Source organism: Pyrus communis, chromosome 6 (assembly GCF_963583255.1).
Source record: "Pyrus communis chromosome 6, drPyrComm1.1, whole genome shotgun sequence".
NCBI classification, from domain to species: Eukaryota; Viridiplantae; Streptophyta; class Magnoliopsida; order Rosales; family Rosaceae; genus Pyrus; species Pyrus communis.
In genome coordinates, this window is record NC_084808.1 from 1,288,255 (window position 1) to 1,360,343 (window position 72,089).

At 38.6% G+C, this 72,089-nt stretch overlaps 1 protein-coding gene and 1 pseudogene across 2 annotated transcripts; both read right to left on the reverse strand.

Moving 5' to 3' along the window:
* Positions 1-24,041: 24,041 nt before the first annotated feature.
* LOC137738136 (peroxisomal membrane protein 13-like) lies at positions 24,042-35,619 on the reverse strand (annotated as a pseudogene).
* Positions 35,620-59,789: 24,170 nt separating this feature from the next.
* LOC137736544 (ubiquitin-related modifier 1 homolog 2-like) lies at positions 59,790-65,390 on the reverse strand. 2 transcript variants are annotated; one of them, XM_068475795.1, is made up of 4 exons: positions 65,368-65,390; positions 60,243-60,314; positions 60,037-60,129; positions 59,790-59,907 (listed from the first exon to the last, which is right to left on the reverse strand). In XM_068475795.1, exons 1-4 carry the CDS (start codon positions 65,388-65,390, stop codon positions 59,790-59,792), a joined length of 306 nt encoding a protein of 101 aa, XP_068331896.1. The 2 variants fall into 2 exon arrangements, with proteins under 2 accessions (XP_068331896.1, XP_068331897.1); XM_068475796.1 differs by having other exon boundaries at positions 60,037-60,119; positions 60,239-60,314.
* Positions 65,391-72,089: the final 6,699 nt, after the last annotated feature.

Here is a 72,089-nt window from a genome sequence, read left to right on the forward strand (position 1 = left end):
AAGTCCTTCATAAAACTACGGTAGAAACCTGCATGTCCAAGAAAAGAATGAACCTCCCTGGCAGTAGTAGGGAGGGGTAAAGAACTAACAAGTTCTACTTTAGATTTATCAACTTCAATTCCATTTTCAGATATGATATGCCCTAGAACTAATCCATGCGAAACCATGAAATGACATTTTTCCCAATTTAAGACCAAATTAGTTTCTTGACAACGTTTTAAAAGTAGGGACAGATTATGTAGACATGTATCAAAAGAATCACCATATACTGAAAAATCATCCATGAACACTTCAATTATTTTCTCAATCATATCAGAAAAGATACTTACCATACACCTTTGAAATGTGGCGGGGGCGTTGCAAAGTCCAAACAACATCCTCTGATATGCAAATGTGTCAAATGGACATGTGAAAGTAGTCTTTTCTTAATCCTTTAGAGCAATTGCAATCTGATTATATCCAGAATATCCATCAAGAAAGAAATAATGAGAATGACCAGCTAATCTTTCTAACATTTGATCAATGAATGGAACTGGAAAGTGATCCTTGCGTGTGGTGCTGTTTATCTTCCTATAGTCTGTACAGACTCTCCAACTATTTTGTACATGTGTAGGCACTAGCTCACTAGCTTCATTCTTAACAACTGTGACTCCAGATCGCTTTGAAACTACTTGAACAGGGCTCACCCACTTGCTGTTCGAGATAGGATATATGATGCCAACATCAAGAAGCTTAATAACCTCATTCTTGACAACCTCCATCATGAGTGGGTTCAAACGACGTTGAGCTTCCCTTGTAGGTTTTGCACCTTCCTCCAGCAGAATCCTATGCATACATGTAGCTGGATTTATACCTTTGATATCTGCAATGCTCCAAGCTATGGTAGTTTTGTGATCTTTCAATACCCGGATTAGTTTCTCTCCCTCTTCTGCTGTGAGTTGTGACGATATGATGACCAGTAATGTTTCATCCTCTCCCAAAAATGTATACTTCAAATGTTCAAGGATCGGTTCAAGCTCCAATTTGGGTGCCTGAATCATAGAAGGAAGAATTTTTTCGTTAGAAGTAGGAAGAGAAATAAAATAGGAAGAACACTTACCACAAATTGGCGAAAGAGACTCAAGGGCTGCCACTATCTGGATTAATTCTTCTTCAATGTGCTCGGAATAATTGAGTTTTCCATGTGTAATGCTATGCACTCACGCATTCTCTAAATTGTCTTGTGTTGCCAGCAATGTTCTTTAATAATGCCTTAGCATTTGTTGGTGTCTTGTCCATGAATGTTCCTCCACTTGCTGCATCAAGCATTACATGATCAGTACCACACAATCCTTCGTAAAAATACTATATTAAAAGATGCTCTGAAATTTGATGATTAGGACAAGATGCAACCAAATGTGTGAATCGCTCATAGTAATCTCTAAAGGGCTCTCCATGTTGCTGTCGGATTGCACATATGTCTTTCCTTATGCTTGCAGCTTTTGTGGCCGGAAAATATTGCTCCAAGAATGCTTGCTTCACCTGGTTCCATGTGTTCATTGATCCCGGACGTAAATTGTAAAGCCACTCCTTTGCCTTAGCTTCTAATGTAAATGGGAATGCCCTCAACTTGACTTGCTCCTCATCCACATTGGATGGTCTCATTCCCGAGCATACCACAAGAAACTCCATGAGATGCTTGTTGGCATCCTCTGTTGAGAAGCCATGGAACTTAGGCAAGTAGTGAATCATGCCGAACTTAAGCTCAAATCCTCATTCTGCATTTGGATATGTGATGCACAATGGTTGTTGATCCATATTAGGCATTTCCAACTCCTTCAAAGTACGATTATCAGCCATGCCTTCTTGTGGTTCTTCCACCTCTTCCGAACTCAAATGTGGTGGAGAAGATGGTGGTAAAGACACCGATGCACGCTTCTGCTTGATTGTTCCTCGAAGCTTTCGAAGTGTTCATTCAACCTCAGGATCGTCGGAAGCTAGATCAATGCTCTTAGACCTTCGAGTATGCATACACTAAGAAGAGTACCTGAAATAAAAACAAAAACAAAAACACTAATTAGACAAGAAAAGAAAACAATAGAAAAATAAGTAATTAGAAATAACAATCCCCGGCAACGGCGCCAAATATTTGATAGGATTGAAAGCACACCACAAAGTAGCACACAAATGTCCTATTAATTTTCCTTATTAACAATAAGATTTGTCAATTGTAGCATATGAAAATAAGGATCTTTCCCGTAGAAGATTGTTTTATCTAACTACTTAAAATGTCACAAAAACTGGGCTGTTGTCCCTACTGACCAGCCACCGAAAAATAATTATTAGACCAACTTACACTTATCTGAAGTCTACAAAACTTTATATGCAGATACTAGACACACAGAGCTACACTTACACAAATTTTTGGGATTTTTGGAGTTGATTTGCTATTTAAATTAAATCAAACAAAAACAGGACAAAAACAGATTTTAAGTAGTTCACAAATTAAGAAAAACGAGTTAGGGGAATTGCTATCCACCACCAAATAATCATGCAAACATGTTATGTTTCATTCAAATTCCTTTCATTTTCAGATGAAGATGCTCAAGTTGGCTCAATGTTAGAACTCAACCTATTACTCTTTCTTATGTAGTATGTTAAGAGAATGGCGTTTTCAACTTAACTTAGTCCCTAACATGCAATCTAGAATGGTGTGTTCATAGATTTAACAAGTAGAAATCATTAAAAATGAAAAGAGTTTGAGTCATCACAAGGAATCGTAAGTACTAGCGTTGTCTTACTTATCCTAGAAATTGATTCACATGTTAATCGCAATTAACAAGTACTACTCTAGAACATATGTAGGTCCTCATTCGACAAGGGCAGGCAGACACATATTCATAGCATTAGAATCCTAGACATGCTTACTAAGTATGCATCCATAGAAAACACATAAAGAATTCATCAATGAGACAAGTAGTGAACTAAATTTCATCCATTCATAAAAGTAATTCAAACGAAATGTCATAACAAACTTGCAATCATATTCGGGGCTTCAAAATAGCCCCTAACTACTAAAAATTAGTTACACATTATTCTCAAATTAAACCAAGAGAAAGGCATGAGTTTGAGAAGATAAAACCGAAAGAAGAGAATGCCAAGATTTCCTCCTTCCTTTCCTTCCTTCCCCAACGCAACAGCCTTGCCTTTTTTCCTTGCTTTCCTTCCTTTTTTTTCTATTTTTTTTCACCTTTTTTTCCACTCTTTGCCACTGCAACCTGCAGCCCTTTTCTTTTTTTCTGCTGCCACAGATGTTTCTCCATAACTCACCCCACTAACAACCATTTAGTGATGACAATAAGTGAAAGGAAATGGTAAAACAATTGTAACTCTTTGGGCAGCCTTTATGCCCATTACTCCCACTTAATTTTCCATTTCCTCTGATATTTGAATAGGTGTCAGTTGGCTTGTTCTTGGCTGCATCAGTTTTGGCTGCTAGTTTTATTGGATTTATTGCTTTCAATGCTTTCTTGTCAGTTACAAACTGCTCAGCCTTTTGGGAACCTTTTAGTGTTAAAATGGCCATAACTTCTTCTAGAAAAATGATATTAACAATCTTCGAAATGCTCCAGAAAATAAACATCTGTAGCTTTCCAAGTATATAAGGCTCATTCTCTAATTCATTCTGAGCTGTCTGCAACTTTCTTCCAAAGTCAGCTGACCTGCACAGGCAGTTTTGACGAATTTGTTACTTAAAATTCCACTTGTGCTATTTTTCTTTTCTTTACTTGACAAATCCTACAAAACACAAAAACAAAGTAAATAGCTCAAAAATATAAGGAACTAACTAAGAAAAGACAAGTGAATTTGATATAAAATTTATATAAATATGAGCTTATCATTCTCCTATGCTGTGACAGTGAAAACAACATATATAACCACTATGTGATAGGAGCATATTTATGCTACTTAGTTAGCTTGTTTTCTTGCATTTACATAGCTAATTTCTACTTGTTAGAGTGTTTTAAGCTATTTTCATGTGTTTTCAGGTTCAATTGACAAAGTTGGCAACAAAGTGCAATTTGGAGCATTTTAGAGCAGTTTTGGGCTTGGAATGGATTGAACATGCATGGAGCAAGGTGGATCGATGATTTTGAAGATCAAGAGAGGCTAGGAATGTGCTTAATATCTGCAGAAACAAATTTGGAAGCATTGAAGATAAGGAATCATCTACATAGAAGGAACATTATCCAAACGACATTATCTTATCCAAACCTTATCCAATCTTATCTTATTTTATCCTATCCTAATCTTTTACTACCTTAATTCCTGCTGCAAAGGGGACATCCAAATGACATTAGAACACCTAAATATCAAGTTTCTAGAAGCCCTATCCTTCTCCTACATTGGTGCCGTACCTATCCCTTTTAGAAGCTATGTTTCCTGCCACAAGGATCATTTCTTGTCCTCCCTGGAATCTGCTTGAGAGTGTCCTTGTTCTTTAGTGATTTGGAGTCCTAATTCTCCTCTTTCTGAGCCTTGCCATGCCTTCCCTTCACCCTATAAATGTCGCAGCCTTCATTCCACACCCCATTTTTCATCACAATTTCACAACGCACATCCATCATGCACACAAATCCCTTTTGTGCCGCAACTTAGCAAGGAGAAAGGAGAAGAGAGCTTTAGCCGTGCCATCACATTCAAGCTTGGATTGTTTGAGCGTTTCTAGGTGTATTCTATCTTAGTTTTCAATGTTTAAATTTAATTGTCTTTGTTTAATTGCGAACATGAGGAACTAATTTCATTTTAACTAAAGGTGGATTCAAAGCCATGAACATATATGTGATATGAGTTGATTTCCTCCAGTTATTGTTTCATAAAACATGAATGCATTTTACTTATCCGTTTGATTGATAACTTATTCTTGTATGTTGATTAAGGGTACACGCTTAGTTTGCATGCATGAATTTGATGCTAAAATATAAGGGAATTTCACCTAATTGTTATGAACTTATATTTATAAGTAGTGGAGGTTGCTAGTCACAATCGTGTTAAGTAAATCCATGGCAGGGGTATCATGCAGTTCATAGTTACGAATGTCATGTCAATGCTTATGATTTTCACAAAGCTTAATGATCTTTGATTGTATCTCTATTATGTTGTTCATGTAGGGAACTATTGAAGAATAATTTGGTTGCCGATGCGTTGTCCATCCAGTTCAATGAAATTAGGAAAATCTGAGAGTTAATTTATGCAGTTCACAATTAATTTGGGGCATTGTCATTCATGGTTTAAAGGAATAATAACTAGAAATTGATTTATATGCATATGTGTCATGTGTGGAGATGAACCCTCTAGCTAGCCATTCACCCATTTAAACACCCAATTTCATCCAAATTGTTTTGAGTCTTTAAATCTGTTTGTTTTCACTTTAATTTCATCCCAACCAATCCCCCTTTAATATTTTGTGTTTCAACTTAGTTAGAATCTATTTAAGTCTATTTATATTAGTGTCTTGAGTCAAGTTAAGTTTAAAATTCGTCCAAATACCCCTTTAGTTCTTATTTGTGTTAGTTTAGTTTCAATTCGTCAGAATTTGTCCCTATTTAGTATTTTGAGTCTTTTTAGTTCAATTTTCGTCCAAATCACTTTCTATGACCTTTTTTGAGTCAATTTAACTTAGTTTGAGTGTTTTAGGTCAGTTTAGCTTATTTTGAGTTGTTAGAGTCTAGTTTTCTGTTTTTGAGTCAAATTTAGTGTTTTAGACTTTAAATTGTGTAGATTAGCATCCCTTTTAATCCACAGCCTAGAACGATCCCTACTTACATATACTACAATTATAGGGTTTAACTTGTGTGCTAGAATATATCACATCTCTATGTAAAATGAAAACTATCCTTTTAATTTTCTATGAACCAGTACTGTTGGTAAATTTTAATTTGAGGGAGACACAAAACCATATGGCTGACGTTCAAATCGGTTTTATTGTTTCAATTTGTATATTACTTTTAATGTTGTGAACTTGAGGGAATATGTGCAGTGCAATAAAGTAAATAAGACACAATATTTACGAGGTTTGACAAGTGTGCCTACATTCCCAGAGCAGCAGTATTACTTTCTTTTATTATAAAAAATAATAGAAGTACAAGATAACTCTTATTATTTTCTCTCTTCTTTGTAGCCTGCCTCATTGGTATTTTCTTATGCATCTCTCTTATTTCCTTTTTTCTTTTTCTTCCATTCCTCTTTTCTTTCCTTTCCTCCATATGTTTCTCACCTCTCTCCTTTCGTTTATTCTTCAATCGTTTATAGGCAAGGTCAAGACCTAAAAAACCCATCATATGTGTTATAGGGGTGGGCACGCTCCAGCTCGGTCTGGTTCCACGCTTCAGTTTGGTGCGGTTCTGCTTAAATTTATTACTAAAACCATATGGTTTGATTTGTGCCAATTCCAGTTTGATTTATGCTGGTTTACGGTTCTAACCAAAATAATATATATATATATATATATATTTAATCTTCTACTTCCAATACCAAACACATATATCAACCACAAATCAAGCAAATTTGAGTTCTCACTGCTAGATGTACAAGATTTGTAACCGGAATATTGAAAGTTTACATATAAATCAAAAGATAGAAAGTCTCATATCAAGACCAAGTGTACATCCTAAAATGAAATTAAAACAAGGGCTAAGGAATTAGATTTAAAAAATAATAATAATATAAACGGTCCGGTGCGGTTCCCACAGTTCTTGAGAATTAGAAACCGGAGCCGTTTTAAACCGGTTCGGTTCGTTCCAGTCCAAGTTTTAACGGTTTTGGTCAAACCGGTTCTTTACAGGTTTTTTTCATCCGATTCAGTTCAGTTCACGGTTTCTTGGTTTTTATGCCCAATCCTAATGGATTATTTTAATAAATTAATGGGAATTAAAGTCATCAAGTGAATATAAACTCTTTAAAAGTCTTCATTCATACTACTTTTTTAGTGGCATTCATATTGCTTTTAAAACACTCTCTCTTGGATGCCCACAGGTCTTCGATTAACTGTCTCATTAAAATTTCTCATGAGATGAATGGATGATCTGAAGGAAACAAAAACTATTTTGCTTATGTGACCAATGCATCCTCTTAGATGCTGCCTCTGATTGATGCTTCCTCCTAATTATAATAAACCTGGATTAACTAACTTGTCACAGGCAGATGTGTGTCAATGCAATCGTTGAACTTCTAAAGCGAAGACTTTGGAGATATGTACTTTTTAACTGATACGAAGATGTAGCAACAAATGTTTGCTTCCTTTATCATTGTAGGATCAATTTATTTCCAACTGTAAATACAAATCCATTTTTGTAAGCGATCTATAGAGAAGCTAAAGAGAGATTCAAATTTTGCTTGCCCAATAAGACCATGGTTTTGTGACATCATTAGAATAGAACAAGTGTATTTCTATAATTTCCCAAAGATAATAATAGATAACTTATTTAATTGCAATACTCATATGTTGGTATTGTGCTTCACGGAAAATGTAATATCTGATTCAATGGATTGTGCTCAATATAGTAAGGCACATACTTCACTAAGGTATGGTACTTTTGGACCAAGTATCCATTCATCATTTCCACCACGAGGATGAATGATCTTTCTTCGTATCTAAATATTGATTAATCATTTGAGTGTTCAACTTATTGTGACAGCCTGTCCCGAACTTTTCGTACCGTAAGGGTGAAATGATGATTTTGCCCCAAGTATGTTTGTTTCGTTGTGTGGTCATTTTTGGGCTTTGGTTGGTGGAGTTTGGACCACACACACACCACACTCATTTCCTTTCTCTCTCTGCCCTGTCCCGAGTCCCTTTCTCTCTCTCCCTTTCCTATCCTTTTCGTACGGACAACACCCAAAACCCTTGGAAACTTCATAGATCGAGGAAATAAATTACATATTTGTGCTCGTGAGGTCCTTAGGAGTTCAACCATACCCATTTCAGGTAAGGATACCTTTTTTCATCGAACTTAGGATCCCCCGATTTGGTCACTGTTCATGCACACGTTAATTCTTGTGTTTTTGGGAATTTCAAGCTTGTACGAAGCTTGGTGAGGTCCTTAGGAGGCTCGGGGTGGTTCATTTGATGGTTTTGGATGTCGGATCGTGAGTTGAAGTTTGGCCGGAGTTGGTGGTGTTTTCCCGGTGAGATTTCGTGGGTTTTAGTGCTTGAAAGTGGTATGGATTTGTTCCTCTTGTTGTAAGCTTCATTTTGGTACCAATTTTGTGAATTTTGGTTGAAAAGCGAGTGAGATACGAAGTTTCGAATTTTTCCCGGTTTTCCGGTGCTGGCGACGGCGCCGAAGTTTGGTCGGAGAAGGTGATGGAATATTCCGTCAGTTTGGACAGAATATTCCGTCAGTTTGGACAGAATATTCCTAACAACGTTAACGGAATCCGTCAAAGTTAACGGAATATTCCTGACGGCGTTAACTGACGTCGTCAGTGTGCCAGGCACGTGCCTGCGCGTGGGCGGCGCGTGTAGCCGTACCTTGGCCTGCCCGTGGGGGCGTGTGCGGCGTCGGAAATTTTTTTTAAAAATATGGGGATGTTCGTGAAGTTGAGTAGATCACGTTGGTATATTCATACACCCCATTTGGGCATTGTATGAGAAGTTATTTAGTATTGTTCGTTATGTGCTTTAAAATTTACGTATTTATAGTTGTTTCGCATATAGGTGAGACCTATCCCGAGGATGAACGCGGTCACTCGAGGCAAGGGGGTTACGACCCTTCTACATACCAATGAGTAAGCTTTTGGTTTTCCATAAATACCTATATACTTATGTTTTTCCCAGAAACTGAAATGAAACGTTTATACATTTATATGCCATGCATTATGTTCACCCATTTAATTATGCATTATTAGTTGCATATTTATATGTGTGTTGGTGTTGTGGACGCACAGGTAAGTGTCAGGTAAGTTATGATTTATGTTTATGTTCAGTAGTGATTTGAGATGCATAGAGAGCTCATAACCTGCACCCCCGGTGTTAGTGCTCCTGCCCAAAGTTGGGCACAGTCCTTCACGTGATGTTCACCTCCCGCACCACACGCTCATCTTGGATCCAAGTTAGGTGCACAGTCTTGTCGTACAAACCACTTTAGGTGGTTCCAACTCATAGGTGACCCGCAATTATTCGCCCAGTCTTCATGTGATCGTAGCACTTGAGCGTACTTATTATACACCCAGTCCAGACCACTTTAGGTGGTTCCGACTCGTGTGCAGGTATAGTCAGTGAGTTGGAGATTTGAGCTCTAGATTCAGCCGTACAGGTCACGTTAGGTGACTCCGGCTGACAGATTACATGGCATTGTTTGGCATTACCTGAGTACTTGCATTTTATTTCGAGGCATTTGTCATGGCATATTTCTGAGCATGATTTATATATATGTATATATTCTATTTTTCTAGGAAGTATATAGGTTTTACGGCAAGGGGTTAGAACTTTGTTTATGAAATGGTTTTTGAAAACCTTTGTTTTTGCCCACTCACGCTTTCTGTTTTGCGCCCCTCCAGGTTCTAGTTTGGCTAGTGTTTTTGGTGGCTCCCAAGAGCATTTTCCTAGCTTTTCTAACAGATTATCACCAATGTAGGACCACCTTTGGGTGTGTTTAATTAGTGTTGTTTGCCCGAACTACATTAGGTCTTTCGTGCTCTGAACTTTGTTTCTCACACTTACGCTTGCACATGTATGTTATTTACTTTGTGTATAGCTAGGTTTGTCTTTATTCGTACTTTTATTATTATTTATTAGCTTCCACATTGTGCACATGGTTACGTCACTTCCACGTGACGACCAGCATGCCCTCGGTCGAGGTGTGTCACTTATGATCTTCAATTAAATGGTTCTTTAATACCATAAATCTTTTGATATTTAATAATCGTGTCTGCATATTGTTAGATCTGCAACTCGAGATAATATGTCTTTCAACATTTTATAATCTTTCTAGACCCTTTAGGAGTCACATTCTAATGTCATCAACTCTTTGAAGAGATTTAGTATGTTGCAACAATATCATAATGATAGTACTCACTAAGGCAATTTATATCATCTATTCGTATTAAGTACATAATTTTTGTTTTACCTTTCTAGGGCTTTGCTTCAAGCAAGTTGAATCCTTCAATGATATTCTACACTATTGGAACCAAATCTACGCACTGTCGTGAGCAGTGGTTGAGCAAAAATCCAAGTAAACCTGAGCAACCTACAAAATAGTAAAATAACTATCCTCTTAAGCTTGGGGGAAGGGGGTGTACTGGCCAAAGACTTTCCGACAGTCAAGTTAGTAAATGATTTTAGACTTAAGCTGTGGGCAAGAGAATTCAGGTGTATAGATTATGTTACCATAGGTAAACCTAGATAGGTGTATTTATACAGTGGGAAAGAGACCTTTTTAGGTAGAATCCTAGTTCTAAGTCGAGAGTATCCTAGATGATATTTAGTAAGTAGATATTACATTCTTTTAGGAGTTATGATTACTTGCGATGCACGCTTACCCCAAGAATGTAGAGACTCTAAGACTTATAAGATCTGATTATGTCCATATTCGGATCAGATCGCTTGTCATACAGAACAAGCATAGTCATCCACCGGAGTCACTGAGTAGAGTGATGGTGGCACCATGCTCCGTTTGATACAGCTTCACCCGGAGCTGGTGACTCCATGATCAAATTTCTAAATAGTATTCAAATCAACCTTACTCCGGCCCTAGAAAACCATGGTCCCATAATTGCCCCTAACTATTCATCTAAGAGTCAAATTGTTCCCCTTGAGGATAGATTAATATCCAAAGACCATGCCTTTCGATGTAAGCTGGAATACGTACCGTTTAATCTTCAAATTCCTTGCAAACAGGTACGGCTTGTCATTAAAGCTGGGTAGTTGAGTCGCTTTGATTTCCATTGCATAAAATTTAGAAACACAAAAAAAGATCAACTGCCATGATGACGAATGCCTCAGATTTATGTGATTGCTTTTTTCCATGCGTTTTATTAATTAACAATCTTTGTATGCATCGATCTCGAGATGAGCGACTCTTCACTTTCAACGATGAGATCTTCTGGTTATTAACCTTTAAATAGCCTTATCAAATCGCAGTTTTCTTCAACCGTTCCTCATTTTGTGTCATGACGCATGTGTTTTCCTTGCTTAACTCTAGTTCTTTTCTGAGCCTCTTGCTAAAAAAAAATTCAATCCTAGAAAATCATATTGCTTGCCAAAAATCCCTAAATATCTCTGGAAAAGTTTCCCTTTTTCCTACAACTTGCTCTATAACTTTCCACGCTTCTTGCAACTCATCCTATAACATTCATCCTTTCATAAGGCTTCTATGTGGGCCTTATGGAAGAGTTGGATCTGTATGAAGTGTGGAGGTCCACTGAAGGGCCCTTCCATCTTCGCTTTCTTCCTCATCTAATGCTTGCTAATGGTGACGACAGTGGCCCATCATTCAAACACTTGCCTATGTGGCACTCATATGGCTTGAGTGCTTGGAATCGTACTAGAATGCCCTATCACCTATTCTCCTCTCGCTGGACACCTTGTGTAAAATACGTACTGGTGCCTGATTTCTTCAAGATGATGGGATGTTCGTGTGAATTCTTCGTCTTGAGGTTTCTCCATTTCCTCCACGTACGGACGATGACGAAGGCGGATCTCCTTTAGAATACTTGCCTTTAATGTAGTATCGTGCATGGTATACAATAAGGTGGATGTAGCAGATTGTTGATCCGACAGCAGAACCTGATAATGTTAATCAAGAGTCTTTTGTAGTCCTTTCCAAATATTCATCGCCAGGGGTGAGGGCTTGTCTCCCCTGAACTTCTATACTGAATTGATCTCCTTTGAGACTTTGTTAATAAATATGTGCTTGTGTAAAGATTGTCCCATGTGGTACATCTTTTTCATGTGAAATTCCCAATCTGATAAATGCTTCTAAAGAAATGAACTTTAAAGAACAGAATAAGCAACGGAGCAGAATGCGAGTAAGTTTGTGGGCCTGAGACAAAGTTTTTAGTGAAAAATGCCCTCGATAATATGGATTTAGAGAAACATTACCTCCCAAACTTAGCATTCTTAAGGGATTCTCATTGCGATTGCTAGAGTATCACCTTACTTCGGTACTAGGAATGCAAGAATTTAAACCCATGAGGAATCCTACACTCCAAGTTCATTCGTGCATTTATAGGACTTGAGACGGTTGCCTTGTTCTTGAAGTACCTTGCAAGGAATAAATTAGAAAAAATGTCCAATATTTTGCCCTATTTCTGAATTAAGATCCTCAATATTTGCAATGTAGTATGAGAGTGGTTTCCTATATTGGAATACATGTACGTTCCTAGTGAATCTTAAACGAAAGTTCTTTGGGAACATGATCGTTAGCATGTGGGTCACAATCACTTGTTGAATCCTTTTGTCAGGCCGTATGAGTCAGACCTAAGTGTTTTCGATCGAACTACCTTGGTTAGCTTGACCAAAGAATTTCAATGTATCAGAGCTCCATTAGAATGAAATTCCTTTTGGGGATTACCTAGTCTGGATGCCCCCTTCGAACCTACTAACACTTGGTGTTGCAGAGCTTACTTGACTTAGTAAGTTGGTACGAGATAGAAGTAGTCATACTAGGGATCAAATTTTAGAGCCACTCTTGGATAAGTTCCATATCGCCCTTTCAACTATTAACTGAATGGCTTAGAGCCCAGGTTTGAATGTTATAACCCATAATCCTTCCTAGTTGCATAAACATTCTGGAGGCCAGATGGTGCATTGGACTTCCGAGCCAAGATGCTATGTGCCCGTGCCCCTAGTCCACTAATCGTTATTGTGCTTATCACGGTTCGAGTTTCCCAAGCTGCTAACTGTTCCAGATGGATTGGGCTAAAAGAAGCTCTTATGGCAATGTAACTTTGAACTTTTTTTAGACTTGCGTTCATGCGAAGTTGTTCAAAGTTGGGCCCTGTTTTGAATGAGTAGGCTACTCCTTGCCTCACCATCAAAATAAAGAAAACACAAGTATTTATTACGAATATATGTTTTTTGTTCATGTTCCAAGTAAAGTTGATTGATAAGGGGGTGTGATTGACTCCAAGAAGGAGTACATATGTCCGGGACGGAGAATCAAATCACTAGTGTAGTTTTAAGGAAAAAAATGATGTGATGTAAAAATTACATTAGGGGTCACTTTTGACGATAAGCCTATGGTGGGGTGTTGGGAGATGAGTTCCATGGACTTGTGTTTGCACAGACGACGGCATTGGGATTGTGTATTGAGAGGAATGCCTAAATATCTTGGGAAAGGGAATCAAATCGCGTGTTGTTTGCGTGGTGGCTCTATGGATAGTACTTTCTAAGCTTAGCGATGTTCCACTTTTTGGTAATTGGGGTTCCAATCACGTGTTCCAAGTGGTAGGTTTCATTGACTCCTACTCTAGTGACCTTGTATGAACCTTTCCATTTTGCCTCGAGTTTACCTTCTCTGGGATTTTAGTGTTCTCGAAGACTTCTCTTAGGACTAAGGCTCGTACTTGCAGACTTTTGGGTCTGACGCGCTTATTGTAATATGATTTGATTTGTTGCTGGTAAGTTGCTCGTCAAACTTGAGCACATTCTTGTTGTTCTTCTACAAAATCGAGATATGCCTTCAGGATCTCCACATTTTCCAAGGTTTTCCTTTCTTCAGTATGTAAGTTTGGCATAGTAGTGACCTGAACCGGAATGACCACCTCAGTTCCATAAGCTATGAAGAACAGTGTTTCTCTGGTGGCTTTCTGGACTGTTATGTGATAAGCCCACAGGACCTTGGGCAACTCCTCTGGCCATTTACTTTTCGAGTCTCTTCTTCAAACATTGCAAGATGCATGGTTTTCTTTGAAGCCTCTAATTGTCCATTTCCTTGTGGATATCGGGTTGTGGAAGTAAGGTGGTGGATCTTGAGTTTTTTGTACCAATCCATGACTTTGGAATTGGTAAACTATAGCCCATTGTTTGTCATTATTCTATGGGGGATTCTAAATCGACAGATGATATTTTTCTAAACAAAGGATTCATGGTCGCAGCAATGATTTTTGTCAGGGGTTCCACTTCTATCCACTTAGAGAAGTAGTATGTTGTCACTATCAGGTATGCCTGGGTCTAACCAAGTCAATGCCCCATGACATGGATGTCATGAACCTGTTTGAGTATTAAGTTCTTTTGCGTGTTGATGGTTTATAGGATGTACCCTTGACATTTGTCGTAGCTGGTTGCATCTTGTTGTATGCTAGGCCAATAGTAGCTTGCAGTTATTGCTTTTTGAACCAACGATCTTCCTCCAGCTTGATTTCCGCAGACCTGGAGTGGATGTCACTCAAAATTTGGAAACCAACTTCTGGTGTGACACATAGGCTATAAGGTTCGAATTAGGAACATCGGTATAGCTTTCCGCAGATTATTGTGTATCTTGACTCATTTTGAATTGACTTTCTGGCCAAGTTGTGATCTTCTGGTAGTTTGTCGTCCCATATGTAGTTGATGATTTCATCCTTCCAATTTTCTCGAACGTCGATGATAGCGATTGCCTGTGTTTCGTAGCAGTGTATCAGTGATTACCCGTGTATATTGGACGATTCGTAGCAGAGTAGCAAGGTATTGCAAAGGTGAACTCTGCTACGAAGTTTACCAGGCTTAGGCTTTAATTGATTTCTTATAACAGTAGACTATCTTGTGTTGCCTTAGTTCGATAGCCTACTTTGTAACTCTGGATGAAGCGTCAGGCTGTATAGAATGGATCTTAGTGGATATTCCGTCATGTCGACTACTCGGAATGATAAGAAATATGGTTGAAGCTTCCTTGCTACCGTTACTAGTGCTAAGATGAGTTTTTCCATCTTCTGATATCTTGTATCTAGTTTGAAAATAGCTTTTGATATGTAATATACCGGTTTGTCCCCTGAGTATTCTCGGATCAGAGATGCACTTTTGGCGCTGTTTAATACAACTAGATAAAGGTACACATCATTTTGATCGATGGGTTTGGATAGAAGCGGAGGTTTGGAGAGGTACTCTTTAAGTTTCAAGAAAGCTTCCTCGCATTCATCTGTGCAGATAAGGCCCTTGCTTTTCTTTATCGATGTAAAAAATGATTTGCACTTGTCAGTGGATCTTGAAAGGAATTTATCGAGGGCAGCCATTCTTCTTATTAGACTTTGTATTTCCTTCATGGTCCGAGGTGACTTCATCTCTATGATAGCCTTGATCTAATGTAGGTAGGCTTCGATTTCTCACTTGGTCACCATGTACCTTAGGAATTTTCATGATGCTACTCCAAAGCTTCATTTTTCTGAATTCAGCTTCATGTTATACTTTAGGAGCAGATCAAATGATTCTTGGAGATGTGTTATATGGCCTTTCTTTTCTTTGCTCTTAAAAACCATATCATCTACGTAAACCACCATTATGTCTCTTATTTTTTCTTTGAAGATTCGGTTGACGTTGGTACGTTGCTTCTGTGTTTTTTAATCAAAAGGGCATAACCTTGTAATAGTAGGTACCTTGATCAACGATGAAAGATTTAGCCTCCATGTCTAGCCCACACATTTTTATCTTGTTGTATATAAAACAAGCATCGATGAAGCTTAGGAGTTCGTGTCCCGTTGTCGAGTCGACCAGCATGTCGATTTGTGGAAGAGGATATAAATCTTTTAGACAAGCCTTGTTCAAGTCTGTAAAGTCCATGCACACTCTCCACTTCCCGTTCTTCTTTTGTGTTAACACAACGTTCACAACCAATCCGGATCATATACTTCGATAATGATCTGGGTGTCTTTGATCTTGCTTTGTTTTGTTATGTGGTTCCATTTATGCTGGATAATTGGTCAAACAGTTGGGTCCATGTGGAGGGGGTGACAAATTACAGAATGGTCGTTCCCATTCATGTATTATGTTGACCATGCAAACACGTCTCTGTTAGCTCGCAACAAGTTAGTAAATAGTTATTTTTCTCATTCGGTCAGCTTTGAGCCTATTTAGGCTTTTGTTGTAGATTGTTAGGGTCGAGGCTGATGTAAACAACGTTTTCATCTACCTTGGACACCAGGGTGATGTCGTTCTGGGGGTCAAGATCCAAGTCGAATTCTTTACAGTTGGCGTGTTGACCTCTGCTATGATTGCTATGCTGACTTGTTCATGCATTTGCTAGAGTTTCGTTCGTCTTTTCTTATCATGTTCATACTTTCAATGGCCCAGCAGTGTACCACCGATTGGTCTCCTCTTATTTCTATTACTATATCGGGTGCCGGATAGCAGAGTAAGTAGTGGTAATTGGAAGGCACGGCCTTCATCTTGTGTAACCAATTCTGTCTAAGGATGGCATTATGAGTAGGGCAAACCGTCACGTGGAAGGTTACCAAGTGGTTGTAGGGTTGGGCTTGGATGGCCAACTTTACAAATCCTAGAGACCGCACTGGTGCCTAGTTGAAGGTGTGAAAGGTTTTCCTACAACGTTCTTTTAAGAATGGGTCATCAGGGTGACTCTTCAAACATTAGATCGATCACTTCTATCCTTTGAATCACTAGCTTCTCAAAGCGAGAAACCGCATCTTGGAGATCTTTGATGTAGGACTCTATATCTTTGAGTCAGGCGGGCTCTTTGGCTAGTGGATTGTGTCGAACGACCTCTAGGGATAGACAAATATGCATGACATCTTCCCATATATTCTCGATGGTAGTTATGCCATTATGCCCTCAGTCGGCTTCTTCTTGAGGGATGGTTGGGTTTTTGTCCTTGACTGAACTTTCTGACATGTCAGAAGGTGAAGTGATTTGGTCAAGAGGAATATAGGTTCTCTCTCAATGAAAGCACCATTTGTTGGAACCCAATATACGCACGTCTATGAGTGGTGGTTGAGCACAAATTCAAGTAAACCTGAGCAACCAAAAAAACTATAAAATAACAGTAAGTAAACCTTCGGCCAAGGGTGGGTGTGCTGGCCAAAGGCTCTCCGACGATCAAGTTAGTGTCAGCCAAAGGCTCTCCGACGATCAAGTTAGTGAATGATTTCATCCTTAAGCAGTGGGCAATAGAATTCAAGTGTATTCATTGCGTTACCGTAGATGAAACCTATATGGGTGTATTTCTACCCTGGGAGAGAGACCTTTTTACGATAGAATGCTCATTCTAAGTTAGGAGAATCCTAGATGATATCTAGTAAGTAGATATTGCATCATCTTAGGAGTTTTAATTACTTGCAGCGCACACCTATCCCAAGTTTGCAGGGACTCCAAGACTTATATAATCTGATTGTATCCATATCTGTATCAGTTTACGTGTCTTGTGGAATAAGCATGGTCATCCAGCGAATGAGTCGTTAGGACTCCACCTAATGCCCTGGAGTAGAGTGATGGTGGTACCATGCTTTGTCTGATACAACTCTGCCCGGAGCTAGTAAGTCCATGACAGGACTTCTGAGGTAACAGTATTCGGATCAGCCTTACTCTAGCCCTGGAATATCATGGTACCACATACACTTCATGACATATTCTCCTTTGGAATTTATACAAAGGAATTCGCTTCTATGTTTACTTGAGGGATTTACTTATAAAGGTATGGTTCAGGCATTTCATAAACCTTTGTATAATATATAATTCTCCATTTAAATGAACAAGTTTCACAATGGGAAATCATGTTTACAGGAGTGCATTACAATTTCGGGTTTTAACTAGAAACCTCGTGTCATATCATGTAAGTGTACTTTATTTTATTACAATTGACCATATGTAACCTTATGGATTCAACATCAATTGGCGATTTGTACAATAGGTCCATTTTTCTATGTTTTAACGAAGTTGTAATGGCATTGCCTTTTTCCATTTTGGCCAATAATTTTTCTTTTCTTCAACGAACAAAAGAACATGGCTAAATGTCAACACAGCTCATTGATGACTCTAGTAGCTATTGAAAACCAAAATTAACTTTGGTTATCATCAATTCGTGATCCCATAATTCTCATGTGCATGTGCATGCATAGTTTATAACCATTTCGGCGCCAAAAATTTGATGTGATATATAATAGCACTCAAATTAAACCCTCTTTTTGACAATTGTAGTATAGATATAAGTAGGGATCGTTCTAGGCCGGGGATTAGGAGGGATTGCTAATCTAATGAAAACTGACTCAAAGATACAAAAATATGTTTAAAAACACTTAAATAAACTCAAAGACTCTTAACTAAACTTATATGACTCAAAACAAACTCAAAAGACTCAAAACAACACAAAACAATGAAAAAGACTCAAACTAGACTCTAGGACTTACTTTGGACGAAAATAGGTTTGGTTTTGACTCAAAATACTCAAAAACACTAATTAGGACAGATTCTAACCTAATTGACACTTAAAACAAAGGGGGTTTCGGTTTTGACGAATTTGAATTAAAACAAAACAGAAACTAAACTAGACAAAGTTATGAACGAATTTGGGTATATGGATGGGTGATTAGCTAGCTAGAGGGTCCTTCTCCACACATGACACACTTGCATACAAATTGATTTCCAGTTGCTTTTCGATAAACCATGAACCTCAACACCCCAGATTAACCGTGACATCACTAATTAACCCTCAGATTTTCCTTAAGTTATTGGATTGGATGACATCATACGACAACCCAAAGTATTCTTCAAAAGTCCCCTACATGACATCATAATAGAGATACAATCAAAGATCACGTTCTATGAAAATCATAAGTATTGACAAATCACTTGTAACTATGACATCATGATACTCATGCTAGGAATTTACTTAACATGATTGTGAAAACAACCTTAACTACTTGTGAATATAAGTTTGTAACGATTATGTGAAACTCCCTTATATTCTAGCCCCAAATTCATGCATGCAAACTAAGTGTGCACCCTTAATCAACAAACAAGAATAAGTTATCCATCAAACGGTTAAGTAAATTGCATTCACAATTTATGAAATCACAACTGGAATTAATCAATTCATATTGCAAATATAATCATGGTTTCAAAGTCTCCCCTAGCTAAAACAAGTTTAGCTCCTCATGTTTACAACAAAACAAAGAGAATATAAATTAAACATTGAAAACAAAGATTGAATACACCTAGAAACGCTCCAACAATCCAAGCTTGAATGGCCAAAACGTCCAAGGCTCTCCTCTCTTCTTTCTCCTTCTTTGTTGCGGCACAAGGGTGTTTGGGTACGAATTATGGTGATGGATGGTGGTAGAGGATGGATGATGGCTGAATGAATGGAGAGAATGAGGAATAATTGGTATGGATGTGTATGGCTGTCTATATTCCCCTATAAGTGCAGCAGATTATGTATATATAGAGGAAGAAAGGTTAGGGCAATAAGTAATCAATTTGGGAAGGTTTTTAGCTCCAAATCCTCAAGGAAAAAGGGTAATAAATCAGAATTCTAAGAGGAAAAAGGGAAACAAAATATGCAGCAAGGAATTGGGAAAAGAGAAAGGGAAAGCTGCGGCAATGATGTTTCAGAGAATGGGAATGTGATTTGCTGCAATAAAAAGGGAAATCTAGAAAAGATAGGTGTAGCATGGATTAGGAAGTATGACTAAGTTTTCTAGACATATATTTAAGTGTCCTAAATTAATTAGGAACCCTTCAAAGTTGCTGGAACTTAGGTAGGAAGAGATTAGGAAAGTTAAGTCAAAATAAGGAAGTTTGACTCATGTTTCCTTCTTTGTAGTTGATTCCTTTTCTTCCAAGTCTTGAATTGATTTCTTCCATCTTCTTAGCAGATTCCTAGACTCCTTTGGACTTCAATTTCGTCCATCCACATTGCTCCAAGCATGTGCAATCCATTTAATGCCCAAAACTGCTCCAAAATGCACCAAAATGCACTTTCTTGCCACTTTAACCATTTGGACCTACAACCATACGAAAATAGCTTAAAATACTAAAATAACTAAGAACTAACAACATAAATGTAAGAAAACAAGCTAACTAAATCACTTAAATATGCTCCTATCACAAAGGAATTTGCTTCTATGTTTACTTGAGGGATTTACTTATATAGGTATGGTTCAGGCATTTCATAAACCTTTGTATAATATATAATTCTCCATTTAAATGAACAAGTTTCACAATGGGAAATCATGTTTACAAGAGCGCATTACAATTTCGGGTTTTAACTAGAAACCTCGTGTCATATCATGTAAGTGTACTTTATTTTATTACAATTGTCCATATGTAACCTTATGGATTCAACATCAATTGGCGATTTGTACAATAGGTCCATTTTTCTACGTTTTAACGAAGTTGTAATGGCATTGCCTTTTTCCATTTTGGCCAATAATTTTTCTTTTCTTCAACAAACAAAAGAACATGGCTAAATATCAACACAGCTCATTGATGACTCTAGTAGCTATTGAAAACCAAAATTAACTTTGGTTATCATCAATTCGTGATCCCATAATTCTCATGTGCATGTGCATGCATAGTTTATAACCATTTCTTTATTGTGGATATCCTTGCGCATGCATAGTTTATAAGCATTTCATTAGTTTGGATATTCTCGCCTCGTCGAAGGCTTTACATTATCTCTTCTAGGATAGTCATCTTTTATTAGATAATTGTTTGGAGAATTTGGATCATAACCTCCTTTAGAGTGTTATAGAGCTTGGATTTGTAATATCCACTTCTAGGGAGTTGAATCATTGGAACTTATATGTTTATCATGCTTTAGGGATGAGACATGGTAAAATTTGGCATGTCCATGGATTGTCCTTTTGGGACATGAATCCATATGGCGACTATCATGCTTCAGGCATGCTATAATTTAGTAATGTCTAGTCCATAGATTGTCTTATTCAGACTTCAATCAATGCAGCATCTTTGTAATTGTTAATGAAATTGGTAGTTTATTAGTAATCGTGAAGACTGTATTATCTTTTATACATCATTAGAATGATATAAACTGATGAGGCAGAGTAATAGTTAAAGTTGTTCTTATGCTTTAGCTGTGTAGACTCAGGTAGAGTTTAATGGGACTGTGAGTAGGGTTCCTATTTTTGAACTTTGGTATTCCACTCACTTAGTCAGCCCTTCATTTTCTCCTTTTGAACTTCTATGTGTTCATCATTAATCTTTCTACTTTAGCCCCTTGCACAACTTAAGTGGTTGGCAACCTTTGCCTTTGAATGGTCATTCAAAGCATCACTTTTCAATGACTCATTTGGCAGCTTCAGTGTAAAGAGCCAACATTGTGTCAATTGTTCTCAGGTGCTGGTGATTTGAAACCCAGGTTCAGCAACAGTCGAAGATGACTACTCGAGAGCAATGCAAGGTAAGTAATCATGCAAGGTTCTAGGTAGTCAATTCCTATACTAGAAGTTTGCTCTCGACCCTGATGATATGAGATACTTTTACTCTTGAACAAAAACAGCAGAAGAATTTGATGTTGACATAAAACTTCTCAATCAAAATATTTTCTTGTTAAGGAAATGAATTGGGCATCGTGAAGGACTTGGCCGAAGAGGCATTATTACAGAAGAGGAAGGCTGAGTATTTTGAGATGCTTGGTTGAAAATGCATAGGAAGGCTGAGTATTTTGAGATGTTCAGTTGAAAATGCATTCTCAGCAAGGAAGAGGAGTTAGGCATTTTTGGAAACTTGCCTTACCATGGAGGACGGAGGTAGACATATATAGGAATTGTCCAATAGCAAATAATGATACAATTGGGACCTTGTCATCCACGCTTGTTGGCAACAGTGGTGTAGTTGGAACAGTGAAATTCACGTGATACAACTTTATTAGAGATATTTTGACAGAGTTGTCCTTGATATTTGACAAGCTGAGATTGCGTATGAGAAATGTCAACGAACTTTATTCAGTAAAATCCAATCTTTGAAATTCGGAGAAGGGTGTCCCTTTGATTTTTGAATAATTGGCCATGTTGCCTCTCCTTCTATAGAAGTATCAATTGTATCAAAATGCATGCTCCAAAAGTTGTCCACCTGTGAAAATTTCATCTGTTGTATTTCTGAGATTTCAATTTATTTGACCTCCTTTTCTTTCATCATTTCTGAAATTGGCTTGCCCATCTAAATGTTGTTTTGATTTGAATGTTGCGGAAGATGCATACGAGTCTCTTCAAGACAATATTTGGCGCCCATCGTTCTTATCCTTTAATGTCCCTCTTACGATTGGTGATTCTATGTTAAAGAATGATATAACTGCCACAGTAGTAGCTAAAAACCTTCTCACTCCCAAATATAAAAGAATACTTTCAAAAAGATCTGATGAATCAACTATTTAAGACTCTTTGGCTTTTACTGTTAAGTGTTGGAGTTTTATATCCAACATGGGCCAACATCTACTTGCTCGAACTTGCCAAATTAGATCATTAATAGCTGATGTGGCAAGCCTTAGACAAGAGATTATAGGACTCAAGTACGAGAGTTGCACAAACTTGCAAATTATTACTCAATGACCATGAAAGAAAGTTTGACCAACTGCAAGAATCTAAAAGTCAAATTCAAAGTGATCACCAGAGGTTCATGGCTATATTCAGAAAGCAGTCAGTGCCTCCCCTTCTAGAGTTCTGCCAAGTACTGAGGCTTCACATGATCATCCTTTGTGAAAGCTCCTTTCTTTTTTTTTTTTTATTTTATTGTTGTAGCTGTAACTCATGTGTATGCATGTGTATGTGTAGGAAAGTTCCATCTTCTATTTTTATACATGCTTGAAACTTACAATTCCATTGCTAAGAAACAGTGGAAACTTCTGGTTCCATGAATATGATTCAGTGAGATTTTTAGTAAAGATGTTTTCTAACATCATATGCTTCCACATGAATTCTTGGGCATCATGAATCAATGAAAGTATTTATTGCCTAAGATGTCAATGGCAACCAAATCGAGTTTTGTTAAGTTCACCATTGTATTAATCCCAAAAGGAAGAAATTCAGGTATGACGGAACTTGCGGTATTTAATTTTTATATTTTGAACTTCAAGTCAAAACATTATATATATATATATATATATATATATATATATATATATATATATGTATTTGAAATTTATTCTCGATAACAACATTATTAGAACCTTGGGGTTCATATTTTTGGAATTCATGCCTGCACTTAAATAAGGAACTTATGGTCCTCATTTACATGAATCAAGGAACTTCTAGTCCGATTTTAATAGTGTATGAACTAAGGGGCTCATAGCCATCATTTCAACTTGAGGAAACACTAATCCCTCAATTGACTGAAGAACCTTCATAGTTTTAATTTTGATCATAAAACTTCGGGTTCGATTTTTTTATATAATGAGGATCAAGAAACATTAGGTCCGATCTTTTTACATAATGAGGATCAAGAAACTTCAAGTCCAATCTTTTTACATGGTGGGGATCAAGAAATGTCAGGTTCTAATTTGATCAAGGAACGTCAGGTTCCATCTTTTAGGACTAATCTTTTTATATGATGAGGATTAAGGAACTTCAAGTTCTAATTTGATCATAACAGTGAGGGACTTGAACATATGTACTCCACACAAGCTGATTCTGTAGACTCCAGTGGTAAGAAGAGGGTTCGATGGGAATTCGGATGAGACATGAACCCGAATGTAATACTTGAATGGATACAGAAAACTCGCTGCATCTTGACCCAGAAGGTGCGCGTAATAAGCAAACCACTTGTTAGGAACGAATACCTTGCAGCCGGCAGGAGTGAGGGTATGCGAGATGTTGAAGGAGCTTAGTTATACAATGAGGTCAGGAACTTAAAATGGACTTGCCCATACTTAAGTCGTCAAACTGATTGAAGAAGACCACGCAGCAATGAAATCTTGAAAATTTGGGCTTTAACTAAATGACTGAAGCACATAAGTGCTTGCATGACTCCTGTCTGTCCTCAATAGCATAATCTTTGTAGCTGCATGAGGAAACCAACTAAATGTATAGAAATTATGTGCGTTAAGCAAGTAATGTCCCATAGAGTGCTGTTCTGCCAACAATGCTTATCTCAAAAGTACCCGAACGAACAAACAAAGGAACCAACCAACGAACCAACCATCAAGTAAATTATTTTTCAGACAGTACCATGTAAATTTTACACAATAGCTCAGGGAGACTAGAATATGTAATACGAAAACAAAACGCTGGTTATACCCATCACTGCTCATCCCCCACCCCAGAGAAACCGACACCCACTCATAGTTTTCCAGATGAGACTAACGTTGTGATGATCAAAGATAGAATGAGATGCAGAATCAGGATGTTAAGAATGTAATCAAATGTAATCACAACTTACGATTAAACACAAACATTTCAGATTCAAGATGTACGTGTCATACCATTTTTCACTGGCTCATTTAATGACCCACAAACAATTTAGTATCAGTTGCAAAAATACACGGCTCCACATTTACTTTCTATTTTCCTGATTGGAAGCAAGATTCACTGGGCGGCCAAAATATCGCTACTTGTCTCATCATTTACCAGTATCATTTTCCCAAACATGGTCCCTACCACCACTAGGAGCAGGCCTCGGACCCTCAATGAAGTTCTGGTTTCCTCCGCAGGGTCCATGGGGTCCGTTAAACCCATTCAGACCTGGAGGACGAACCTTGGGTTTTGTTTTAACTCCCAGTATCCTCAATACAAATCTAGCTAGCTCTCCATACAATAATCCGGAACGATCAAAAAGCTGCAGCAAAGTATTGTCAAACAGTTAAATAATGCATAAACGGGCTCGAAGTCTTCAAATAGTCTCAAATCTGTCATTAGTATTCCATTCCACCCAAACGAAATGAGGATATGGAAGACCTAAAACATCAGTCACATATTTAATAAATTATTGGAACCTTTAGTCCTTTTTGTATGCAAAGAGAAAACTGTAGCAATGATCCCTTAACTAAAAATCCATGATCCTTGGTCCCTTAACTCATCAAAACGTGAAGCTATGGTCATTTTCGTCAACTCCATTAAAACTTCGGTCAAAATGAGTCACGTGTCACGTACGTGAATCAAGGGTCAAATATGAAAAACTAAATTGTAGAAATGTCCATCAAGTTTAACCCAATTGGAGAAATGGTCCCTTAACTTTAAACCAATTGGAGCAATTGTCCCTCAACTCTAATCTGATTGTAGCAATGATTCTTTCAACATGACTCGTTTTGACAGAAGTTTTGACAGAGTTGACAAAAAGGACCATAGCTGTACGTTTTGAGAAGGGACCAATGGTCATAAATTTTTGTTGAGGGACCATCGCTCCAATTGGGGTAAAATTGAGGGACCATTTCTACAATTTCCTCTTGCATGCAAATACAGCAACTTATAAACCGGACTTCTTACAGTTGCATTTTAATATCATGTACTATAGGAAGATGGCAACATGTGTAAACCAACACAGGAAAGTTCAGGTAGTAAAATTTGTGCAGGTGTTGTGGGCAATTGAAAATGATGGAATTCACTAAAATATACTTGTACCACAGTTGATTGTGGACAGGTAAAGAGATACAATGACAGATGAAAAACCTGAAGAAGTGCAGACACGAACAAATGGAATGCTTGGGTGTTCTGATCTTTATGAGAATTGCAATTCGACCAAAAAAGTTAACCACACCTTGCGTCTGCAATAACAAGAGAATTTTGAATAAGCCATCACATGAAAGTCATCAAAATTCTGAAAAAACTAATTAATTTTTTTTGTTGATAATATTATAGAGGGTGTTAAAAGCACATCCTCTTCTTGTTCTATCAATTCCCATCCCAAAAGAAAACTATACATGCCACATGAGCTGGCTCCACAAATCAAGGTAAACCGAAATACACAATTCTATATTGTCCTCATTTTGTCGCATCTTAGTCATTTAGAAAGCTTCATAGTTTATTATGCCTAACTAATTTTAAAATGCAATTATGTTTATGCATTTTTCATCCATCCAATACGAAACTATAAATAAGAAAAACAGCAGATGCTTACCACCCAAAGTACTGAAATCCAAAACCCCAGTGGAGATGGAGGAGGACCATATTGATCATTTGGATCTTGACCTCCATAAGGACCACCCATGCCCATTCCATAACCACCCACCAGAGCTCCTAAACTACTGTTGTACATTCCACCTCCATACATCCCAGAAGATCCATAAAGCCCACCACCTCCATACCCACCCCTACACATACTGTTGTTACCATACATCCCCCCACCGTATAATCCTCCACTTCCACCATATGAACTGTACATTCCAGACACTCCAGATATTCCAGAACCGTAACCTGAGTTATAGTTCATAGAAGAACCATAGCCTGGGATAGGTAAAATTAATGAACAAACAAAAATTAATGTTATAAAGCCAATAAAGTAATTTGGAAAGCCAAAATAAGAAGACGGAGAAGATCATGTTAACACTAACCTCCATAGTTGGCGCTGCTTCCATAGTTTTGCTCCCAAGGCCTTGAGGGAACCGGCCTAGCAAGAGCATTTCTATTAACAGCGGTATTTCTATCAGAACTTGGAACTATTTCCCCAGGTTTAGCAGTTACCGAAGCCTCAACGACATCACTTGAAAGGTGTAGGACCAGATCAGTGGCCCTGCACTCCAGTCGTGTTTTTCTGATGAGGGGAGTGGCGACCGCCACCCCTCGCCCTCACGTGGCTTTGCCACTGGACCAGATGATGAACCTGCTCTCTCCCACAGTTTTGGGGTGGGACCGTTAGCTGCAATATTGGACACAATGTAACTCAATTTCCAAATCAAAAACATAACCAACACATGAGCCAAACCACAATCTACCAAGTTAGTAAAAGTTCAAGTTACACAAACAAAGTTGTTATAAAAGCCAAAAAAATTAATAACAAAATAAAAGAAATCATCCTAGTTTTCATAAAAATCTTGCTATCTCATAAATTTAAATCACAACTGATTGCAGATGAATAGGGGTATGTTCCATGAACAAATATATTGAAATTTTAGACCACACTTGGTACAAAGAAGTGAGTGTAAGCACTACATTTAACGCTGTGGTTATATGCAGCAAGGGGACACAATGAGTCAAGGGGCTACACCAAACATGAAAGGCAGTCCACGAGTTCTGCATACTCAGTGAAGAAAACCTTTAATGATAGCTCTAGCGAGAATAATACCATGCACAAGCAAAGCTACATAATTTTATGCTCAGATATAATCCGGTACTCCATTTACTTGACCACGCTATCAATCATTTCAATAGCTAGATCATCATTCACTAACACCAAAATTCCAGTAATCAATCATCATTTTGTTAATACAATTGATAGGATTTTTACCACCTGCATAAAAGGGTTAAAAACACCTAAAATACTTGCAAGAGAAACAAGGTTATTGTAGTATAATTGGCTCAAGCAAGGTCGTTCTCCACAAGGATTAATTTAAAGAGATCAAAGCAAAATCAATTCTCAACTAATTAATTAAAACAAAGTTTTTCTTTTGAAAGAGGTGATTTAATGACCTAAACTAAGAAAAACGAATTTAATTAAAAAGATTACTTAAAAACCACAACTTTAAAGAAAGATACGGGGAACAATTTTTAGGATTCAAAGAGAGAAAAGTACTAGGGTTCCGCCGTCACCCTAACAATCCTATGTAGCTTTTCTAAATTACTTACGAACCATACATGTATGTTTTGAAAGTTAGGTTTTCCTAGAGTATATCCTACTTGGAACATCCAACATAGAACGTATATCTAACATGCAACCTGTCCGTGGTGTTCAGATCGAATGTGAACATGCAAGACTCATTAAGTTTTATGAAAACCTTTTTTAAAAAAACCATATAACCCTTAAAACGTGTCATCCATCCTAAGAGGTTACACATATTAACCACAAGAAGCTTTAGTCAATTTTAGGGACAATCCTCCGCCAAAATTGCATCAAATAACTTTTCCAAATATCCTGATGGTCGCGAATCACTAAGATAAATAGATAGTTTAAAGCACAGTGATTAACATTCCAAAACCTGCATGCATAAATTCATAAGCAAAATAAAAAGAGACTACATATTCTTGCTAAGGATCATGGCCTCGCCCTAGCAAAAAGAATTAGTTACGCATATTCATACTAAAAATCATAGTTTTTATTGAAATAGAAAAAGAATGAAAACACCTTGTAGAATAAAATCTGAAAAGCTCTAAACTTTTCCCAAAATCTTCTCTGCAAAAGTTTCATGCGTTCTCCCCTCTTTTTCCCCCAAAGTTGTATATCAGAAAACCCCCCAAATTTAGAACGGCTGACCCCTTTAATATCTCTCCCTCCAGCCAACACAAAAACCCTAACCATCCAGTATTTTATTCCCACTAAGAAACTAAATAATAATAAAATAAAATAGAAAATAAATTCCTAATTAAACTAGGAAAAGCTGCACAGAAACTGTTCATCCACGTTTTAGCCTCAAATCTTCTTCAAATCCGGCCCAAGATAGCTTGTTTTAAAGATAAGAACGTTCTGAACACATATCCAGAAGGTCACGAACCCATCCGAGGTCATATTGGGCTCCAAAAACGCAAGTTAAGCCCAAAACGTCACTATTCCAGCACTGCGCATGACTCCTTTATTTTATTGCCAGAAAATATTCGCTTGGTAGAAAAATCTGATATTTTGATACGATCAAGCTAAGTGACTCACGAACGTCCTCCAATTGGAATTACTCCAAAATTCGTCCATTTGACCATGTTTTGCTCCAGAGGAAGTCGAAAATCCTATATTGAAAATATAATTCAAAGTATCAAAATTCTTCCAAATTATTAACCAAAATATACTAAAAAAAGGGTTAAATATATAATATAAAATATACTCATCAAAATACCCCCAAACTTAGCTTTTTGCTTGTCCTCAAGCAAAACAAAACTAGAAAACAACAATAAACACTAACAAACTAGAACTTAACTAAAACTAACTGACAAAAAAATTTCACCTTCAAAGTTGCAATCCCTAGAACATGACATCTTTTCAAAAGTTCCAACCAATCCCACCACAGAGTCTAAGCCATTTAGAATCAATTAGAAAAGAATTCACGAACTTCCTTTGGTGTAAAGTGAATCAACATAGCTAAGGAGACTCGACTAAAACCCTTACCTCTTGTCCTTCTTTATTTCACACATACTAACTTTAAATATAACTATTTTTCTTTAGAATTTTTTTTTTATAACTATTTTTTTTTTCTATTTTTTTTTTTCAGTAACAGTAGTGGTCGTGCAATGTCTATTTGATAGGAGCATATTCATGCGACTTAAATGGCTTGTTCTCGTGCATTTACGTTATGTTTCTTTAGTTATTTTAGTACTTTAAGCTATTTTCGTGTGTTTGTAGGTCCAAAGGGCTAAAGGAGCAAAAAGATGCATTTTGGAGACTTTTGGAGCACTTTTGGGCTAAGGATGGATAACTTATGCTTGGAGCAAAAGTGTTGGACGAAATTGAAGACCTAATTGAAGACCAAAGTGTTGGAACCTTGTTCCCTTTAGTTTTAGGACATTTAAACCTTTCCTAATCCCATTCATCAACACATGCATCCACATGCATTCACCCTTTAAACCATTAAATCCACATGCTTTCCTATTCAATTAAATCAGCCACATGCATTCATCATCATAACCTAGCTGTCATTCCACTTCATTGCACATGCATCTTCAAATAAATCAGCCATTCCACATGCATATTCAACCTAGCTGTCATTGCACATGCATTCACTCTTTAATTCACATGCAAAACATCCCATTCCATCTCCCATTTCAGATTGCATTCCATAATCATTCACTCACCTTTAATCCACATGCATCTTCCATAAATCAAATCAGCCACATTCACTCACCACAAACATTCCACATGCATTCATCAACATATCTAGTTGTCACTCACATGCATTTCCTTCATCATTTCCAACCCACATGTCCCTTTAATCATTCAAACATACACCCATTCACCACCAGAAATCATCCTTGCCATGAGTTCCCATCAGATTTCCATCATATTCACATGCATTCCATCCTTTAAAACATTGCACATGCACTCCCTTTAATTAATTAAGCCACATGCACTCCCATCCATTTCATCATTGCAGCCAACACATGCTTTCACATGCATTTTCAGATTGTCCCCTTGCACATGCAGCCACATATTCATTGCACATGCAATTCCAACCCACATGCATCCTTTAATCATTCAAACATGCAGCCACATTCCCTCCTAGCTGTCATGTTCCCCCCATTTCACCTATAAATAAGCATCCATTGCATTCATTCTCATTCAATTCGTCCATATTCAGAAAATCATCCAAAACACCACTCCAACCACTCCCCATCCCTCCAAAACACTTCACACTATCCCAAAACTCACCTTAGACCTTGTGATACAACAACGAGGAAGAGAAGAGTGCCTAAACGTTCATACAATTCAAGTTTGAGTTGTTGGAATGTTTAGGTGTTTCTTTGATCTCAATGTTTAAATTCAATTCTCTTTGTTTTGTACGTATGAGGAATGGAAGAGAAGAGTGCCTAAACGTTCATACAATTCAAGTTTGAGTTGTTGGAATGTTTAGGTGTTTCTTTGATTTCAAAGTTATGAGGAACTAAACCCCCCCTTGGCTAGGGGGGGATTCGAAATATATGTTTATGCTTGCATTTTGATTTGATTACTTCTAATTGCGTTTCATAAGTTGTGGATTCAATTTGTTTAACCGTTTGATTGATAACTTATTTATGTATGTTTATTGAGAATGCGCGCTTAATTTTCATGCATGAATATGACGCTAGAATATAAGTGAGTTTCACCTAATAGTTACGAACTTATATTCGCAAGTAGTGGAGGTTGCTTATAAACAATCGCGTTAAACGAATTCTTGGCATAAGTTTCATGCGTATTCCATAGTAACGAATGCCTCGTCAACACTTATAATTTTCATAGAGCGTAATGATTCTTGCTTGTATCTCTATTATGCAATCATGTAGAGGACTTGTGGGGAATGTTTTGGGTTGTCGTATGCAATCATCCAATCCAATAACGTTAGGAAGATTTGAAAGTTAATTTAAGCGGACCTAATTAACTTGGAGCGTTGAGAATTCATGGTTTATTGAAATGCAATTGGAAATCGTTTTATTATGCAAGTGTAACGTGTATGGAGATGAACCCCTTAGCTATTCTATCATCCATTCATTCCATTTCATCAATTTCATATTTACATTCTGTTTTAATTTACAATCTGTACATTTAATTTAATTTCGTATAAACCTAAATCCCCCTTTACTTTAATGTCAAATTAGTTAGAAATCAATTTAGTTTGTGTTTATAAGTGTTGTGATTCAATTTGTTACATAAATTCGTCCAAAGTACTCAAAGTGCTCAAAACTGCCCAGAAAGTGATTTTAAGGCAGTTTTGAGTGTTTTGGGTAATGTTTGAGTCTTTTGGTTTGTTTTAGTGTTTTAAAGTTTAGTTTTGCATTCCTTGAGTCTAGTATAGTGTTTCATATTGTTATTTTACGTTTTTGAGTCAAATCCAAGTGGTTAACAATCCCTCCTAATCCCCGGTCCAGAACGATCCCTACTTATACATATACTACAATTGATGAAAAGAGGGTTTAATTTGTGTGCGTATAAATCACGCATCACAATTCACTTAAGCTTTCTGTCCAACCCATGTATCGACCTTTAGGTCAATGACTCCCAAACCACAAGGGCTTTAGGGCACTAGGTGTAGAACACCCCTAAGGACTTACTAACTCGAGTTGGAAAGGCTACAAAACCGACTAACCACCCTGCCCCATGCCAAAACTCTACCGTTTGACGCGAGAATCACTGCTGATTAGGCAGGACTGGCCCGGTTACTAGGCAAAACCTCGGGTGGAACAATTATTACTTTATTCATAACAATAACTAACTTCGCTTAGAACAAAAATTAAAATTAAACTTAGACTAAAAGTAAGTGTTTCAATCTCACTCCCCACAAACCATGTCGATGTGAATGTGCAAATTGTCAAAGTATAACCCATGAATTAGTGTCTAAGCAACAATAAATATAAAAGACTCTACTGTGGGATTAACCTTCACCATGTCCATTTGTTCTAACGGTTAAAATAATCTATGGATATTAAATTAAAAAGAATGTTTTTTTTTTCTTTTTTTTAATTTTTGACTCAAAAATTAAAAACCTAAAAATTCTAATTCCCACCCCCAAACTTAAATCACACATTGTCCTCAAGGTGTGGAAAATAGAAGAAAAACAAAAAGAAAATAAATAAACTAACACAACGAAATAAAAATAAATAACCTCCCTAAATAACTATAAATAGACAAATGAAAAATAAAACAAAAGACAAGCGACCAATAAAATGATACACTACAAAAGAAATAAACTAAAAAGAAAAGGAAGTGGACACACCTGGAATCGAACCCGTGACCTGGAATTGGGCTATATAGGCTGACTGAGCATTTGGGGTTTGAGTTTGAAAATTTTGGGCATTGGATAAACATTTGGCAGTGGAAAGATGACACAAGGGTCCATTGAAAAACATGTGGGTGGAAACCCATTGTGCAGGACAAACGTGATGGCCCAAAAAGAATACAAAAGCACGGGAGACACACGGAATGCATCCGTACACCCACACGCTTACCGGCTTGTGAAAAAAAAACTTAGGATTCCCTTCCCATGTCTGCACATGTAACCTCGAGCCTAGAGCCAAACGGCTCTTTCTTTACTCCCTCATCGTTTCTGATGAAGCGTATGAATATATCAAACCCAAATCGAGTGGCAGGCATGCATTCTCAAAACCTTCAGCCTCGCAACCATGTTCTCTAACCTCGAGCCCAGAGCTCACCATTTCAAAACTTCTCCTTTCTCTCATTTCTAATTATATTAAGAAATCCTAAGCCTTTTTGCTCTAGAGAAACGAAGAGGTCTCACATTTCTCTCAGCCCTCTTTTCTTTAAAATGGTTCTCATTTCTCTATACTGGAAAACATTAGCCGCTCCTCCAACCTCATTGCAACATCAATGTCTCGGTAACACAACCCGAAATCGCAAAGGTAAAACTCTTTCCTTGCTGCCATTGCGTGCTAGAGAGCTTATTTTCATGGGAAAAGTAAAGAACTAACACATGCAACTATTTTCGCTGCGAGGACTCTTGGATCCACAACAAAAGTAAGGCACCAACACCCAATCTTCATAGATCCATAGCTAATACTCCAAAACTCATCCATCAGCAGGTAGAAACTTAGTCTCCCCTACACTTTGGTTTTGGATTCTAGATTTTAAGTAACATTTTTCTGTGATGTGACTAACCAAAGGGCGAAAAAAATATAACATCCATCCGTGTTCTTATTTATGCACAGAGCAGAGTTCGAAGGCTTGGATGACGGCATAACAACGGAAGAAAGGATAAGGACCCCAATTTGACGAAAAACAGCCAAGCCAGACACAAATAACACGGATCGAAAACCAAAGGTAACAATTCATACTCGCATGTGACTGTGCTATGCCTGCATGTTGAGGATCTGTTGGGTTGTAGGGGTGTATTATCTGTGAGATCACCCCCAAACTTGATATAAATAATAACTGGACACTGTAGTTGCTGGACAAAAGAAATAACACTGAGATCTGTATGGGGACCATGTATGCGGACCATTTGGAACTTAGAACACTGCTTCTCCTTATAATATTCGTGAATGACAACCTGGATCACCCCTGAACATATGTACGAACTTTTTGGATTTTGACCCGTTCGGAGGACGGATAAAGAACTCACCCCCAAACTTAAATAATGGCATACCCGGCATCTTCGAAACTAAATGGCGTAGATCTGCATAGAAATAATGATAGCTCCTCAGTACGTATCAACTTGATGTTTTTTTTTTGTTTTTTTTGTTGCAGGAACACTGGAGATCCCCAAAAGCAGCTCAATGGCAGCTAAGGCGTGCATGGAAGAATGGCCGCGTAGCAAAACAGAGGTATAATGTTCTATCCTTTTGTGGCTGGATCTGTGATTCTGCAAGAGCTTTGTATTTTCTACATTATATGTCGGCATGGTCTAGGAATGTGGTTGATGGTAAAAAACCATTTTTAAAAAAACCATATAACCCTTAAAACGTGTCGTCCATCCTAAGAGGTTACACATATTAACCACAAGAAGCTTTAGTCAATTTTAGGGACAATCCTCCGCCAAAATTGCATCAAATAACTTTTCCAAATATCCTGATGGTCGCGAATCACTAAGATAAATAGATAGTTTAAAGCACAGTGATTAACATTCCAAAACCTGCATGCATAAATTCATAAGCAAAATAAAAAGAGACTACATATTCTTGCTAAGGATCATGGCCTCGCCCTAGCAAAAAGAATTAGTTACGCATATTCATACTAAAAATCATAGTTTTTATTGAAATAGAAAAAGAATGAAAACACCTTGTAGAATAAAATCTGAAAAGCTCTAAACTTTTCCCAAAATCTTCTCTGCAAAAGTTTCATGCGTTCTCCCCTCTTTTTCCCCCAAAGTTGTATATCAGAAAACCCCCCAAATTTAGAACGGCTGACCCCTTTAATATCTCTCCCTCCAGCCAACACAAAAACCCTAACCATCTAGTATTTTATTCCCACTAAGAAACTAAATAATAATAAAATAAAATAGAAAATAAATTCCTAATTAAACTAGGAAAAGCTGCACAGAAACTGTTCATCCACGTTTTAGCCTCAAATCTTCTTCAAATCCGGCCCAAGATAGCTTGTTTTAAAGATAAGAACGTTCTGAACACATCTCCAGAAGGTCACGAACCCATCCGAGGTCATCTTGGGCTCCAAAAACGCAAGTTAAGCCCAAAACGTCACTATTCCAGCACTGCGCATGACTCCTTTATTTTATTGCCAGAAAATATTCGCTTGGTAGAAAAATCTGATATTTTGACACGATCAAGCTAAGTGACTCACGAACGTCCTCCAATTGGAATTACTCCAAAATTCGTCCATTTGACTATGTTTTGCTCCAGAGGAAGTCGAAAATCCTATATTGAAAATATAATTCAAAGTATCAAAATTCTTCCAAATTATTAACCAAAATATACTAAGAAAAGGGTTAAATATATAATATAAAATATACTCATCAACAATCACTGCGTCGGAGAATCACCTCACTACCACAATTAAAACCCTTAACACTAACCCAACGAGCACAGCAGCGGAGTAATTCAGTCAAGTGGTTGTGAATCTTTACGCAGGGCCATAAAAATGAGCAAAAAAAAAAAAATATCCCAAACTAGAACTCCTTCCATCTTCTTCACAAGTTTTCTCGGGAAATAAAACATATCCTAACCTCAAAAACAATTCCCAAACCCCGAAACTTACAATCCCTGATCAACAATCAAAAACCCCTACCCATAATCAACAACAAAAAATCCCCAAAACTCCAATATCTCAAACAATCAACCAAAAATCCCAAAACCCTCCATATCAACCTAACAATCATACAAAAATGGACAAGAAAAAACGAATTTCTGCCAACCCAGAAATTAAAGCGTGAAATTGAATAGGAATAACGAGAAATTAAACCGATTAGCTGCAAAATTAATGAAAAATTGGGGAATGCAACCTGAGGGCTGAGGGTTCGACTCCATCGGAAATGCAGAAACACGTCAGGCGATAGAAGAAGAGGAGGTTGTTGCACTTTTCAAGACAGACTTTCTTTTTCTCTCACTATTTTTATTATTATTTTCTTTCATTTTGTATTTATTTTTCGTATATTTGATTATTTTGGCCAGAGCTGTAGAGTTGCCGGCTTCTGAACTCTGTTGGTGCTGAGAAGGATCATATTGCACTGTAGACCATCACTGCAGTTGGGCCCACATCAATCAATAACAGCCTCGAATCGGTAGTGGTTAAATATTTTTAAAAGAATGGATGAAGAAAGGCTAGAGTAAAATTTGTGTTGTTTTTTGTTTTTTTTTTATTTGTTCGGATCAACGTAAAATTTGTGTTTTAATAAACATGAAAAAGGATCATATTGCAGTGTGGACCATCAATGTTGTTGGGCCCACGTCAATGTTGTTGGCCCCACGTCAGTCAATGGTGGTCTCGAATCAGTTATTGTTAATGTTTGGTGGACTTTCCAAGGTGGGCTGATTTTTACGCGGGAATTTCCTACACTATGATTCTAAGTACCCGTTTGATAGTGGTTAAATATTTTTAAAAGAATGGACGAAGAAAAGCTAGAGTAAAATTTGTGTTGTTTTTTTTTTTTTGGATCAGCGTAAAATTTGTGTTTTAATAAACATGAAAAACTTTGACTTTTTCCAAACTTGAGGATCATTCCCAGTGTAAAAGTGGATGCAGCTCTGACCCACTTTGAAAAACTTGTTTATTTTTTTTTTTCTATAAATACTGACGAATAGTGATCTTTAATGAACTTTCCAAAATGTCGATCTAGTGATCCTTAATGAACTTTCTAAAATGTCGATCTTACTTTTTTATAGAGCCAAAAATAATTTCAAAAATTATGGAGATGATACGTAGATTATTTCTCAAGAAAAACAGGATTTCTCCTAGTAAATGAGGAGGGAGCAGTCTCATTCACCACGAGCAGCTAAGGTAGAGCATGTGGAGATCAATGACTGCTCAAGGCACTCCTGCCCGTAGGAAAAGTCAAACGTATTTATACTAGAATAATCCCTTATTCTCATCATAAATATATTCCTAATCAGAGAAAACATTTTTTAAGTTAGTAATCCTAATTTCACTTATCTAGGATATTTACCAAATTACTCCAAGATATTTATGTACACAAATATTGGAATATTCCCACCCAAAATCCACCCTAGGGCCAGCCACCCCTAAACCCTAGAGGGCTAGCCCACTTCCTCATTTTCTCCTATAAATACCCCATTTATCTCCAAAATCAGAAGGCTTTTGCTTCTAAATACATTCTTTTCAGATTTCTGCATCATAGCAAGTAGGGAACCCTCTGTGACTGAGCTTCATGCTTCACGAAGAAACTGGAGTTAACAACCTTGCTCAGGCCATCAACAAACTTGCACATGCTTCAGGGGGTAGCCCACCTTTCTCGTTACAAAGAGGAATGAGCAACCAACGCCACTTACGATATTCAGTAGGGATCCCCAAAGCGATGTGCACCTTCTTCATGTCTAGAGAAGTCTTGGGAGTTGAACTGAATTCTTAATCTACGTAAATAGAGGAGGACAAATAAGATGGCAGCTCAACAAAAGTGCAACTTAGAGAATAAGCAGCCTACTTACCACCGATGAAAGCAGTTGGAACGTGCAGCATAGGCGAATAGTCTGATTCCCACTCTCCACTGATCTCTAGGGTCTCCTTGGCCCAGCTATGATCACCTTTGCTCGAGTGATCGAAAAGTCTATGTCGGGTCCTCAGCTACCTAATACCATCAACGTGGCCTTTGTCAAAGAAGTACCAAAACTCTCTAGCAGTTAGGTCCAAGTCAAAGAGCCTGCTTAAGTTATGGAACCCCACCATCACGTGAACCACATTTGGAGAGCAGTGAGCAGAAGTACACTTCATGAAGCAGATCACCTCTTGGAAGAATCAAGGCATAGGAAAGGTGAACTCCAACACGAAGTAGTAAGGGTGAAACTTGACAGCTTCACGGCTGCTACCATCCTTGGCCCGCCTCATGTGAACCCCAGACGGAATTGCATGCTTAAACATCTCGAGGAAGTCTTTGAACTACTCATTGGAACCTACCTTGACATGAACAGCCTTGAGGTAACCTAGCTTACTTGCAGACCCGGCCCTAGGGATGCAATGGTGAGATGAATTGATCATTTTTATCGTTCGAGGAAGACACGCTCGATAAAATCCTACAACAAGGCAAGGGAAATTTTGTCACAACAACCTAATTTGCAAGGCAGGGGCAGGCACCCCAACGCTGCCCTCTCTTTCCTTCTATCTCGCTTGGCCTAATGGCCTGTAAACCTACTCACGGAATGAGACCCACACTTCCTTCCCTCATTCTCTTTCTTCCAACGCACTGGCCCAAGCCCATAGCTGATGCCTGGAAGGCTAAGCTCGTGCTGACCTTCCTCCTTCACATAGGAGCCCAGCACGCCGAGCCACACCTAGCCCCAGCTAGCCGAGCCGGGTCGCGCACCTGCAGCAACATGGCTGCCACGACAGTAGCACAGCAGCCCCACAGTTGCCACTTTTTGCCAGCTCCTCGACCCCCGTAGAGCCAAAATTCAAGCTTCAGACATCAAAAAATTAAGAAGAAAGAGAAAATTAATTTTTTTTCTTACCTTGGAGAAGAAGAAAAGTAATGGAACACAATTCTTTGCTTGGCAAGCGAAGAAGATTGCTAGAGGAGGGGGAACAAATATCCTCTGGCTTTCTCTCTTTCTTGGGGCATTTTAATTGCTTTCCAAATTTATTTAATCTTCTGCTTGACGCAAACTTAAATAGGTTTTGGTGGCAATTATATTCTATTTCCTAGAAGAATTTAAATTCCAAGTCACAGAGGGAATCTACATCAAATTGGGACACAAACTCTATTGCAGCTTTGGATCCCTACACCTCTTGCCCTTTCTTGCAAGTAGCCTAGCATATGTGGGGGCATTTGGGGAGTAAAAAATAATCCCAAAATTCATGGAGCTGACACATGGATTATTTCCCAACAAAAGACAAGACTGCCCTTATTAAATGAGCAGGAAGCAGTTTCATTCACCATGCATAGTTGAGGTAAAGCAGGTAGAGATCAACAACTGCTCAAGGCACCCCTGCCCGTAGGAAAAGTCAAAGGTATTTATGATAGAATAATCCCTTATTCTTATCATAAATACATTCCTAATCAGAGAAGACCTTTTTCAAGTAAGTAATCCTAAATTCATTTATTTAGGATATTTACCAAATTACTCAAAGATATTTATTTACACAAATATCTTGGAATATTCCCACCCAAAATCCACCCTAGGGCTGGCCACCCCTAAACCATAGAGGACCAACCCACTTCCTCATTTTCTCCAACAAATACACCCTTTATCTCCAAAATTTAGGAGGCTTTTGCTACCCACAAACTTGTAAACACATTCTTTTCAGAATTCTAACTTTGGCATCAGAGATTTTTCAGCAAAGCCCCCCCTCCCCATTAATCGTGGGCGTGTGAGGCTTTTGACCTTAATCTTTGGTGTTATTATTTTGCAGGTGCATTTTTGTCAAAGAAGGAGACAACGAAAATTTGCATCCACATCCCTTTCTTTACAAAATGACACTTTATCCTTCTAAATTCATTGTACATCATCATCTTTGTGGTAGCAAAAATTGATTATCTTCAGTCTTGATGAATTTGTACTTACAAAACAATCAACACCTTTGATCGAAGACCAAAGTTTGAAGCGCCCACGAGCTGGGGGGTTTGGGGGGTTGGGTAGCCATTGGATATCCAATGCCTGAGTTAGTTTCTCTAAAAAAGTGAGTGTTTAGGGTTTATATGAGTAGCAAAGCTTACCAAAATTTGGTGGAGATTAAGGTATTTATAGGAGGAGTGGCAGGTCACAAGGTTAGGTTTCACCCCATACATGTTGGCATCCTATTCACCAAGATGTGTCATCCCGTTGGATTAATGAGGAGGGAATATTCCCAAGTTATTAATTGAGATAATATTTTGGGATAATGATGGAAGCATCTATGATTCCTTACTTGATGGAATTCATCTTCAATTGGGAATGTGTTAAAGATATAAATTAGTAATTAATCTTATCTTTAATGCCTTTGACTTTTCCATGCCATGAGCAGGGAAGCTTTGAGCAGTTGTATTCAACTACTTGTACTTTCAGGGATGCTGAGCTGCATGTGGGAATATTTGAGAGCCTTGCCCATCTAATGAGGACAATCTTGTATTTCTTGAGAAAAAGTCCATGTACAGTTGGTCGAATGTCTTTTTGATTGAGCGGTTAGACAAATATTCCTTAGTGAAAACCAATGAAAGTTCGTTGAAACTATGGATCGACTGCTGTGGCAGAGTGTGGAACTAGTCTTGTACCTTGTAAAGTTGTGGCAAAAATCTTGTACATAAGTGCATCGTTGTTCTTGTAGAGGACCATGGCAATGCATTAGTGCTTGAGATGTCTATTCAGATCTTTATCTCACTTGTACGGGGTGAGGTGAGGCATAGTGAACCTACAAGGTGGAATTGTCCACTCAATCTCATCGATAAATGGTGACCTACTTATATCGGGCATGTCTTTTCAAAGCACTCCATCCATTCTCTCAATGTGCTACTCTTCTATGTTGCGGGTGTGGCACACGTGGTTCGTCCTTGGCTGGTGCAAAAGCTACTTGTGGTACGCTTGGCTTGAGTTGTGATGCGAAAATTACTTAACACACAAATTAAACCCTCTTGTTGACAATTGTAGTAGATATGTAAGTAGGGATCGTTCTTAAACCGGGGATTAGGAGGGATTGCTAAACACTCTAAACTGACTCAAAATCGTAAAAACAAAGTTTAAACACTAAACTAGACTCAAAGAATGCAAAACTAAACTATAAAACACCAAAACAAACCAAAAGACTCAAAACAGCAAACAAACACTCAAAACTGCCTTAAAAACACTTTCTGGGCAGTTTTGAACACTATACTCAAATCTGGACGAAATTAAGTTATCACTTGACTCAAACACACTTAAAAACATCAACTAAATTGATTTCTAACTAATCTAACACTTTAAATTAATGGGGGAATTGGTTTTGACGAAAATTAAGTAAATTAAGACAAGGACAAAGAAAACAGATTCTTTAGACTAAATTAGGTGAATTGATGAATGATGGGCTAACTAGAGGGTTCTTATCCACACATGACACACTTGCATTCAAATTGATTTCCAATTGCTTCTTTCAATAAATCATGAAACTCAATACCCCAAGTTAACCGTGAACAACACTTTTTTAACTTTCAAGTTTTCCTTAAGTTATTGAATTGGATGGGAATGTGCATACAACAACTCAAAACATTCTCTAAAAGTCCCTTACGTGAAAAGCACAATAAAGGTACAATCAAAGATCATTAAGTTTCATGAAAACTATAAGTATACAATCAAAGATCATTAAGTTTCATGAAAACTATAAGTATTGACGAGGCAATTGTTACTATGAAAAGCATGAAACTTTTGCCAAGAATTCACTTAACGCGATCGTCGATAAACGACCTCCACTACTAGCAAATATAAGGTTATAACTATTAGGTGAAATTCCCTTATATTTTAGCTTCAAATCCCTGCATGAAAAACTAAGTGGTCACCTTAATCAACACACAAGAATGAGTTATCAATCAAACAGTTAAGCAAATTGAATTCACAACTTATGAAATAACAATTGGATGTAATCAATTCATCTTGCAAGCATAATCATGGTATTGAATAGCCCCCTAGCCAAAAGGCTTAGTTCCTCATGTTCACAGAACAAAGGAAAACAGATTTATACATTGTAAATATAAGAAAGAGAACACCTAAATACTCCAACGATCCAGTGTTGAATAGCTAGAATCTTCAAGCAATCTTCTTCCTCTCCTTTGCTACGGTACAAGAGGTTCTGGTGAGTTTAGGGGGTTATGGATGATGTAGAATGATGGATTTAGGTTTGGGATGGATATAGGGGACGGCAAGGGTTGGTTTTGGGCAGAAATTATGGAGAATGGTGAAGTATGGATGTGTTAAAGGGATGGGATGATTTTCTGGCGTGAATGGTGAATAAATCCCCCCCTTGTGGCTGCAACAAGGATGTTTATTTATAGGATTTCAGGAGTTAAAACCCTAGGTTATTTAGGTAAACAGAAATTAAGTCAAAAGCTTCTAGAAATAGGAAATCAAATCAGAAATTTAAAGGAAACTAACTAAAAGTTGCGGCAATGGCATAAAACACAAAAGGAATGTGTTTTAATGCAAGGAAATAGGAAAGAACCATCTCCCTTGCACGGCAAGGAAGAGGAAAGGTCAAGGGAGGTGCGGATGTGATATAGGAAAGGTTTAAATGTCCTAAAACTAAAGGAAACAAGGTTCCCTTGCACGGCAAGGGATGATGAGAAAGGGGAAGTTGACATGGTGAACGGCAAGGGAAGGAAAAATGCAAGAGACCTTTGTTTTGTGTCCTAGACTGCATATGAAGTCTTCAAAGTGTTTGGGACATAAGGACAATTAGAATTTAGGAAATGTCAAACCAAGATAGGAAACCCTGGGCTTAACTTTCCTACTTCAAGTAGGAATCCTTGTGTGATTAGGAATCCTCATCCAACTAGGAATCCTCATGTGAGTGGGAAATCTCCTTCAATTTGGAAACCTTCTCGTGATAGGAATCCTTGTCGACTTCAAGTCTTCAATTATGTCCAATCCTTGTACTCCAAGCATGTGATGATCATTCCAAGCCCAATTTTGCTCCACAAGGCACCAAAATGCATCTTTTCACCAACTCCATCATATGAACCTGAAAACACACAAAATAAGCATAAAGGACTAAAATAACTAAGGAAACACAACGTAAATGCATGAGAACAAGCCAATTAAGTCGCATAAATATGCTCCTATCAAGTTGCCAATTGAACTCGAGCTAGACTACATGTGTGCTTTTGTCACATCCTGGACCCGATATCGGTGGAAAAGAATAACCCCTCGCCCGGCGCATGAGTGAAAGTAAAAGTAAAGAGAAAAACATAAACTTTTTTTATAAAAATAAGTCTTGTTAGGGCCCAAAAATGTCACACACCAATCCAACCAAGTCTCAAGGCCCAATTATCATGCAAAGCCTACATTCAAGCCCAAATACATACCAAGGCATGGGATCGACGAGTAATATATGTACAAACATGCCATGCCATGATGATTAAGCTGAATACACATGCCATGCTTCATCATACTAGTCAATGCCATGCTCAGCCCAAGTCACATATTCAAGGCTTGTCAAGTGGATTGTGGTGTAGATGGTTACGAAAAGTTATTAGGCCTACATGAAATCGGGTTATGGAAAGCTTTAGGCTGCTTGGGGGCCCAAAGATCCAAGCCCATACCCTTTGCATTTCACGTAGGCATCATTAAGAGAGAATTAGCCTACTTTATCCATTTCCTTAGATAGCCAACTCCTTTAGTTAGAGCTAAACTATATTCTTGCATTAAATGTATGTTAAGCCCAACAAGTCAGGCATTTAACGCTGACTTTCCCTTCCTAGCCTGCACAAACAACCAACACGCAAAAGCCGTGAGGCGTGTTACCAGAATTAATGCATATAGAAGGCCGTCCTGGGAAAGGTGCATCTCGAGAAGAAGCAAACTGAAGGTCTCAACATTGCAGCTATCTTAGACCAAAAGGGGAATAATAGGAGGCCTAGGGAGAAAGAAAGGGAAGACCAAGCCACAAAGGGAGATTTCCTTTAAAGCCTAGAGAAGAACCCTTCACTCACATAAAGAGGGAGAAGTCATTACAGGGGGGAGGATTAAAACACAGAGTTAGAGCACACAGGTAGAATATAGAGACATATAGGTGAAAATGCAACGGAGAAAACCACCCAGGAAATAAGCCCAGAGAGTTCCATTTAGTCCAGAAGCCTACGTCAAGCCTCAAGCATCACCGTTCATGTAACCTTAGTAATTCCCAAAGCCTTCCATCAAACATCACAGCCATTAGAAGCCTTGCTATCACCCTAGGAAAGCCTAAATCATGTAATCATGTAGCCAAAAATGCCAAGCAACCATGCAAACCCTTTCCCTCTCGTGTAAATCGATAATTTGAGCAAGTCAATATCTTGATCAATCATGCTATCTTCAAGTCGTTGAAGTTACCGGGGTATTTCCTAAGACAAGCTAACTCTTTCGAGATATCCCGAGACTTGTTATGAATCCGTACCAAGGGAGACAAAAGGATGTTCTCAAAGCCCAAGTCCACCTCGACCTAAAAGTCCCTCAACATAAATTGGTGACTTTGTTGGGGATAGGTCACAATCTTCATTAAGTGGTTTCGAGATCTAGGAGAAACACTACTAGGAGTGGCAACACTGCAAACGCAGACGAAGCTGCTGCCCGACTCGACAAGTCTCAATGCGAAGGCTAGCATCAGGAAAACCAGAAAAACCTGGATGAATATGACATGCTAAACGTCATTGCAACCATTCATGCCTTGGGTAAAGCCCAAAAAGAAATTATTACGTATGTGAAAGAGTTGAAAAACTCAATCCCAAAGCCAAATGAGAAAACCAGTGACAATGACTGCACGCCCAAGGACAAGGCTTCCCATGACAAGTTAATTGCTTCTGCTGGCAAAGGTCTTAAGAAGGCGCCATCCTTTGTCACTCAGGAAGACGTCATAGACATGCTTAAAAAGGAGCTGCACAGGAGTTCGAAGGATTAGAAATATGTTCTTGAGCCACCATATCCAATCAGCATTCTCCACATGCCATATCCTAAGGGATACGAGACTCCCAACCTTGTTCTCTTTAATAGGATGAATGATAACACTAAGGAACATATCAGATATCAGCTGTTTCATTGACGCTTTATGTCCTTATGCCGACGACTACAAACTTTGTCTTAGGGAGTTCTCGAAAAGTCTAACAGATTGTGCCTATACTTGGTACACCACCCTCGCACCAAGTTTCATCCGGACCTGGGAAAACCTAGTAGACAAGTTCTATAAAAAATACTTCCAGCATAAGGAAAGGGTCATGACGACTCAGCCCAACAACACACAACAGAAGCACGGGGAAGATATGGTGACTTTTGTCAAGCATTTTCAAGACCTCGCCCTTGACTGTTATGAAGAGAATGACGAGGAAGCTTTTGTGGAGATCTACATCAGCAACAGTGTCGCTGACTACATGGTGTACTTGGAGAACATCGGTATTAGCTAGTTCTTGAGGCTTCTGGAAGCAACGAGGAATACCAGCTTGTTAGTCAAGCCTTTCACAGGGAAATCATGGAAAATTGACAAGAATGAAGCTTATCATGCCCTAGTGATGGATGATAGATCTGACTACAACCCACAAAAAAGGAAGGAAAATGAGAGTGATAGGGAAACCTATCCTCCACTAGCATGCAACGATAAGGAATTCCAAGCCATCCTCAATACCATGCTCGCGGATGGGGCCATCAAGCTGCCTCGGTTGTACAAAACCCCTTCCAGGGAAAATAGAAGGAATCCTAGGTACTGTCATTACCATCAATATGTTTTCATCCCTCTATTGTATGCTAAACTTTGCAAAAAATTCTCCATGCAAAAATCTGCGAAGGGACGCTAAAGCTACCATATAAGACACAAGCCATAGACACTAACCCTTTGTTGAGACGCCGAGGGAAAGAGGTAGTAGCAGTCATCACATGCTTTAGAGAAAACAATGTCTATTATCCATGGATCAACGATCCCAAGCCACAGGAAGCCATTTAGGAACCTTTCGGGAACATGGAGAAGGCTTACAGGTGTAAATAATCCAAGCCGTATAGCTATGATATGCCATGGCCTCAAGTCAAGGGATGATGAGATAAGGATGCAAATCTCATAGATTTTGCCCTAAGCCTAGATGACGAGGTCTTCACCATCGATATGCTTGAATGATACAACAAAAAGAAACTTAGGAGAGCAACTATTTAGCTGTGACTTTATCCAACCTTCCCGACATGGAAGCCGATGCAGCTGAACATTACCTTTCCCAAGGGCAAAGGCCTACTGCATCACAAGTTTTCCAAGAAAACCTGAAGTTCAAATCCCTTTTTGACCAGCTTGAATATGACCCAGAAGCAAGGACTATTGTTGCTGAAGCTTTCATGCATGTATCCAAGGGCTATGACCTTCAATGCTATGTTACTTAGCCACAGAGGGATTTCTTTCAGAACAACAATGCCATCATTTTCATTGATGAAGATATGGAAGTGGTTTTCCTTGATCATCGAAAACCATTGTACCTAGAAGGACAGATCAACGACGCCTTCACCAGCAAAGCCTTGGTTAATACCATAGTTTACTGTTTATGAAGGGTTAAGTGGCCTAACCATATTGTGTGGGAAAGCCTCAAATACAGAGGCATTGGACGCTACACAAGTGAAGTTCCCAAGGAAACTAAAGACATGCATGTACCTGCTGCCAAGGACGGATCTCTGTAGAAAATCATGCTTGTGCCAAAATGCATGTAAGATGGATACACTGTTGGTGGAAAAGGTTAAAGAGAATTAGTTAGCCTACTGGAAGAGCATCGAAGAATGAAGAAGTTATGCAAGCAGTTGCTGAGTCTAGGGCACTATTGTCCTACCATGAGGAAAGACATTGACAACATGGTCAAGCGATGCCGTGCATGTCAAGTCCTTGGAAACTTAATCCACAAGCCTTCAATGCTATTTTAAGACATGTTCACCCTATGGCCATTTTATACTTGGGGGCTTGACTTAATTAGAATAATCAACCTAGTTTCCAAAGGCAACATATGGATCCTAGTTGCCACTGAGTACTTCACGAAGTGGGTGGAAGCAGTCCCTCTCTGGAAAGCAACATGAGCCGTAGTACCCAACTCCATTAGGGAAAACAAACAGGTAGGTATCACACTCAATGGTTGCAAGATCAAGCATTGCCAATTTATGCCATACTACCCCTAGGAAAATGATCAAGCCAAAGCAACAAATAAGGCACTACTGAAGATCCTAAGTGATAATGTGCACAATTACTGTGGGGGCTAGAGCACGCATCTCCCAGATGTTCTGTGAGTCTAGCGTACGTCTCTAAGGAATACCACAGCCTGTGCAAAATGGAGGTGGAGAGATCTCGAGTCACTCAAGGAAAGAAGAATGGAAGTAGCTCTATACCACCAACAGGTTACCAAAGCCTACAATCGCGCAGTTAGGCCACGCAACTTTAAGGAAGGAGATCTCATCTTCAGGACAACTGAGCACATAAGGAGGTAGATCTCTGAACCTTCAAAGTTTGCCTCACCTAGGAAGGACATTTTGTGGTCAAGGAAGTCTATCGAAGCAGTTACTACTACTTGACTTTGGGCAAGGAAGGTATGCCAACGGAACCTGTCAATGCAAAGTGGCTAAAGCCATTACTGCTAAAATACTCATGCCTATTTTAGAAGAACAAACTCCTTTTATGCAATGATCATTTTGCTTACTCTATGAGGCTTTGTAAAGCTATGCGATGATGTACCACAAATTTTAATGAAATGAATGAGCATTTTGTCAAAATATTTGGTACATTCGTTTCTTTACAATGGCAAGAGTAACTAGAAGGATTTCTTCTAAACAAGCTATATCAGTAATCATGCCAAGGCCATAATAAAAGCCCACGCCAAGCAAGCCCCCTCTAAGGGGCAAAACATGCTAATGCTATAATAAAAGCCATGTCAAAGCCTATCAATGTAAAGCAAGCTGCTCAATGCTTAATTGCTTATGCAATATGCCAAGCTAACACGCCATGCAAAACCATTCAGTCAAGCAAATAAAGCTTTTTCAAAGTTATACTATGCAACGTGCCAAAGCCTATCAATGCAAAGCAAGTTGCTTAATGGTTCAATGCTCATGCAATATGCCAAGCCAACACACCACGCAAAACCATTGAGTCAAGCAAATAAAGCTTTTTCAAAACTATACTTATGCAACATGCCAAAGCCTATCAATGCAAAGAAAGCTGCTCAATGGTTCAATGCTCATGCAATATGCCAAACCAACACGCCATGCAAAACCATTGAGTCAAGGAAATAAAGCTTTTTATACTCATGCAACATGCTAACCTTATCAATGTAAATCAATGCTAAGCCTAGGCCTATCGAAGCCTATCGATACAAATCAATGCTAAGCCTAAGCCTATCGATGCCTATCGATGCAAATCAATGCTAAATCTAAGCCTATCGATGCAAATCAATGCTAAGCTTACCAATGCAAATCAATGCTAAACCTAAGCCTATTGATGCAAATCAATGCTAAGCTTACCAATGCAAATCAATGTCGAGCAAGTCAAGCTTCCTAGCGCGCCTTGTTTCCTTAGGGAAATTGGCCTAAGCGTTCTCACCTTCCCTAAGGAAACTCACCAACAGAACATAAAGTGCCAGAATCAGTCATTAGAAACAAGCAAAAGCTGAAGCCTGTATCTCAAAGCCTCATAGGATTTTACTCAACAAATCCCCACACATGGAAAGTAAGTACCAATGTTATTCCAAGAGAAAATATCTCAAATGTCATGCCAAGTTCAACATTAGTGTTCAAAGCCAAAGCAAGCAGAGAGACAAAATGAAGAGGGCCTCATGCCAATTGTTTGAGGGAATAACTAGCCCCTAAAAAAGAAAGATACAACAAAAGGTCATGCTCCGCCAAGAAAAGGGTGGCGAGGGTCAAGCTAAGCAAACAGCCAAGTGACATGCATTGCCTAGGAAAAGCAAAAGGTTGACCGCAGTCGACTAGCTTTCCAAATGAACACTAGAAGCATTAGCCCGCATTTGATATGCCGCAAGCTGAAGGCAATTAGCCATCTCTTTTGAACTCCCATGATACATCTTCAACTTAGACTTCTCATGCTCCAACCCCTTTGGCTTAAGCTCGAAGGCACGCTTTATCTCTCTTACCTTGGCAAATTTCCTTAAGATGCCTTTGTCTTTATCGAGGCGGAGGCCAAACATTGTGTCAAAGAGCTTCTCTAATCTCTTAGCCAATGAGTTTATAGGCATTCCTAGGGCCACCAGATCACTAATCATATCACGCTAGCATAACATCTTATGTTTTGTAAGCTCTGAGCAGGGCACACGCTCCATGTCAAGTAGCAGGACCCCTACTTCCTCAAGCACCATGCTGCGCATATAGAGTAATAGAAGCCTCAGGTTTCCATCGGCGTCCTCCACCTTCTCAAAGAACATGCCTAGAACGTCGAGCAACCCTGAGCAAACCATCACACCCTTGAAGTCAATGTGAGAGATGAAGGTCTCGCCCTAAGGAAGTAATTCTTTGATCGAATTTAGCACCTACACACATATTTTGAACTTATTCTTGAGTGCACCAGAAGCCTCGTTCCATAGCGCCCACTCTTTAATTGAAGCCTACTATTCCAAGGGAATAGTTTTTGGAGAAAATACAACATTTGAAGCTTGGGCATTACTCGGGAAAACTCCGTCATCCCCTGCCATTTTAGTAAGGAAAGCCACAAGCTTAGAAGGAACACCATTAGGGGCATGAGGACCCAAGGAAGCCAATGTAGCACTAGCATTAACATGAAAGACATTCGCCCCAACATTCTCCACATGCAGAGATAAGGGAATCGCCACATCTAGACCATCAACATTCATTTGTGAGGAAAACACAAAACATACATCATAAAGGAATATAGGTATATGCCTATGCTCAACAAGGATTACTCACCTCATAACACACAAATAAATCCATGCAAGCAAGAGAGAATGGGTAAGCAGTTGCAAAAAAATTCGCATTAAGATGTCCATGAGGAAAAGACAATGCATCCATGATCGTTGTAGCCGCAACACTAGTCACTATGGGAGAACATGCTACATTTTCTAGGACATCATCATTGAGGAAAACATCAACCTCATCGAAATTATCATCACTAATCACTTTGCTGCCACTTCTGTCACTTGACCCTGTATCATTATCCACGCTGACCGCACCTTCCCTAAGGGAAGGACACCTTCTAGTTCCCAGCTCAGAATCAACAATTGAATTGCTACTCTTGGTACTTCCAAACCCTCACTAGACATCGCCAACAACACCGTCGATACTCCGATCCTCTTCACTTCAACTGGAAGTATCGAGATACTCACATGCTTAGAGGCACCAGGTGAGGCAAAGGCTCGAGAACTCCTAGTTCTACAAGAGGGATTGGGAAGGGCGGCTTCTTTATTAAATATTACAATGAAGGGACATGGTTAGCATGCACTTATGAAGGCATTAGGGAACAAGCAAGGAAAAGAAAGACAATGTCAGAAAATCCATTACCCATCTTCCACTTTGCCAAAACACTCTTACTCTTTGGTTCCTTGGGAATACCAAAAGCTACAAATTTCCTACTGTTGGGAGGACCATCTTTCGCCACCTTAGGCTTAAAGTGCTTCACATTGCCACTCAAGTCACAAAATACAAGATTCTTGAAACATGGGCCAAGTAGATAAAGAAAAACAAACAGTGTTCTGATAAGAAACATACATGAAACTACCTTATCCTCCTGCCTATTAAACCTTTCCCCACCATCGCAAGATGCTTTGCTCTTCTTGACGCTTTGGGAAGAATCACCAGGAATGTTACTGTCCCCAGCCGCAGAAGGACATTGCTATTTCAAGCTAAAAGCGATAGCCACATTATCCAATACTAGCCTTGGATGGCTAAAGATACAAGAATGCAACCTGGGCTGCTTGTCACCATAGAACTTGGCGATAGCCTTAAAGCACCTCGTTTAGTATGTCATATAGGCCTTGGAGATGCAACCCACTTGGGTTATGTTGGCAATACAGTGGGAAGGCTAAAGGTTCTCAAATGGCAAATAGACGGGGCTCCAAAATAATCGATTGACGGAAACATCGTCTTTGGCTAGGAAAGACCATGGTACCCCTCAGTCAAAACTGAATTATCGCCTCACTTGCAAAGGAGCATAAACTGCATTCATTTCCTCATCGTTCTTTCCAAGGAACTGTACAGTCGGAGCCAACAAAGCCAACGATTTCTCAGTAAAGGAAGGGAAGCCCAAGTTCTCTGATAGGGGAATTTAGGTCATGCTACTATCTCCCCTATAAATGACATCAGTATAAAATGAGCGTAGTGTAAGGGTAAAAATTGAAACTGCTCATGTCGTCAAGAAGCTCTAGGAAGTCTTACCTTTTCTTGGGAACCTACCCGAACAACAGCATACCAATGAAAGTTTCTCAAGCATATAAGATGATGAATCGATAACAAATGACTCATAACGGCCCTGTAGAGGTTAGGACTAATCTCTAAGCCTCTAATCCTTTCCCAAAGGAAGATCTATAAGAAGCCAACACATAAGAAATTCTTGATCGGGGCATCGCTGGCTATCGGGTCCTTGAGAGCGTGTATCTCATCCAACTTACAGTACATGAAACCAAGGAATAATGGAGTCAATGGAACCACATGGCCCTGTGCAATCACCAAAGCTAAAGGAATCACTGGGCGGTGAAAGGTGTCTTTACTGCTACAAAATATAAGACGACTAAGCCAAAAGCACAACATGGCCTCAAACCTACAATTTGGCTCCTGAGTTTTCTACCAAAAGTGCTTTATCCATTCATTGAATCAGAGGGCTTTAGTCGATGATGTGGGAGCACTTTTCTTCAAGATATTATACACTTTAGCATCCGCGGGAAGAATGTCGTAATGGAAGGGGTCCACATTCCCTATGATAGGAAGATGCAGGATGTTGGCTACATCCTTTAATGTGGGGTGAACTTTCCCCAAGCATAAATAAAGGTTTGAGTTTCTGTGCTCCACCTCTGACCACATGTCGGAGGAAATTAAACTCCACATGGACAACTTGCTTTTTAGTCAAGAACACGGCGTCCAAGACTTTTTCCCCCTTCATGACGGCACACTAACTAGAAAATCCTAATTCGGTATCAACCCAGTTAGCCTAGCTAGTGGCTTCACCGCATGAAAACTCAAAATGGATTGGAACCGTAGGGAACCGTCCGCTCTCTATGCAGCACCTTGAAACACACTTGGGATCTACGAGATGAACCACATCCAGGGACGACTCTTCTCCTTTAAAAGCCTTGTTATGAAAGCCAAGAGAAGGTGGTGGTCTACCTTGATGGAGTCAATCAGCAGTCAAAAATGACTCATCTACCATGCTTAAGTATTTTGGAGAAACTGGGGCCATAAAATTCCTACAGGAAACGAGCAACAAACAATAAGGGTCGCAATACATCATATCATACAAGGCAAAATATAAAAGCATACAAAGTGAAACACAGCAAGGAATCTACCCCAGAAAAGCAAGCAAGCACACTTAGGAAAACAAGCAAGCGCACCCAGGGAAAGCAAAAGGGTACATGCATAAAATTCAAAGTCTTTCATGAAAAAGTCTAAGACTTTGACATAAGACTATTTTCCCTATATGCTATCACGCAAAACACATGCATCTGTCCTTACACATACCATGTTATCAAGGCCCTAAAAGATCTAGCTCGGGAAAGTATGCTATACATGTATCTAAGCAAAAATAAGTTATATGCAGTCAAGCTAATCATGCTAAGCGGATCATTGCAATGGATCAATCGATCCCGCTCAAGCACGCACCAACATGCAAAAAAGTTAAGCTAAATGACAATCGCACAATGCACATGAAAAGTAAGAAGAGATCTACAATGGGCAAGTGTACAAAGACCCAAGATCGAAAACCACAAAGGGAAAGATCATGCCCTCCTCTGTGAAGATCAAAACCCTAAAGTACCTCAAGTGCAAGAAAAATACCACAACATGTTTAGATTCACCAGCAAGATCGTTAGCGAAGACAAGGAAACAAGAAAAATTTTAAAGAACAAGGTCAAGGAATTTTTCCTTACTTGAAAGAAGGTCTTGATGCAGAACACTAAAGAACCCAAAAGCGTAGAAAGATGCAAGTAGGAGGTATGATGGATAATAAAGGAAAGGCAGAAGAAAGAGTTACAGAAGAAAAAAAAACTAAGGAGGAGAAGAAGAAAAGAATACAAATACCTATCCTAGAGAAATGAGGTTTTTCAAAGTGATTACGAAGAAAAAAGAGGAGGACGCATAATTCTTTTTGGATCATGAAACATGCATGAGAAGCAAGGAAGCATATTATCACTAGGTCACCAGCATCCACGAGGAAAAGAGAAAAAGAAAGGAGAAGAGTCCCATTAGGAATTCAAAACATGAATCCCTTGGGCCTGGGGTTAATTATTTAGCCCATTCAAGGATTCTCATAGCCCATATAATCAAGAGGGCTAATGTTTGGGCCCAAAAATGTCACACACCAATCTAACCAGTCTCAAGGCCCAATTGTCATGTAACAAGCCCAAATACATGCCAAGGCATAGGATCGACGAGGAACATATTTACAAACATGCAATGCCACAGTGATTAAGCTGGATACTTAAGCCATGCTCATACCTATTCATCATACCATGCTTCCTCATGCTAATCACTGCCATGCTAAGTCCAAGTCACATATTCGAGGCTTGTCAAGTGGATTGTGGTGTGGATGGTTACGGAAAGTTATTGGGCCTACGTGGAATCGGGGTTATGGAAGACTTTGGGCTGCTTAGGGGCCCTAAGATCCAAGCCCATACCCTTTGCATTTCAAGCAGGCATCATTGATAGAAAATTAGCCTAGTTTACCCTTTTCTCTAGTAAGCCAACTCCCTTAGTTAGAACTAAACTAGATTCTTGCATTAAATGTATGTTAAACCTAACAAGTCAGGCATTTAATGCTGACTTTCCCTTCCTAGCCTGCAACAACCAACGCGAGAAAGCCATGAGGTGCGCTACTAGAATTAGCGTCTGCGGAAGGACACCCTAGGACAGGCACATCTCGGGAAAAAGCAAACTACAAGTCTTAGCAGTACAGTTATCTTACCCCAAAAGGGGAATAATAGGAGGCCTAGGGAGAAAAAAGGGAAGACCAAACCACAAAGGGAGATTCCCCTTGAAGCCTAGGGAATAACCTTTCACTTACATAAAGAGGTAGAAGCCATTACAGAAGGGGAGGATTATAACACAAAGTTAGAACACACAGGTAGAATGTACAGAGAGATAGAAGAGAACGCAAGGGAGAGAACCACCTAGGATATAAGCCCAGAGAGTTCCATTTAGTCCAGAAGCATACTTCAAGCCTCAAGCATCACCATTTATGCAACTTAGTAATTCCCACAGCCTTCCATCAAACATCACAGCCATTAAAGGCCTTGTTATCACCCTAGGAAAGCCTAAATCATTCAGCCCAAAATGTCAAGCAAGCATGCAAACCCTTTATCTCTCGTGTAAACCGATAATCTTCTAGCTTCCACACGACACTTCACTTGAGCAAGTCATTATCCTGATCAATCATGCTATCTTCGAGCCATTGATGTTACCAGGGTATTTCCTATGACAAGCTAACTTTTTCAAGATATCCCGAGACTTGTTACGAATCTGTACCAAGGGAGACAAGAAGACGTTCTCAAAGCGCAAATCCACCTTGACCTAAAAGTCCCCTAACAACTCCAAAATTCTTATAGGGTGTACAAAAATAATAAATACTCTTAAGTCTCTCATCTAAAACAACCTTAACTCGTCTATCACTTGTCTTACCAAATAACTCATCTAAAAAATATAAAGGTGAGGGGTGAGCAATAACCACCGTCGCTCAGTGGCTCAGTAAATAAAATATGTAATATGCCAGTCAAGTGATGTCGTTTAGTTGCTCTAGAAAATACAATAATAATTTCAAAGATTTAGCCACATAATTCCATATCATGTCATCCCTTCACGTGTTCAATATATCCTTCAGAAATTGTAACTCATCACGTGACCCATAATGGCCATATGCCCTAATGTCCCCTTGTGTAGTTTACATCTATCCCTCAGAATAATGCAACACTAAAGTTCTCATGCTTTATGAACAATTCCAAATAATCCATATATCACCATATTAATAATTCCGAAAGCATTTCAACAAATCCAACATGCTTGACTTGAAATAGAGAGATATTAGAAAATAGATAAATCGCATGACAACTCATAATTTTCATTTATCAAAAGTAAGAATTTTTAACATATTACATAAACCACTCACCTCGATAAACTAAACCTTAGCAAGACAACTCATGTATTGATTCCCACGTATCAAACCCTAGCTCCCCTTCTATTTTTGTCTCTTTTTTTTTCCCTTTCTCACAATTTGCATGCATTGCATGTGAACCCTAGCATTCATCAGTGCACTCACATTTAGAAAAATGATAAGGCACTACTCCTATTTATAGTGAAATAGGACGGCTCCAAGACTTGATCAATAAGTCAAATACTAGTAAAATATATTATAAGCAAGAATAGGCTTAAAACTTGTTTGCAGGTGTAAATGGAAGGCCAAAAAAAGAACAACAATCGGCAGCTATAGTACCCAGGTGGAAACCTACAATCACTACATACTGCCGCCTCCTACTTATAGCTTTACACCTCCAATTAAAGACATCACCTCAACGCCTCTAGGTATCAATACTCACCAACTTAGAGTGCTTACAAGCACCTAAAAAAATAGCGACAAACCATTTTATGCCATCACACAAATCAAAGCTACCAACACTCAGCAAATATTGTTCAAAAAGCATCTTACTTCTTCCTCTAGTCCTAACATGTGCCACATCCAAATTAAATCCACCTCATGCCAACCTAAGATTTACAATATGTATATATATATATACACACACACATATGTATTAAACACACATATACATAATGTACAAAAAGGGAAATCCCTAAATACAGGATCTCACAGCTTCCCTCTATCATTAGTGCTACTAACTCCGGTGTATGGTAGGAGGAACTCCTTATGGGAGGTCGCGAGTAAATGTTTCGCCTGGAATGTTTGGAATGCTCGTTGAAGTGTGGTCACAACTGTGAACGTATTCTGATGCGAGGGCTAAATCTGGAGTATATGCTACCAAAACACATGGTTCATGGCTGGTTAAGTGGCTACTTGTTGGGATGTGGTTGATCAAATGGCTACTTGTGGGGACATCGCTGGAAAGTGTCACGATCATCAGCTTTTGTGATGCTTTGGGACATTTCTCCTAGGGCGCGTTGCACCTCGATATGCTCCAACAGTTAACTCACCAAGGTTGTCTGCTACAGAAGAGCGCTCGTCAAATCTGCGACCTGTTGAGATAGGTGTTGATGGCCACTAGGGTGGAATAGCTTGAGTAATGGGCATCTTCGTATGTGGTAGATGTGTAATGAGCTGTAGGTGCAAAACTCAGGCTCGGATAAGGCCAACCTGTGGGAAAACAGGGTAAAAATGCCCTAGTTCAGTTGTTTGTCCAAAAATCAGTCCACCCAGTCCAGCTAGAGCTAAAGCAAGTTCGATGACTTAGAGTTGAGTTGGCTAAACCAACCTAAAAACTGACTTAGGGACCTGAGGTCGGGGTGGTAAAGCAAGAAAGTGCGTAGGCACGGAGCCAGGTCGGCTTGGCCCGCCTGGCCGTAGGTTGGAGCGCACTGGGCTCATGTGAAGAGTATCTGCCTATGGGTTTGTAACCTTTGCACTGCTACTCGCTAGGCTTGGGTTGTATGGCTTATAGTTGCTATAGTGGGATAAGTCTCCTGCTCATGGCGTTCTAAGCATCATGCTCAAGGTTTATGGTAACGCTGTTCTAGGCTTGGGCCTCAGCTTGGGTTGCTATCACTGCATTGGTCATCATCGTAGGCTGCTAGGTAATGGCCACAGTGGTGGTGATGCTCCACGGTGGTGGGGCTCCTCCTGCCATTGCATTATGCCTCGAGGATTGTCGATGTGAGGCTACGTCAGTCTTGGTCTTCGTTCTCTGGTCCTAATCCTTGAACATAAGGCATTTTGTTTATCATGGTTTGGAATTTTTTTACCATTGTATCCTTTCTCTAAGGACTAATCAAAGAAGTTTACTAGGAAAAATTTCAATGACTAAGAACGTAGAGAAATTCAACGCAATACACAATTCCAAAAATAATTGCAAGATCATTCTTCAAGTATTTGAATCAAGCTCTCAATGAAAGCACCAATTTGTGGTAACAAAAAATTGCCATCTTTAGTCTTGATGAATTTGTATCTATAGAACAATCAACATCTTTGATCACAAGGTGGAGGGAGGGGAGTTTGCCTAATGAATATATGATGCCTAAGTAAGTTTCTCTAAAAAGAGTGAGTGTTTAGGGGCTTGCATGCGCAACAAAAGCTTACCAAAATTGGATGGAGATGGGGGTATTTATAGGATTAGTGGCCATCCATAGGGTTTAGGGGGTTTTGCCTTACACATGTCGGCATCATATTAGCCAAGCATGTCATCCATTGGATGAATAAGGAAAAAAAATATTCCCAAGGTATTATCAAGAGGCATCCATGATTGATTCTGACAGGGGTTTTTTACTTGATGGCGTGGATCTTTAATTGAGAATGTATTAAAGATATGATTTAGTAATTAGTTCTATCTTTAATGCATTTAACTTTTTCATGCCACAAGCAGGAGAACTTTGAACAGTAGTCAATTGTTTGGACCTTCAAGGATGCTAAGCTGCGTATGAGAATATTTGAAAGCATTGCTCATTTAATGAGGGGCAATATTATATTTTTCTAAAAAACAAAAGATCAACGTATCGTCTTCTGAATTTTTGGGATAATTTTTTGCTCTACAATCTCCACTTTCACCACACCAAAAAAAACCCATCGACTATCACGACCACACCCTGGCCCCCAACCGCTACACCACAACCAACCCGACCCCCCAATCCAAAGCCCCTCCCTGAAGGTTTCCTCTCTAACCCGTCGGCCCAAATGTCGGCCCCAACCCAATCCTCCACCTCCTGCCACATTAACCCTCCTATCTTATCCCTTTTCCAACCCAAGCCTACCCTTTTGACCTGTGACCTCCCCATCTCCACCCAGTCCCCTTCCTCCGATGCGAATTCCATACCCGAAATCAAAGTTTTTTTCTTTTATTAAAATTGGAATTTTTTTTTTCTCTTTTCAAAATACTAGTTTGGATTTGGAAGAAAGTTATAGAAAGAGTCTATATGATTGAAGTGTGAAAATTTTTCCGGACTCTGATTGAGGACCTTGTGGGGCTGAGGAAGATGATAATCAAACGAAGAAAATGAAGGAGAGGAGAGAGTAGAGAGATATTATAAATAAATGAAAAATATAAATAAAAATAAATAATTTATTATATTGCATTCAACTTTATATTTTTTTTGTCATTTAATATAGTAACAACAGTTTTATGTAAAAGTTTGTTAAACACGTGGTACTGCATTTTTTTTGTTAAAAGTACTTTACAAAAAGGTTTACCAAACATTTAACTACTCAATTTTGCAATTTTTTTATTCTTACAGTATAACAAAAGTTGTTTTTTTTTTTTTTAAACGCAACAATACCAAATATATTTTGTGACATCTCACATCGTCCAGGGGAGTGATCCTTATATGTATATTCCCATCCCTACCTAGCACGAGGCCTTTTGAGAGCTCACTAGCTTCGGGTTCCATGGGAACTTCGAAGTTAAGCGAGTAGCGTGCGAGAGCAATCCCATGATGGGTGACCCACTGGGAAGTTGCTCGTGAGTTCCCAAAAACAAAACCGTGAGGGAATGGTAAGCCCAAAGCGGACAGTATCGTGCTATGGTGGTGGAGCGGGCCTGGGAAGTGATCCGTCCCGGGCGGGGATGTGACATATATATATATATATATATTTTTTTTTGTGAAACTGGAATATTCATAACCAGGCATAAACAATACCAAATTAAGAAAATAAAGGAAAATTAACGAAAAGTCAAAAATAAACTTTAATTTTAATGAAAAATGACAAATAAATGTGTAAGTAAATATTATCAGGAAAGGTAAAAATGTGGTTTTACGTTAAAAGTGAACAATATTAAAAGTGTTTCATTAAAACTCCCTTAAAATAAGCGAATTAAGTCAATTGATTAAAGTCATTAGGCCCTTATGTTCCTGTTTTATACCCAAAATTCAAACAATTTCTACGTATATTATTCTAAGGGTCTTATCTGAATGTTTTGGTATGACTTGAACCTTGCACTGATGCCAAATTGATGCATGACTAACTTCAATTTAGGGACGATTTCTGACTATATTGAGTCTTGCTGATAACGTGACATCCTGAATGTGACATCCCACATCGCCCAGGGGAGTAATCCTTACATATATATTCCCACCCCTACCTAACACGATGCCTTTTGGGAGCTCACTGGCTTCGGATTCCATGGGAACTCAGAAGTTAAGCGAGAAGGGGGCTAGAGCAATCCCATGATGGGTGACCCACTGGGAAGTTGCTCGTGAGTTCCCAAAAATAAAACCATGAGAGAATGGTAAGCTCAAAGTAGACAATATTGTGCTACGGTGGTGGAGTGGGCCCGGGAAATGGTCCGCCCCGAACAGGGATGTGACAATTGGTATTAGAGCCTAACCCTGACTGCGTCTGTGCCGACGAGGATGTCGGGCCCCTAAAGGGGGTGGATTGTGACATCCCACATCGCCCAGGGGAGTAATCCTTAAATGTAAATTCCCATCTATACCTAGCATGAGACCTTTTGGGAGTTCACTAGCTTCGGGTTCCATAAGAACTCCGAAGTTAAGCGAGAAGGGGGCTAGAGCAATCCCATGATGGGTGACCCACTGGGAAGTTGCTCGTGAGTTCCCAAAAACAAAACCGCGAAGGAATGGTAAGCCCAAAGCGGACAATATCATGCTACGGTGGTAGAGCAGGCCTGGGAAGTGATCCGCCCCTGGCCAGGATGTGACACTGAACAATTTACTGTTATTAGCATTTTCATAAATCTCATTATGCACTTCTCGCTCTAAAAAGCGAAATGATTATCAAACAAGCCCCATCATCCTATATCGAAATAACAATCCAACCCATTTGCCATTATCCTATATCCAAATAACAATCACAAGCAATTTACAGGTTTTATTTGCATCAATATCTAACTACTCCTAGATACATGTACATAAATCTCATACAATAGCCAACCACTACATGGGAAAGTAGTCATGTTCACATCCGTTACATCAAATAACGTCAACATCTTACAGTCCCGATACAAACAATTGGTTCATTTCCTAAAGTTATTACAATGAGCCGCGTACTATCCACCGTGCAAGGTTGAAATGAAAACAACCACATCCTTCTCCTCTAGCGTTGTATCAAGTTGCCCGCTCAGCTCCCAGTCGCAATCGTTCACAAGGGCTAGAACACCGGGTCTTCTGCTATACCCATGTTTCAATATTTGTTTTCCTATCAAAACCATTAACAGCATATTTATTATAAAATTATCTAAGCGACTGAGGAACACGTTCAGTTTAAAATTATATCTGATGCAGATTTTATCTTACACAGTATCGCCTTTCATAAACATTTCAGGCCTCTCCTTGATCATATGGGTACGGATCCAGGAGAGCAAATCCTTCATGGTTAGCTGAGAAGAAGAAAACGAAAATCGTGTTGACTAATAGGAACAAATAAAAGCGCTGAAATGACAAATCCGCTTCAGGTTTTTACTTATTCTTCTTAGCCTTAACAAAAGCTGAAGTTCACCTTTTCTGCTCCGTTTTGCATTTCAACGTTGACATTTTGAATCTTTACAGAGTTGTATAGAAGCTCTGATCCTCCACTGCGGAAAGAAAACAAAAAAATCATAAGGAAAGCAAACATAATTTCACTCAGGTTCAAAAGGCACAAGGTGGAAATAGATACCTGCGCACAGTTGGAATGAATCAGCATAAAAAACACAAAAGATAACGTCCAAAACTTAAACTCCAGCTTAGCTATAATTAAGCTAATGTTGCAATGCTGTCATGCTGTCCTCATCTTATTTTTGTGCTGTGTCACGATAATAGTCTTTCATTTGAGTAATGACATATGCCAATTCCAGCTTAGCTATAATTAAGGTCTAAGAAAACCTGAAAAAGAATTCAAATCTCTTCGAACACGAAATAGTTGAAACAAAGATGCCCAAATGATAACGTGAATCTTGCTCTGAGTGTCACAGTTTATTGGTTGAAGTTTTAAATTTCATCATAATCGTGTTTACTATTTGTCCAAAGCATCAAAAGTGGATAATACCTAAACCTAAAAAGGAAAAGTACAAAATAATTTTCATAGAAGATTTACTACCAAAGTGACATGCAAAGATAACATTAGAAAGAAGGCGTTAAGAGTCATCATGGACAAATTCATTGCCAGACAATCTCCAAGTCATTAGGAATACCAAAAAGCTCTTTTCACCGTTGTTCTTTAGAACAGAAAAACAATGGAGCTAGGCTCAATTTTTGTTTGTTTTTTTTTTCTCGTTTTTTTTTTTTTTTTCAACTGTAAATGCAAACGCATCTTTAGTTTTACATTATCAAAGTAGCCAACCTAGCTACGAATTCAAAATCATTGCCATCATAAACTCTGCATATTGTAGTCTTCTGCATGAAAACACTACCGGAACCACCACTAAAAATCTGAAGAACACAGCACGCACACACATACATGTATATCTTTCTATATAGCAATTTACAATAAAAATCAAATTTCAATAACTTTTTCAAAGCTAATTAGGATTATGCTGATATTATCTAAAACAATCTTTGAAAGGAAGAACCAAGACCAATCAACAGCTCAAGAACAATAAACCATTAATAATTTTTCCAAAATAGTACACAGGGAAGAGAAATTTATTATCCGAATTCCAGAGTCAGCTGCGTATTGTAAAAGTAGCAGAGTTTAAAAACCTACAGAACGAGAGAGTGAGAAGGAATGAGAACTCAATTTACTAAAATATCATTCCCACGTAATGTCAGCTTCATAAAAATCTTGTTATTCTCACATTTAAATCACAATCAAGTGTTCATACACAATGTAAAAGTGCAGCTCATGATCAAAATTCTTCATACTGTTTAAGGAACTGGAGCATGTTCGCGCTATAACTTGGATACAATTTGATTGCCGATGAATAGGGTATGTTCGATGAATGAATATACTGAAACTACATATGGTACAAAGAAGTGAGCGCCGCAATGGAATAAGCATTACAATCACACACCTTGCATGAAGGGGATTGGTACCTGAGTCAATGGGTTACTACCTTGCGTGAAAGATAGTTGACGAGTCCTACTCGGCGAACAAAACTTTTAAAGTTATTAGAGAGTGAGAGAGAAAGATAGCTATGTGCAAAGGGCCGTTGGGGCTTGATCTAGGGATGACCATTGGTGCGAATTTGTTGATGTTGTTGATCCAAAGGGTCGTCGGAGCTTGATCTTAGGATGAATGAATCTTCAAGGGCTTTTGGGCTTGATCTTGATGAACGAGGATGAACGGATCTTCAAGGGCCCTCGGAGCTTGATCTTGATGAACAGTTGTGTGGATTTCTTCAAGGATTTGATGAGGAACGAAGAGAGCTTTCTTGATCCTTCGGGAGTCTTGGGAATTTTGCGAGGTTGGATGCTTGAAAGCTTTAGAGTTTCATAGCTTCAAGGATTTGGGGAATTCCCTTCCAATTTGGGAGTAGAGAAATGTATATGTGAATTGGTCCCCTGAAATGGTTGTATTTATAGAATCTTTCAAGGCCTAATTTTGAATATAATATTCAGATGAAATAAATCATTTCTGCCAGGTGTTGACATGTGTTCTTAATGAAATCGATTTTTTTTTTTTTTTGTCAAATGATGCCATTTTGTGTAGGGAATATCGAACTCATAAGCTTTCATCTTCTTCACAAGTTCTGCATTTTTATATTTCCAGATTTCGTTCTTCAAAATCAAAAAAAGATGTGCGCAGCAATAGAAACCAGATCATCGGAGCAAGAATTCTCATTTCGGACAAGAGCAGAGGGGCTGAACCAACTCTCTTAGGCGTGTTTCCGGCGAGAGGAGGGGCGGCTGCCACTCCTTACCCTCACGTAGCTTCGCCACTGGACATATCATACTGTAAGTATCATCTCTAGCACAAGACTTAATTCTTTGGTTTTGAACCTGTGCAAATTTAATTAGGGTGAGCATAAAGCTCAGTTGGGACATTACACCTTAATACATATAACCATGAGTATATTATGTCTACGTAGTTAAAACACATTAGAAAAATGACATGTATGAATGCACAAAATTCCTCTCTTCAAACCCATTAACCTAAACCCAAACACCATATTTCCCTTTTGTTAATACTCTTGCCTAATTCCCTTTTGCCAATCCCATATTACCCTTAAATTATTGTGCACTCTGGGGTTGGCCTAAGACTTGGTACCTGACAAGAATTAGGCTCAACTACACAAAAGTCTTCCTTGTTCTTTTTATTTCCATTTCCCTTTTTCCGTCATAAGATTCTTAATTCAAGAGAAATATAACAAAATGAATGAAAATCATATATGTCAATACATCCAATAAGTCATATAAGCAAACAGTTTATATCCAACCAAGCAGATCAATATCAATAAATTAACATATAATAATCAGAATATATGGACAAATAGTTATAAGGTTTCCCAAGCACCCCCTACTCATTTCCATAGCTACAACGTAAGTCCACGCCACTGCCAAACTAATCAAGTATCTTGGTCTAGCTCGTGAGTTCCTATTTAAAGTATAAACCATCATTATTTAAGCACACAATTTAAAATACAACTCATGTATTATAAATAGACTCTGTAGAATACATACTTTGATAAGTATGTATAATGATAACCAAACAAAACATACTTCTATTCTCTAGAAAAATAGTTTTAAAACTAAAAGTTTTTGTATGGTGTAAATTTGTTATGCAAAATTAATATTGCATATCAGTACAAACCCACCATTAATATATTATTATTACAATAAGAATTTGTTTCCAAGACCAAAATTTGTTTACTAACTTAGATGAGTAGTTCAAAAGTTTCATGTTTCAAAATTTCACCTTGAAAGAGATTGACTATTGATTAACCAACCTCTTCAAAACCCACTAAAATTATCAGAAAGATGTATCAAATAAAAGGAATGAGAAGTCTAACCAAATAAAGGATTACTTCAACTCCTAGCACTCTTTCTCCTTCACTAGCCTTCAGAAACTATAAAGCTTTTTGTCTGACATTTCTATTATCGTTGATTCTCAAGAGAATTGACTCCCTATTTATATAGCTTTTTGCTTCTTTTTAACTGGCTAAAAACTCAAACTAATCCTAGCAATCACAAGGGGCCTAACTCTAGACTCTCTACCACCTACTTCTTGGACCTCCACCTCCTGCTTCCATAGACTCCACTGTAAACTTTATGTGGTTATATAATTAAAACACAAACAAGGAGTTGACTGACCTGATCGTGAAGCAATAGCCATTGAATACCAAGTGGAGATGATGTAGGATGCGACACCAAAGTCTTCTACAAAGCACCTAGCCAGATACAACTACTTTATGGGAAGCGTTTGTTATGCATCAAGGGTTTGCAGGGACTTTATTATTTATACTGGCTAAGGTATTAAGGTTCCGTCCATAAAGGAATCCCAAATCCAAATTTTTTAGCCTATCAATTATGTATCATAATCACATAAAGTCAAGGACTCCATCAATCTTACTTGTATTACAAGACACTTAATAAAAGATTGATATCTTTAGGAAATCAAATCACAATATCTACATTAATCTCCAATATTACATTCCTATTATATGTTGTAGACCATTTAAGGTTGATTTACATCGGAATAAATCCAACATTCTCCCACTGGTCTACACGTATAATATTTATGTTTATACTTGAAATTGGAAATTAATGTCACTTTAATGGCCATATAGTTGTGATAACATCCTATCCTTGATACAAGTTTCTGTCAAATAAGTCTTTCAACATGGAACTAACAAGGTTGTAAGGTTGTTGACACAACCCAAAACCTTCATAATCACACATGCTAAAATCCTCATCCACATGAAAACACCATCAAATTATGATTGCAGAGATGAACCTGAATGTGTCTCAACTTTTATCATCTCAGGTCCTCTTTAATGCAAACTTCTACTGCAGTTTGATGCGAGATTTATACGCACACAAATTAAACCCTCTTTTTATCAATTGTAGTATAGGTGCAAGTAGGGATCGTTCTGGACCGGGGATTAGGAGGGATTGCAAATCTCTTGGAAACTGACTCAAAAACGTAAAATAACAATATGAAATACTAACTTAGACTCAAAAGAATGCAAAACTAAAAATAAGAAAGATTAAGACTAAGACTTAAACGAAATATGGGGGGGGATTGATTTTGGACGAATTTAAACTAAAATGGATAGATTGTAAAGAAAACAAATTGTAAATATGAAATTGACGGAAATGAATGGATGGTATGGCTAGCTAAGGGGTTCATCTCCATACATGTTACACTTGCATAATAAAATGGTTTCCAATTGCATTTCAATAAACCATGAATTCTCAACACCCCGGGTTAATTAGGTCCGCTTAAATTAACCGTCAAGTTTTCCTTAAGTTAATGAATTGGATGATTGCATACGACAACCCAAAGCATTCCTCACAAGTTCCCTTCATGAATTGCATAATAGAGAAACAAGCAAGAATCATTAAGCATCATGAAAACTATAAGTGTTGACGAGGCATTCGTTACTATGATTGCATGAAACTTATGCCAAGAATTCGTTTAACGCGATTGTTTATAAGCAACCTCCACTACTTGTGAATATAAGTTCATAACGATTAGGTGAAACTCACTTATATTCTAGCGTCATATTCATGCATGAAAATTAAGCGTTCATTCTCAATAAACATACATAAATAGGATATCAATCAAATAGTTAAACAAATTGAATTCACAACTTATGAAACGTAATTAAAAGTAATCAAATCAAAATGCAAGCATAAACATATATTTCGAATCCCCCCCTAGCTAAAGGGGGGTTTAGTTCCTCATACAAAACAAAGAGAATTGAAATTAAACATTGAAATCAAAGAAACGCCTAAACATTCCAACAACTCAAACTTGAATTGTATGAACGTTTAAGCCCTCTTCTCTTCCTCTTTATTGTAGCATAAGGTCTAGGGATAATTGGTTTGGGGGATGGAAGTGTGGAATGGAGTGGGGAATTATGGAAATAGGTGAGGAGTGGTGGAGAAAATGGTGCAGAAAATGGAGAGAAACTCACGGCTAGAGAAGGAATGGAGTGTTTGTGTTGTGGTATCTACAATGGAATGAGATGATTTGAATGATGGGAATGCAAGGGTATTTATAGGAGGAGTGGAGATGTATATGGCTATTTGTTTAAGGTGTTTGTGTGGAGGAATGATGGAGAATTGCATGTGGAATGGCTGCAATGATGAAGAATGAAAGCTGGAAAATAAAAGGGAAAGCTGGAAATCTGAAAATGCAAATGGGAATCCTGAAATGCAAAGGTGGCCACGGTTTTGAGTGTGTTTTGTGTTGGAAATGCATGTGAATGCATGTGAATGTTGTTTGTGTGAAGTGTGTGTGGGTTAAAGAGTGAATGGTGGTGTAATGATGAAGTGTGATGAGTGATAAGTGTATGATATGTTGAGTGATAAATGAATGATATGTTGAGTGATAAGATAAGTGGTTATTGATATGTAGATGAATGAATGATATGATAAGTAATAAATGAATGATAAGTGGTTATTGATATGTAGATGAATGAATGATATGATAAGTAATAAATATATGATATGTGGTGATGATAAGATAAGTGTATGATATGATAAGTGGTGAATGAAGGAGTGGAATGTTGGAATGTTATGCACGACTAAGGATATAGGAAAGGTTTAAATATCCTAAAACTAAAAGGAACAAGGTTCCAACACTTTGGTCTTCAATTAGGTTTTTAATTTCGTCCAACACTTTGGCTCCAAGCATAAGCTATCCATCCTTAGCCCAAAAGTGCTCCAAACGTCTCCAAAATGCAACTTTTTGCTCCTTTAGCCCTTTTGGCCTACAAACACACGAAAATAGCTTAAAGTACTAAAATAACTAAAGAAACATAACGTAAATGCACGAGAACAAGCCATTTAAGTCGCATGAATATGCTCCTATCAAATACCCCCACACTTATCTTTTGCTAGTCCTCGAGCAAAACAAAACAAAAGAAACTAGAAACAAAACAAAACGAACAAGTAAAACACAACCTAAACCTTCCAACAAACGTCTCAGGGATTTCCAAAACACATGACAAGTTAAAAATCATTATTCACACAGATTTTAGCCATCATTACACTTAAGTACATTCTTAATCATAGTCACCACATACTAGTTCACAATTAAACATTTAAAACACATTTCGAATGCAGTAACATGCCTTTAGAGAAATTGCTCAAATCCTTACAAGATATGCACTCGTTTTTCACACAGATTTTCTGACTACACACCCTACACTAGTTATATGTGAGAAGATTGATGTAAACATGTAGACGAACACTCACATATATTATAACAAGGAAAGCATTTTCTGGATTTACGATAATGACATGAATATGATCTCATGAATGGAATGCTACTACTTAGAATGAGAACCAGTGATTCCATAAGCTCATATCAATTTCAAACTCCACATTATTGAACACATAACGATCAAGATAGAAGTCAAAGGGGTGTAACGGGGCTAAAGGTGTTGGCTAACAATGAAAGGTGAAGGATAAACAAACATTCTTAAAGCAATAGTGAGCAAAGTATTGATTTAGGCACTTAGAATTCCCTTAAGAACGCAGAAGTCAACTTTGAACACCCAAGGGAAAGTCACACAAAACTTAGGGCCAAATTCAACTTTTTTGGACCCTTTCTTCAACCATCAACGCTCGTGAGTTCATTCAACTTTTTTTTTTTTTTTTTTTTTTTTTTTTCTTCTTTTTCTTTTGAATCTCAAAACATACATATAAACGTAAGAACAAACTTTTACTCCCCCACACTCATTTTCTTGCATAATGTACTCAAAAGGAATTCATTTAAGTCATGCTCACTATCTAATAAGAACAAGGGTACGGATGGTCCTAATCTAGGCTAGGTAAGGGGTGATATGGTTAGCAAAGAAAATAGGTTAAACGAGGCTCAACGGTGTTAAGACTTACAATATATACGAAATATGGGAAGTAAGGCTATTTGGCTATGGTGGCAACTACACAACTTCATCTTGATATATGTTATGCAACTCAATATCATGCTTTGAATGAAACGGATATAAGTTCTAGCATTTAGTTCTATCATGATACAATTGCATTCTAAGTAGCAACCAAGCAAGGAATAATGAGATCATGCAACGACTTTAGAAAACAAGAAATCACATATTATACTCTCCAAAGAACGTTATAGGCTCAAGTCTCTCAGGGTTGTAGCGTTTGTTTGAGTTCCTTCCTTCAAGCCTGTTACATAACTAATTTTTTTTTCTTTTATGATTGCATGTGAAGTCATACATTATAACCATAACCAAGCATATACCAAGAGTAAATCAAACTTTTCTCTATGTTTATAACTCTTTTTAACAGTCATGCAATTAGAAACCAAATCCTTATCATTGTGTTGGAAAGTGACCTACGACACAAACACACAAAAACGACTCAAAACACTCTTTTTAGGCTTTTCAAAACAATTTTTCAAATTTTTATGTGCTTTTCGGAGTTATAAAAACAAAACATACTAAAACACTCTAAAACAACTTAAAAACACCTTAAAACAGCAAGGAACAACATTTGAAGTTATGGGTGATAAAATCCCACGAATTTGCATTAACAACATTAGTTACCCCCCCCCCCCCCTACACTTAAATCAAACATTGTCCTCAATGTTTTAAGCATAGATTCACACAAAACATAAGTAAACACACAAACAACAACTAACATACTAAACATGGCAGAATGTAATTAACAAAGAGAAGAGTTTAGAGACGCAAATCTGGTTATAGAGTGTAAATTCCATCTTCTCCTTGGTAATTGCAATGAGGCTTTTGATCTTTGTGATTCCACAGGCTTACTCTTGAACTGGTTTCTGCCCATCGTTGATTTTCCTTTGTGCTACTTCTTGAACTGGGCAGCAGGATGGTTCTTTTGGTCTCCCTCGAAGGTCTGAGCATACCCTTTTGGTCTGTTTCTTTGTTCAATCTTTCCAATTCGTATTGAAAAGGGTTGGAGGATAACTCAGCCTATGTTTGTCTCCACATGCTTCAATGTATCATTTTCACTTGCCTTACTCGCTCCCCTTTGCAGAAGTGGTCCCTTCTCCGGAAGTGTATCAACCGTTGAAGATGACTACTCGAGAGCAACGCTAGGTAAGCAATCAGGAATAGATTCCAGGCAGTTGGCTCCAGATCGGAAGATTGACTCCAAGTGCCGGCTGATTGCTTCTTTTACTTTGCCATGCGAGTAAGAACAAGGACAAAGAAAAAGACAGGGAAAGAGCATGATATGAGATACTTTTGCTTTTGACCTTGATGATATGAGATACCTTTGCTTTGAAGAAGCGGTGGATGAATCAGCACATGCTTCAATCCGCCGTTTCCTCCTGGGTCATATGTACTCCAGGCATCTGGTATCATCTTTGGGGAAGAAGAAAGAATTGAGTATTTTGAAAGGCCTTGCTGGGAGTGCGCCCTCAGAGGTGAGGGAGAGTTGGGCATTTTCTTCAGGTTTGCCCTGCCATAAAAGACGAAGGTCGACATATATAGAGATAATATCAAGTGGTGGTACTTTTTACCCTTGTCGACAAACGTTTTGATCCCGCAATTCCGGCTTTTTGAAATAGTGGCGCCTCTTCGATCTTTGAATACGCCTCTTCGATTTCTGAGCAGGCGCCCCTTCGATTTCTGAACGACGCCCCTTCGCTTTCTGAACGACACGTGGTAGTGCAGATGCGGCTCCTTTTTACAAAGCTGCACGCGTTTTCTGAAAAGCAGAGAAAGCGTCGCCGAACTTTGCGCTTGTCGGCTAAAGATGTGTAGTTGCGATGATGGCCTCCACGTGTTTTCAGCTTTGTCAGAAATCTTTTGACAAAGTTGAACGCGTCTTCTGAAAAGCCGAGAACGCGTCGCCTAAATTACGCCGGAAATTCCGGCTTTCTGAAATGGTGGACGCGTCGCCTTGGCTTCTTATAGAGCTATCGATCACCACAACAAACACACTCTGAAGAACTCCCATTCTTGAAAATCGACTCCGACCCTTTGAAAATTTACTCCATCAACCCCTATCTTTGAACACTTTTGAAAAAATGGCAAACTCATCGAACCTTAGCTTGGAATTGAGCCTTAGCAGTGATACGGGCGCGCCGCGTCAAGGTACCGTATGGCGCCCTTCTTTTTTATCTTCTAACGGTCCTCTTTCAGGTGAAGACTCTGTGATGCAGGACGCCACAACAGCTACAATAGTAGCTAAAAACCTCCTCACTCCAAAAGATAGTAGGTTGCTGTCAGGACGGTCCGATGAGTTGGCCGTTCAAGAGTCCCTCGCACTTAGTGTTCAGTGTGCGAGCTCTGTGTCCAACATGGGCCTACGCCTGCTTGCCCGCTCCCGTCAGGTGGAATCGTTGATGGCAGAGGTGGAAAGACTTAAGCAAGAGATCCAGCAGCTTAAGTACGAGAATAGAAGTTTGCATGTGCTTGCAAATAACTATTCGTCGGGGATGAAGAGGAAGCTTGATGAGCTGCAGGAATCTGAGGGTCGAATTCACAGTGACCGTCAAAGGCTTGCGTCTTATCTCCAGAGGCACCTTTTTCCTGGGTCATCCAGCGCTTGGCCAAGTATTGAGGCCTGGAATGCTCTAGCTCCGATGCCTCCCGCTCCGATGCCTTCCGCTTCGATGCCTCCCGCTTCTATGCCTCCCGCTTCTGCGCCTTCCGCTTCTGCGCCTCGTAGTGGGACTTCACGCAAACAACCTTTGTGAAGCACCACCTTTCTCCATGTTTAGTATCTTTTTTTTTTTCTTTTTTTTCTTTTTTTTTTTTATTAACATAAATAAAATCAAACGGCATGGAATTGGTCCTTGAATGGAAGGTGATAATTGAAGTGAACCGGCATTGGTTTGAATTCTAGTGTAGGTGCCTGATTCAAAAAAAATAGCAAGTTAGTATAAAATCTAATGGAATTTGGAAAAAAATACTTACTTGTTTTGTCCGACAAGAACTCAATGACAAATACCACTCCTTTGAAAGTTTCAGGGATATTGGACTTGGCCAGATTGCAAGTGATGGTTATTACTTGTCCAATGTCATCAAATTTAACTTCTTTGGATTTTGTGGTTTCAAGAACGTCCTCTTTGATGGATTCATGACATTCCCTACTTGTCACCTTTGGAAGGGCTTCCAAGATGTCTTTTTCACCTTCTTCTTCCTTGGAAGTCATGAAATTTGGAACAACCATACCTGTATTAGATGGCATAGGAGCAATAGGAGCCTCCGGTAAAGGTGTTTCCACCCTTTCCGTGGGTTGGGTGTATTCCTCTTCCTTGTGATTTGATTTTGATGGTTGAGGGTCCGTTCCAACCTCCTTGTCACTTCTCAACATGATTTCCTTGGCAGTTTCAAATTCTCCCTTCTGATTTGCAATGGTTGAACTAGGGAGTTCGCCTTGGTCGCAAAATTGTCCTTCGAACTCCGCTATCTGCCCAATTTGCTTTTCCAGAGTAGTAAGTAATTGAAAAATCGTATCATTATCATTTGAATTACCTACATTACTTTGGGCAGGTTGTGGTGGCTGCATAGGCGTTGAATAGAACTCCTCATACGGCTGCCAATATCCTTCTTGTTGAGCCTCATTGTCTTGATTTTGTAAGCCCTGCACCAAACAAATTAATTCATCAAGCTTTTGGTTATAATTTATTGACGAACTTAAATTTGGTTGGGCATGTTGAATATGAGGTTGTGGTGGCTGCCAATATCCTCCTTGTTGAGCATTTTGAGGTTCCCACCACATAGAGTTTGAATGATCACTCCAATCCGAATTGTAAGTATTGGAAAACACGTTATTCCTTGATTGAAGATTAAATATATCAACTCTTTGCATTTGGGACCTTTCCATGAGTTGTGACAAAAGAGAAGCATTATCAAGTGCCATCTTGTTCTTAACAAACAAAACACAAATAAAAAAAATAAAAAAAAAACTAAATCTAAAAGACAATACAGAAACAATCAATCCAAGGGATTAGCAAATTTTCTAATCCCCGGCAACGGCGCCAAAATTTGATGCGAGATTTATACGCACACAAATTAAACCCTCTTTTTATCAATTGTAGTATAGGTGCAAGTAGGGATCGTTCTGGACCGGGGATTAGGAGGGATTGCAAATCTCTTGGAAACTGACTCAAAAACGTAAAATAACAATATGAAATACTAACTTAGACTCAAAAGAATGCAAAACTAAAAATAAGAAAGATTAAGACTAAGACTTAAACGAAATATGGGGGGGGATTGATTTTGGACGAATTTAAACTAAAATGGATAGATTGTAAA

Coding starts and splice junctions, on each gene's coding strand:
- LOC137736544 (XM_068475795.1), bottom strand. CDS start 65,390: ATGAATATGACGCTAGAATATAA. Junction 60,130..60,242: donor GAAATGCAAAACGGAGCAGA/AAAGGTGAACTT, acceptor ATTTTCGTTTTC/TTCTTCTCAGCTAACCATGA. Junction 59,908..60,036: donor TTTATGAAAGGCGATACTGT/GTAAGATAAAAT, acceptor TGGGTATAGCAG/AAGACCCGGTGTTCTAGCCC.